Below are 72,089 nucleotides of genomic sequence, written 5' to 3'. Positions count from 1 at the left end.
TGGAACTAAGTCAGAGGATGCTCAAGATTTCTTAGACATATGCCAGCGGATTCTTTGTACAACGGGTATTCTGGAGACCAATGGGGTCTCATTTACTACTTTTCAGCTAATCGGGGCATCCTTCAGATGGTGGGAGACTTATGAGAGAAGCAGACCAGTTGGTGCAACACCACTTTCATGGCATGAGTTCTCAGTATTATTATTGGAGAAGTTTGTGTCACAGACCCGCAGGGAGGAGCTGCGCAGGCAGTTGGAGCATCTATGTCAGGAAGACTTGTCCGTGACCCAGTATGAGATGCGGTTTTCAGAATTGGCTCGTCATGCAGTTTGGTTGGTTCCCACTGAGAGGGAGAAGATAAGGAGGTTCATTAATGGCATCAACCAGCAGTTTCATTTTGTTATGACTTTGGGGAATGTAGCAGGTGCTCGGCGGCTAGAGATGGTCCGTATTCAGGAGCGTGAGGAGAGATAGGCCAAGAGTACTCGTGGTCCGCGTAATTCCAGCTCGTCCAGCTCATCGTGGAGCATCAGCTATCCATGGTTCATACAGTGCTTGACCGAGTCAGTCTTATCTTAGTGCACTTCCAGCTCAGAGTTCATCTCGTGCACCATCAGTTTAGGGTTCATCTGTACCAGGTTCTTCTGGTAGTTATTCCGGTTCTCGAGGTCCACCTCAGTACTTGCCGCTGTTTTCAGAGAGAGGTTGTTTTGAGTGTGGAGATTTGGGTCACATTAAGAGATATTGCCCCTGCCTTTCGGGAGGTCCAGCTCAGCAGAGGAATCAGATTACGACTTCAGCACCAGTTACTTTATTACTCGCCCAGCCAGCTCGGGGTGGGGCTTAGTCATCTAGGGGTCGCCCAAGAGAGGGAGGCCGATCAGGTGGCGGTCAGGCCCGATTCTATGCTATTCCTGCCAGGCCAGATGCCATTGCTTCAGATGCAGTGGTCACATGTATTATTTCAGTATGCCACAGTGAAGCTTCTATATTATTTGACCCTGGTTCTACATATTCGTATGTATTATCATATTTATATGCCCCGTGAGTTCTTAGTTTCACCTGTTCACGTATCTACGCTGGTGGGTGATACTATTGTTGTGGACCGTATATATAGGTCATGTGTAGTAACTATTGGGGTAGTTGATCTCTTATTACTTAGTATGGTTGATTTCGATGTAATCTTGGGTATGGATTGGATGTCTCCATGTCATGCTCTTGATACCCAATTTTTTTCTCATATTTTTAATATATATATATATATATATATATATATATATATATATATATATATATATATATACTTTCAAAATAGTATATTTGCATTATCATTTAGTTTATAAACCTATACAATCTTTTTTTCCCCATAATTTTCCATAATTTTTAAAGGCTTTAAATCAATTTCTTTCTGCATTTTATTGTATAAATATTCAATAAGTATCCTTCAAATTATTTTTATGATGCTTTAATCATCCAAACTTATCATTTACACCAACATGTATGGTTTTAAATATTTTACTGTATTTTATATAATTACATTTGCATTTTTAGGCTAATCACATATTGTTTTGCAATAATAGCCCATATTCATGTATAATTATATTATTTTGTGCAAAAAATAACTTTTTATATTTTTATAATGTAAGTTATTGTTTTTAATCATTTTAGTGCACAAGTAATATTTTTGTTATTTATTAATTACTTTTATAAATTATTTTGTTTTGCTCAAATATTGGGTATTTAAAAACTAGCCCACTCTTGACCTTATTTTCGGACCAAACAAAGGCCCAAAGCCTAATACACTAGCCCAAACAACCCCCAGCCCAAACCAAAGTAACCCAACCCCTAACCCGGTCGCGACCCATTTCAAATAACCCGACCCAACTACCCTTTAATCGTGACCGTTGATCTCTGAGATCAACGGCCCATATTAAACCCTCCCCTTTAAACTAACCCAAACCCAACCCTAATCAGATTCTCCCCCATCCGCAACCCTAATATCCCTCACCTCCCTTCTCCCTCCTAAGAACTGTAAGGCCCCGTTAAAAATTCCTAATGATTTAATATTTTAAAGTTCGACAGCGGTATTCGGGAATAACGTATTCGAGTATCAAAGGAGACCTATTGGGTGGAACCGCATTATTTTGACATCAAAGTGTTTCAACGACGTCATTTCTTCGCGTATATACGTAGCCATAGCAAATTCAGTTTTGATTAAAGCATTAGATCCGTATTGAAATTACGGAGCCATAGCAAAAAGAATCGTCGAATTCGGACATCGTATGAGAGAGTTATGTCCATTTTCGGGCAAAATAGAAAAGATTTCCCATCGCCAGCGCCCAGGGTAGTGTGGGGCGCTAGTCCTAGCGCTGGGATTTTTGAGTTCTGGAAATTAGGCCACAGGTAGTGCCCCACGCTGCTTGCGACGCCCGGAATGCTATATACTCATTCGGGGTTCATTTTACCCCATTTTTCTTGACCAAACTTTGGGGTTTTCCTCCACTCTCTCAAGACCTCCAACTCCCCCCATCTTCACGGTGAGTAATACCTACTAATTTGGTATTTTATTCCATCAATTCCACCCTAAAACTAACTCAATCCTCCATAAAATACATAGATCTTAAAGAAATTTCTTCAAGAACTCAAAGGAGGGTTTTGCAAGATTTCTTCCAAAAGGTAATCCTACACCCTTAGACTTACATGTATGGATATATTATGAGAATATGAGTATGAATTACGTATTGAAACTTATGGTATGATGATTGAAACCCATAAGTTCCCACTTTAAATACATAACCATTGTAGAGATTGAAAGGTGATTACTTGATGGAATTTTGTTAGTTCAGGGGGATGGATGGTCATGTATGTGATGTTTGGAGTTATGGATTGTTCAAGAAGGATGGTGGGATAAATTATTGGTAAATGATAGTAATTGGATGAACTAATTTTGTGGGTAAGAGATATAGAGATTCATGCCTACTAGGTGTTTGATAAAGTGCATAAATGGCCTAAACTATAAAATTTGTTACTAATATTGGTTCCATTGGATGTTGTCATTGTAGATTGAAGTTGCTTAGTATAGTATATAGTTGTAGTATAATTAAGAGAAGGATTGAGGTATGTATGGCTAAATCCCCTTCTTTTTAGAATCGAATTCCACGGTGTTCATGTAATTGAAGTAAGACCTTGATCATTATTGAATTGGCTATTTCTAATGTGGTTGTGTCGAAGGATATATGTTCAATATTTATTCTAAATGTTTTTATCATGTCATCTTGCCATTTGAGGATATGTTCAAAATGTGGAATATGTGTTAGAAATGTTATGACTTCATGTCAAGATCCAAAATAAAGGTTGTTATGCCAAATTGTATGAAAAGCCTCTATGTGCATAAGATTCCCAAATTGTTGTGTTATGTGAACTTACTGTCTTGAATGGGAAGCCTTATTGTTGTTGATAATGATTATGATAATGATATTTGAATGTGGAAAAGGGGACTGAAATTATGAAATACGGCTAAGTGCCAAGAATGATTTGTAATCATGATTACTAGTGCCAATGAATCGAAAGAATATGAAAGAACTATGATGTGAGATGATTGAAATTGTGGTTATGGTTGATGTCTCAAGTGAGATGGCCTAGCCGATCGGGCCGTGATCGGACGCCATGCCACACACATGTTGGTAACTATGCTGGAAATAATAATTGAAATTGTGGATATGGGTGATGTCTCAAATGAGATGACCTAGCCGATCGGGTCGAGATCGGACTCCGTGTAAGAACACGGTGGTATTGTGGATTGTGGCATATGGCACTAAAGATTACCCAACCTAATAAGATGGAAATTAACTTGAGAACTTATGTGATCCTTACTTGATGTTTTAGTATTGTTTTAAAGCTCTTATTGAACTCATGACTGTTTCCCCCCCTTGTATTATTGTCCATTCTATTGAGATGGTATTTTAGTTTTACATACTAGTACTATTCGATGGTACTAACGTCCTTTTTGCCGGGGGCGCTGCAATTTTAAATGGATGCAGGTGGTTACATAGCAGACATTGTTGATCGCAGTTAGTGTTACATCATCATCTTCTCAGCAGAATCAGTGAGCCCCATTTCATTCCGGGGTCATGTATTGTACATTTTGTTTATATTATGGTCTCTTTTGAGGTATAGTCGGGGCCTTATTGTCGGCACCATCTTTACTCTCTTTTGTATCTTTAGAGGCTCCGTAGACACTATGTGGGTTGTATATGAGTGTTGGGAATGTTGAATCAGTTATGTTGTGTTTGATCACTTGTTCCATTCGAACTATAAGAAATATGTATTTTGAGACTTAATGGCGCAATGGCTAATCAAATGATTTAGCATCGTATGTATGAACTTCTTGCTGTATAATTTATGAAATCATGTCTTTTCTTAATTATGGGTGAATTGGGGATAAAGAATCTAATAGGCTTGCTCGGTCGGGATTACTCGGCTGAGCGCCGGTCGCGCTCCTCGAGTTTAGGGCATAACAAACTTGGTATCAGAGCCTAATGTGTTAAAGTGTCATAGGATGTCTCAGAGCGGTGTCTAGTAGAGTCCTTATTATCGGTGTGTTGTCGACCACATCTATAATTAGGATGCTACATGGGCATTTAGGAATAATACCCTTCTTTCATGTTCTTGATCGTGTGACAAAGCTGGTTGTAAGATTGTTCCTCCTTTAACTCCTACGTTGCTCTAATTTTTCAGTACATGACACCTAAGAAGAAGGCAAGAACTGGCCAAAGAGCCAATGTCACCCCAGGAGTGATAGATGAGAACCCGAGGAGTGAGAACATTCCTCCAGTTACTACACTACCTGACTCTACTACGACTGATCAGACCGCACCTGTCCCACACCTACTGAGGGTGCAACGGTCCCTCCAACTGATATACCAGTTCCACCTCTAGTCCCAACTTCCAATTCTGGTGTTTCTGATGTTGATCTTAGGGGAGCTATCGAGATGCTGACACAGATAGTGGCTTCTCAAGCCCAAAGATCAAATGTTGCACCTACTTCTTCTAGCCAACAAGGGGATTCTAGTGGTTCCAGGGTGAACAAGTTTCTTCAGTTGGATCCTCCGGTGTTCACGGGTGCTAATCCCGAGGAGGACCCACAGGACTTCATTGATGAGATGCATAAGACTCTCCGGGTTATGCGCGCAACTGAGACGGAGGGAGTGGAGTTGGCCGCCTACTGCCTAAAAGGGGTGGCCTATTCTTGGTTTGAGCTGTGGGAGGACTCTCGAGAGGAGGGGAGCCCTCCAGCAAGGTGGAGCGAGTTTGCTGACGCTTTCATAGACTATTTCTTGCCGGCCGAGACTAGGGCAGCTCATGCCGCAGAGTTTGAGAATCTTAAGAAAGGGAGTAGGAGTGTGTGGGAGTATCACATGGAGTTCGCGCACCTGTCAAAATATGCCATTCTAATGTTGCCTACTATGGAGGCTAGAGTGCGCCGGTTTGTGCAGGGCCTTACTCCCTTGGTTATCAATGAGGCCGCTACAACTGCCTTGAATTCAGATATGAACTATGTGAAACTGGTAGCATTTTCTCAAGCTACAGAGGACCATAAGTTAAAGAACAGAAGGGAGAGAGAGGGTACTAGTAAGGCTCGGTCCGTAGGCAACTTTGGGGAGTCATTTGGTAGGGGAAGATCAACTTTTAGGGGAGGGTCAACAGGGCCATCCCAGTCTTTTGCTCAGTCATTAGCCAGTGCACCGCCAGCAGGGGCTAGTCAGCAGCAGGCGAGTCGTTTCAGGCCCAATCAAGGCAGCAGGGGACCCGACCAGCAGGGCCGATCAGGAGGGTGATTCCAGCAGCAGCGGAGGGCCCCATACCCCAAGTGTGGGAGGATGCATTTGAGAATCTGCTACATTGACCTGCCAGTATGTTACGGGTGTGGATTGAGGGGTCATATTCAGAGGGAATATCGTGCATCCCGCCAGGGTGCGGGCAGGGGCACAACACATCCATCCAGTTCTGCATCTGCTACATCTTCAGCACCCCCTCCAGCTCGAGGCACCCCAGTACCAGTAGGGCGTGGGGTAGCTAGGGGTGGAGCATAGAGTTCGGGAGGATCCGACCGTTTCTATGCTATGAGAGGTCACCAGAATTTAGAGTCTTCTCCAGATGTTGTCACATGTATATTGACTATCCAATCTCATGATGTATATGCACTTATGATCCCGATTCCACTTTGTCATATGTCACATCTTATGTTGCTATAGAATTTAGAATAGAACCAGAACAGCTTCATGAGCCGTTCTCTGTATCTACTCCGGTTGGTGAGTCTATTTTGGCCGCACGGGTTTATAGGGATTGTGTTGTCACATTGCGTGGTCGGGACACCGTGGCCGATCTTATTGAATTGATAATGGTCGATTTTGATTTGATAATGGGGATGGATTGGCTTTATTCAAGTTTTTCCAAGCTTGATTGCCGAACTAGAACTGTTAGGTTCGAATTTCCAAATGAGCCAGTTATTGAGTGGAAGGGTGATGATGTAGTGCCGAAGGGTAGGTTTATTTCTTACCTTAAGGCCACAAAAAATGATCAACAAGGGGTGTATTTACCATTTGGTCCGGGTTACGGACACCAACGCTGAGGCACTTACACTTGAGTCCGTGCCTGTTGTGAATGAATTTCCAGGAGTCTTCCCGGATGAACTCCCTGGGATCCCACCAGACAGGGAGATTGATTTTGGGATTGATGTGATGCCAGACACACATCATATATCTATTCCACCCTACAGAATGGCACCAGCAAAGTTGAAGGAGCTAAAAGAACAATTGAGAGATTTGTTAGAAAAAGGCTTTATCCGGACAAGTGTGTCACCTTGGGGCGCACTGGTCCTTTTTGTAAGGAAGAAAAATAGGTCACTGAGAATGTGTATTGACTATCGACAGCTCAACAAGGTCACAATTAAAAATAAATATCACTACCAAGGATAGATGACTTGTTTGATCAATTGTAAGGTGCCAGATACTTCTCCAAAATTGATTTAAGATCCGAGTATCATCAATTGAAGACCAGGAAGCAGGATATTCCGAAAACAGTGTTTAGGACCCGGTATGGGCATTTTGAGTTTCTAGTGATGTCTTTTGGGCTAACAAATGCACCGGCAACCTTCATGGATCTTATGAACCGAGTTTTCAAGCCGTTCCTCGATTCCTTTTTGATAGTGTTCATTGACGATATTCTTATATACTCACGAAGTCGAGAGGACCATGCTGATCATCTTAGGGTAGTTCTGCAAACCCTACATCAGCACCAGTTATATGCAAAGTTTTCAAAGTGTGAATTTTGGCTTGAATCTATCACATTCTTGGGTCATGTCATCTCTAGTGAAGGGATTACGGTTGACCCTCAGAAAATTGCAGCTGTAAAGAATTGGCCGAGGCTTACAACTCCAACAGAGATTCGCAGTTTCTTAGGCTTAGCTGGATATTACAGAAAGTTTGTAGAGGGGTTTTCTACCCTTGCCTCTGCTTTGACTAAATTGACGCAGAAGGCAATTAAGTTCCAGTGGTCAGATGCATGTGAAAGGAGTTTTCAGGAATTGAAAGCAAGATTGACTACGACATCGGTGTTGACCTTGCCAGAGGGTGCAGATGGATTTGTGTTATATTGTGATACTTCAAGAATTGGGGTTGGATGTGTATTAATACAATAGGGAAAGGTGATAGCTTATGCTTCTAGTCAACTCAAGAATCATGAAAAGAACTATCCAACACATGACTTAGAACTTGCGGCGGTGGTATTTGCATTGAAAATTTGGCTTCATTATTTATATGGGGTCCATGTAGATATATTCACTGACCATAAGAGCCTTCAATATATTTCCAAGCAGAAGGAATTGAATCTGAGGCAGAGAAGATGGCTTGAGTTACTCAAGGACTACGACATCGATATCCTGTATCACCCGGGAAAGGCCAATGTTGTGGCGGATGCTCTTAGCCAAAAATCTATGGGTAGTTTGGCTCACTTGGAGGCATATCAAAGGCCATTGGCCAATGAAGTTCACCGATTGGCTAGTTTGGGAGTTCGTCTTGCAGACTCTAGTGAAGGAGGGGTGATTGTACAAAATAGGACTGAATCATCACTTGTGGTGGAAGTTAAGGAGAAGCAATACAATGATCCATTGTTGGCGCAATTCAAAGAGGGAATTCATAAAAATAAGACCATGGCCTTTTCTCTTGGCATGTGTGATGGTACACTAAGGTACCAAGGGCGTCTATGTGTTCCAAATGTAGATGGTCTCTGGGAAAGAATCATGACAGAGGTTCACACCTCTAGGTATTCCGTGCACCCGGGTTCTACAAAAATGTATCATGATCTTAAGGAAGTCTACTGGTGGAATGATATGAAGAGTAATGTAGCGGACTTTGTGGCAAGATGTCCAAATTGACAGCAAGTGAAGGCCGAACACCAAAGGCCCGATGATTTGGCACAAAACATAGAAATTCCATTGTGGAAGTGGGAAATGATTAATATGGACTTCGTGATAGGATTACCTCGTACTCCTCGTAAGTTTGACTCAATTTGGGTGATTGTGGATCGACTCACGAAATCAACACACTTCTTGCCGGTTAAGGCTACCGATTCAACGTAACAATATGCTCAGTTGTATATCAAAGAAATAGTCAGGCTGCATGGTACATCGGTTTCCATCATTTCTGATCATGGAGCACAATTCACTGCTAATTTTTGGAAGAAATTTCAACAAGGTTTGGGTACTCAGGTGAATCTTAGTACAACCTTTCACCTACAGACTGACGGGCATGCAGAGCGGACTATTCAGACGCTTGAGGATATGTTGCGTGCTTGCATTCTAGACTTCAAAGGTAGCTGTGATGATCATTTACCACTCATAGAATTTGCCTACAATAATAGTTATCATGCTAGCGTTCAGATGGCACCATTTGAGGCATTATATGGAAGGAGATGTAGGTCTACCATTGGGTGGTTCAAAATGGGGGAAGCGGAGTTGATAGGGCCAGACCTCGCGCATCATGCTATGAAAAAAGTTAAAATCATTAGGGAGCGGTTGAAGACTGCTCAGAGTCGTTAGAAGTCCTATTTAGATGTTCGTTGTAGGGATTTAGAGTTCAAAGAAGATGATTGGGAATTCTTGAAGGTTTCTCCCATGAAAGGTGTAATGCAATTTGGTAAGAAAGGAAAACTGAGTCCGAGGTATGTCAGACCATACAAAATCATTCAGAGGATTGGTGGGGTGGCATACAAGCTTGAGCTACCACCTGAGATGTCGTTAGTGCACCCGGTATTTCATGTGTCTATGTTAAAGAAAGTTGTTGGAGACCCGACACTCATTGTTCCGGTAGAGACTATTGAGGTTATTGAGAAATTTACTTATGAAGAGATTCCAGTTTCTATTATTGATCGGCAAGTCCAAAAGTTTAGAAATAAAGAAATTGCTTCCGTGAAAGTGTTATGGCGAAACCAGCAGGTTGAAGAAGCCACATTGGAGGCTGAGGAAAAAATCAAGAAGAAGTACCCTGAATAGCTATGTAATCATTCTATGAAATTGTTCCCTGTGAATTACATATCATTTGTACAGCTTATGCTAAGGGTGTTCCTTTTCTAGTAATATATTTTGCTTATGAAGCCACGATTGGTGTTGTTTTCATGTTATATTGCGTCATCATATTATGTATATGTTGTAGGATTGGTTTCTGAGATTCTCTGACAGGTGGATAGGCTTAGTCACAGGGGAGACTCTGGCAAAAATTTTGGAGTTAGTAAATATTGGGAACTATTGAAGTGTGGATGAGAATTTAAGTCACATTGGGTGTCAATGGAAAATTCTAACCCTCATTCGAGGACGAATGATCTTAAGCGGGAGAGAATGTAAGGCCCCGTTAAAATTTTCTAATGATTTAATATTTTAAAGTGCGACAACGGTATTCGGGAATAACATATTCAAGTATCAAAGGAGATCTATGGGGTGGAACCGCATTATTTTGACATCAAAAGTATTTCAATGACGTCGTTTCTTAGCATATATGTGGTATTAAATTTAGCAAATGAGCTCCAAATTCAGTTTTGATTGAAGCATTATATCCGTATTGAAATTACGGAGCCATAGCAAAAAGAATCATCGAATTCAGACATCGTATGAGAGAGTTATGCCCATTTCAAGGCGAAATATAAAAGATTTCCCATCGCCAGCGCCCAGAGTAGCGTGGGGCGCTAGCCCTGGCGCTGGAATTTTTGAGGTTCTAGAAATTGGGCCACAGGTAGCGCCCCACGCTGCCTGTGATGCCTGAAATGCTATATACTCATTCGGGGTTCATTTTACCCCATTTTTCTTGACCGAACTTTGGGGTTTTCCTCCACTCTCTCAAGACCTCCAACTCCCCCCATCTTCAAGGTGAGTAATCCCTACTAATTTGGTGTTTCATTCCATCAATTCCACTCTAAAACTAACTCAATCCTCCATAAAATACATAGATCTTCAAGAAATTTCTTCAAGAACTCAAAGGAGAGTTTTGCAAGATTTCTTCCAAAAGGTAATCCTACACCCTTAAACTTACATGTATGGATATATTATGAGAATATGAATATGAATTAAGTATTGAAACTTATGGTATGGTGATTGAAAGCCATACGTTCCCAATTTAAATACATAACCATTGTAGAGATTGAAAGGTGATTACTTGATGGAATTTTGTTAGTTAAGGGTAGATGGATGGTCATGTATGTGATGTTTGGAGTTATGGATTGTTCAAGAAAGATGGTGGGATAAATTATTGGTAAATGGTAGTAATTGGATGAACTAATTTTACGAGTAAGAGATGTAGAGATTCATGCCTACTAGATGTTTGATAAAATGCATAAATGGCCTAAACTATGAAATTTGTTACTAATATTGGTTCCATTGGATGTTGTCATTGTAGATTGAAGTTGCTTAGTATAGTATATAGTTGTAGTATAATTAAGAGAAGGATTGAGGTATGTATGGCTAAATCCCCTTCTTTTTAGAATCGAATTCCACGGTGTTCATGTAATTGAAGTAAGACCTTGATCATTATTGAATTGGCTATTTGTAATGTGGTTGTGTCGAAGGATATATGTTCAATATTTATTCTAAATGTTTTTATCATGTCATCTTGCCATTTGAGGATATGTTCAAAATGTGGAATATGTGTTAGAAATGTTATGACTTCATGTCAAGATCGAAATAAAGGTTGTTATGCCAAATTGTATGAAAAGCCTCTATGTGCATAAGATTCCCAAATTGTTGTGTTATGTGAACTTACTGTCTTGAATGGGAAGCCTTATTGTTATTGATAATGATTATGATAATGATATTTGAATGTGAAAAAGGGACTGAAATTATGAAATACGGCCAAGTTCCAAGAATGATTTGTAATCGTGATTACTAGTGCCAATGAATCGAAAGAATATGAGAGAACTATGATGTGAGATAATTGAAATTGTGGTTATGGTTGATGTCTCAAGTGAGATGGCCTAGTCGATCGGGCCGTGATCGGACGCCATGCCGCACACATAGTAGTAACTGTGCTGGAAATGATAATTGAAATTATGGATATGGGTGATGTCTCAAATGAGATGACCTAACCGATCGTGGCGAGATCGGACTCTGTATAAGAACACGGTGGTTTTGTGGATTGTGGAATATGGCACTAAAGATTACCCAACCTAATAAGATGGAAATTAACTTGAGAACTTATGTGATCCTTACTTGATGTTTTAGTATTGTTTTAAAGCTCTTATTGAACTCATGACTGTTTCCCCCTTGTATTATTGTCCATTCTATTGAGATGGTATTTTAGCTTTACATACTAGTACTATTCGACGGTACTAACGTCCCTTTTACCGGGGGCGCTCCATCTTTAAATGGATGTAGATGGTTACATAGCAGACATTGTTGATCGTAGTTAGTGTTACATCATCATCTTCTCAGCAGACTCGGTGAACCCCATTTCATTCCGGGGTCATGTATTGTACCTTTTGTTTATATTGTGGTCACTTTTGAGGTATAGTCAGGGCCTTGTTGCCGGCACCATCTTTACTCTCTTTTGTATATTTAGAGGCTCCGTAGACTCTATGTGGGTTGTATATGGGTATTGGGAATGTTGAACTAGTTATGTTGTGTTTGATCACTTGTTCCATTCGAACTATAAGAAGTATATATTTTGAGACTTAAAGGCTCAATGGCTAATCAAATGATTTAGCATCATATGTATGAACTTCTTGCTGTATAATTTATGAAATCATGTCTTTTCTTGATTATGGGTGAATTGGGGATAGAGAATCTAACAGGCTTGCTCGGCCGGGTTTACTCGGCTGAGCGCCGGTCGCGCTCGTCGGTTTTGGGGTGTGACAAGAACCCTAGCCGCCACCCCCTAAATCCTCTCATAATCCCGTCTAATATGGGATTATATGGCTACTACTTGCCATATATGACCTCCTCCGGGTATTGATTACTCTCCTATACTGCTTGCCTAAACATGGCAAGCAGATCTCCACAAGATCGAACCAAAATAGGTTCAAATCACAGATCTCCACAAGTTCGTCCTTTTTTGAAGGTTAAAGCACGAAAAGCTCCAATGTGACACTTGAGCATCAAGAGTTGACTTTACTCATCAAGGACGTTCGCACCTTCATGTAGGTCACTGTGGATCCCAAACTTCTCCTCATATACTCTCTGTTAGCTCATCTCACTTAAGAATGTAGCACTCAATTCAATGACTTGTGAAAAGTTCGCTCATCACTCTCAAAAGAATGTCACAAGTACGGCTCTAAGTACCATATGCTTGCCCCTCATGTAGATCACCACTAATGTAAGCTTACTCATCTTGAAATCACGTAGGGCTTTTTTGGCATATAATGAAGGCTTTTGGACTAAGGTAGGAAATGTTGGAATAGAACGGGTTCATCTTTCCTTAAGCACTCCATTTTCTCTTTTTGGCTCATGCTTTTGCCGACTCTTTGAGTCACTTTCTTTTTCCTTAGGGGGACTAGAGAGACTTGACATCACTCTTTCTTGGTCATGATATTCACTTTATCCTTCTTTGTTTTCTCCATGCTTTGCACTTTTGCTATTCTTTGAATCCCATCAACTCTTCACTTGGTGGTGGTATGTCAGCTGTCTCGGTGGAAGGATTGTCTGTTGTGGAAGGCATGGCAGCTGCAGAAGGCATGGGAGTTGTAGAAGGCTCAGCAGCTGAATCTGTAACCACCACCAATGGCTCATCAGACTGGCCAACGGTAGCAGTTGCCTTACCCTTCAACTTTGGGTTCCCCGGACCTTGCAAAGAGTACCATGAGAAGGGCTTTTTGGTCGGCACATTTGTATTAAAACTCCTCGGCTCCACCTTTGCATCCGTGAGATATGTTGTGAGGGTGTTGAGATATGGGTAGGAGCTTTCACCTTTTCTGACAACCACTAACTTATTGACCGACATGATGGCACCCACATTGATTGGGCACCCGGCCATGATAGATGCCATCCAAACTTCCCGGGGAATTAGAAGATTGTTCTCATTCTGGATCGGGTCTATATGGCTGCACACAAACGTTTGCCACCCTTTTGCTTCAAAATTGAGGGTGGCCCGTGCAATGGGAACCCCCGCTGTGATCCATGGTGGTCGTGGTCCTGGATCTTCCAAGATCTCTACTAGCCAAGACCGAGCTGCATCACCCATAGAAAGTTGCTCCAAGTACTGGACTGGATCTACCTCCTCGAACCACAAGTAAGTGTTCAGAGTGATTTGGTCAAATCTGACTTTCAAGTTCCTCACCATGGTCACTTTGGTACCCCTCTTGATATGTGTCACATTGGCATAGAACTCCTGTACCAAATGCTCCTTGGATTCCATAACACTCTAGGTGAATCACATCCACCCCTTGTGCTCCCTGAACTGTCTAAGCACATTTGGATTGTATCTATCCAAATCCTTCAATAAGAACTATCGCTCAAGTGTGAGCGATCTCCGGGGCCACCATTCTCTGAACTTTGTGAAGGCTGTCAAGCTCACAAACCTATCTTCCCATGCCTCCTTCCTCTTCTACCTCTCTAGGCCGCCCACTCTAGTGTCACCTCCTCTACCATCATCAGGATCATCATCATCATCATCTACTGCAACTGGTGCATGGGGAGTGTGTGTAGAGAAGGGCTCTGAACCCTGGTTGCCGGCATCTGAACCCTCAGAAGAACTTGCTGTAGTGGAGGGTTCGTTGCGGAGTTGGTATCTCCCAGTGAATTGTGGTGGTTGGGACTGGGCCTCAGGTTGTACCTCCACTAAGTGACCCTCGGAGGCTTCCCTAGACGGGACATAAGAGCTTGATTCTGAGGGCTCTGTGGCCCTACCTCTCTCAGTGGTTTTCTTCTTGGCTATTACTTTCGTCTGTACTGCGAGAGGTTGAGTACCCTTGCCTCGGCCTTGGGAGAGTTCACCCCTCCCTTTAGAAGTATCACTTATACCTCTTGATCAAACCATTGTCTGCAATACAAAGCAACATAAGTCAGTTAAAGTCCAGAAGCAGTGTGTTAACAGTTGCAGGAACAACAATGTGCATATGTGAAAGTGCGGTCCGCACAATATTGAGTGCGGCCATAGACTGCCTTGTGCGGACCGCACAATTTTGAAGTGCGGTCGCATAACTGAAATACGGACCGAACAATTTTGATTGAGGCCGCACAAGACCAGGCTCAGACTACTGATTCTCTGAAGTTGAATTTATGGTAGCACATATTTTTTTGCGGACCGCACAATTTTGAGTGTGGTCCGCACATTGCATGCATACATTGTTTCCCTAACTCAAGATCTGCGCACCACACAATTTCATGTGCGGCCGCACAATTCAAAATAATATGACACTCAACTTAGGTTTTGCAATTATTTTGCACTGTTTAGACATGGTATTGGCAAATTAAACATGATATATGATTTACCCAGCCCCCAATGAGTGCATATGAGATTACCCACACAATTCTAAGCACATATGATGAACATTTGACCTTTTAGGCCTAAATATAACTATACTACTTAAAAATAAAAATTAAGAAAACTTGAAAAATCTAAACATGAATTGAACATACCAGTGATGAAGGATGCATGGTAGAATCTAGGCTGATGAAATGTGTGTGGAGTGTGAAACAATTTTTTGTGCACTGTGCTTGCCTTAGTCTCAAGTGTTCAGAGTGCGTAAAGTTTGAAACAAAGCTATGAGGGCCTATTTATAGGTTGACCAAATTAGGTCAAAAAAGGAAGCTGAGTGCGGCCGCACATTTTTTAGTGCGGTCCGCACTCTTTACCTGAACCCTTGTGAAGATCTGCGGTCCGCACAAAATTGAGTGTGGCCGCAGATATTTGTGCGGTCCACATAATTTCGTGTGCAGCCACAGAATGGCCATTCCTATATAATTCCAAACTTCATAGAGTTGCATTTTTTGGTCTCCAGTTGTGCGGCCGCAGACTCCTCTCTGTCGTGGCATTCAATATTGTGCGATCCGCACTTTTTCAACACTTGACCAATTTTTCAAGCACAGTTCCTGTAAAGCACACGCATTCCTGCAATTCACTTCAAAACCAGTTAGCTCAAAACAAAACCTATATAAAAAAGAAGAAAAAGAAAAATAAAAAGAAACATGGGCCTTGTTGATAATTCATGAGTGTGTGGGTAATTGTTGGTCCCAATTGATGTGTGTTTGATTCACCTTAGGCTAGCTGAAGTAACTCTTTTCTTGTGGAGGTGGGAATTACCTTATTTTCTTGAGGACAAGCAAAAGCTTAAGTTTGGGGGAGTTGATAAGTGGGTATTTTGACTACTTATTTGTGCCCTTTTTACTTTCGTTTTAGCTCAAAAATGCTTAAAGGTATTCCCGAAAACTGATAAAATATGCTTTATTGCAGGAGTATTGGAAAATGAGCCAAAGCGATGAAATTCAACTCAAGAAGGAGTATTTTGGACAAGGACTAAAACCAAGCAAAAAGGGTAAAGTGCGGACCGCAGAATTTTGTCTGCGGCCACAGATCATGAAGGGATTTCTGTCAGAGCTTCTTTGAAAAGTGTGGACCGCACAATAATTGTGCGGCCGCAGAAGAGGAAGATCAGAGAGTCCCAACTTTAAGTCCATCAAGAAGTGCGAATCGTACTATTATTGTGCGGCCGCATAACTCAAGAGTGTGGCCGCACTCAGAAATGTGCGGTCCGTAGAACCTGAAGAAGTGCTGTCGCAATTCAGAATTGTGCAGCCGCAGAAGTCCCTCCTGTCAAGCTCTACATCAAAATGCGGATGGCACATAGAATTGTGCGGCCGCAGAACCTCCGAAAGGGTAATTTTGTCCGAAAATTTCAGCTGTGTATAAATAGTCTTTTTTGACAAAAATTAGGAAACGTTTGCACATCTGAAAGTTGGGAGCCGTTTTTATTTACTGCTTTAGGAAATTTTATGATAGTTTGTCTATTTTACATTGGAGTTTTATCTCTTTATCACTGAATATGAGTTTAATCTTCTATTCTTCTTTAATTTTTTCATTTTCATCTATGAGTAGATAAATTTCTAGCTAGGGTTGTGATCCAACCCTAGTGTGGGTACCTAATGGGTGTTTGATTTAGGGCTTGTTTATGGTTGGGTGTGTAATATTTAGCTTAGTTTTTGCTTTAATTGTAGAATTAATGGTTGCAAACATTGATTCAAGCCTATTTGACTTAGTCTCTACTTGAGAAAGAGAGGCTGAGTCTAGGAAAACTTGGCTAACAACAACTTGATAGTCCCAATTAAAGGGTTGAATCTAGAGATAGTAAAACCCGACTTGAGTATCTATCAATTGTTTTGTGAATTACCCATTTGGACTTGAGAAAGTCAAATTGGGCAAAACCACTCAATTATCGAGAGGTATTAAGTGGGTAATTGCGTGTTGATTGTTATATTACACCCCGACCTACCAAACCTGCCCTAAAGCCCACAACCCGTTAGGCAAACATCTAGGTGGAAGTCACAGCCCTAGATCTTTTACATACTTGAAAAACAACACCAAAAATATTATTCTCTAGCTTTACATTTGCAAACTGTGGCATAATTTAGAAGTAGAATCAAAACACAGTTTGTGGAAGTGCATCTTAGACAATTTACGTGCTTAGTCCAAATATATACCTAATCCCATCTACGCTCCCAGTGGATTCGATCCCGACTCCTAGTTGTGTATTATTATTGCAATTGACCTCTTCACAACCCCAAACTGAGGTGTGATTTGGGCGAGATCACTTAATTGCAGGAATGGTGGAAAATGAGCCTCAAAGATAAAATCTAACTCAAGAAGTAGTAATCTGAACCAAGGACAAAAACAGGCACAGAAGCTCTAAAGTGCGGACCGCAGATTATTATATGCGGCCGCAGATTGTGCAGAAGAACTTATCAGAGATCTGTGAGAAGTGCGGTCCGCACATGAAATGTGTGGCCGCAGAAGCAAGGCAAGACTGAAAGTTCTGAGAACATGCATATCAAGTTCAACGAAAGTGCGGACCATACAATTATTTTGTGGCCGCAGAAGATCAGCTATGCGGCCGCAGTTGCATTTGTGCGGTCCGCAAAAGAGTCATGTGCGGTCGCACTAAAAAATGTGCGGACAATAGAAAGAGAGAGATGCAGCCGCAATTCAGAATTGTGCGTCCGCAAGAGTCCAATCCTGTCAAGCTGAAGCAAAGTGCGGACAGCACATGGAATTGTGCGGCCGCAGAAACTTCGAAAGGACAATTTTGTCCGAAAATTTCAGCACCGTATAAATAGAAGAGTTTCACTTTTTTTATGTTAACTTTTGGAACTTTTGACAACAACAACCACTCTAGACATTTTCCTTTGTTCTTTTAGTAGTATTTGCTATTTTGAGCATTTTGAATATTGATTTTATCATTTTAATTATTAATATGGGTTTAATTATCACTTCTTCTTTTTTGTTTTAATAATTTAAGCATGAGTAGCTAGATTTTTACTAGGGTTATGACCCAACCCTAGTGTGTAAACTTAATGGGTATTTGATTTATTGCTTGTTTATGGTTGGGTGTTGATTATCTAGCCTTGTTCTTGCTTTTATTTGAATAATTAATGGTTGCAAATATTATTTCATGGCTTTTTGACTTGGTCTCTACTTGAGTAAGAGAGACCTAGTCTAGAAAAACTTGGCTAGCAAGAAATTGGTTTAATCGAGAGATTGATAAGCCCAATTAAAGGGTTGAACCTAGAGATAGTAAAACCCGACTTGAGCTTATTATCAACTGCTTTGTTCAAATACCCATTTGGGCTTGAGAAAGTCAAATTGGGCAAAATCACTCTCTAACCGAGAGGTATTGAGTGGGTACTTGAGTGTTGATAGCTATAATACACCCCGACCAATAAAACAAGCTTTAAAGTTTACAACCCATTAAGCGAACACCTAGGTGAAGGTCATAGCCCTAGGTTTTTTTATCATTTGAAAAACAACCAATAACAATCTCCTAGTTCCATTCTTTAAATCGCAATTGCAGTCTAACTTAGATTTCCAAATAAAACCCAATATTGCGGAAGTGCAAATTAAGATATACAAATTCACGTGTTAAGATATATACTACTAACCCCCATTCACATAACTCCCTGTGGAATTCAACCCCGACTCTGTTGGGTACTATTATTGCATCGACCGTTTTCATATCCTCAAAATTGGACGAGATCACTAATGCATGCTGAAGTTATTTAATTCATTTGCTAAAACTTCATACCAAAACATGCTGAAGCTTTGTCCTCCAGTCTACAGTTTTGTCATGAGTTTTATCCGAAACTTCAGTCTAAACAAGCTGAAGTTTTTTAGTTCATTTGCTAAAACTTCAGACTAAACATGCTTAAGTTTTTGTCTTGCAGTATGTAATTTTCTAATGAGTTTTTGCTAATACATACTGAAGTTATTTAGTTCATTTGCTAAAACTTCAAACCAAAACATGCTGAAGTTTTGTCCTGCAGTCTACAATTTTGTCATGAGTTTTATACGAAACTTCAGTCTAAACAAGCTGAAGTCTTTTAGTTCATTTGATATAACTTCAGACTAAACATGCTTAAGTTTTTGTCTTGCAGTATGTAATTTTCTAATGAGTTTTTGCTAATGCATGCTGAAGTTATTTAGTTCATTGGCTAAAACTTCATACCAAAACATGCTGAAGTTTTGTCCTGTAGTCTACAGTTTTGTCTTGCGTTTTGTCCGAAACTTCAGTCTAAACAAGCTGAATTTTTTTAGTTCATTTGCTAAAATTTCAGACTAAACATGCTTAAGTTTTTGTCTTGCAGTATGTAATTTTCTAATGAGTTTTTGCTAATGCATGCTGAAGTTATTTAGTTTATTTGCTAAAACTTCATACCAAAATATGCTGAAATTTTGTCATGTAGTCTACAGTTTTGTCAATAGTCTTTTATTAAAGAAGGACAATCGTCTTTTTGAAACGCTTTTAACTAAAAAAGGGTACGGATGCAAACGGAAAAATAAAATGGGTACAAGTTAAAAAGGGGCAACAAAATAGGGCGCCCCATGCAATTTTTACTTTTTTTCTCCTCATTACGGGCTATCTACATTGCTATAATATAGGGGTATCAAATGGGTGAGTTGGGATGATTTTGGGCGGGTCAAAATGGGTTAAGTCAATAAATCGACGGGTTATTGATCCGTCCAAAAGTTGCTTGTGCTAAGATGGGTTGGGTCAAGATGGACTAAAATATGAGTCGTATCCCAACCCGCCCAACTATTACCAGACTTTAATTCATATATATTTTTTAATAAATTATTTAATTATCAAATATGGCTTTTTTCTTTTATTAGGGTCATATATCACATATAAAAAAAGTTACTTTAAAGATATTTTAGCAAAGTTACTCATAAATCAATTTTGGGTTAAAAATCAGCCCAAATTTAGATGGGCTGGATCAAGATGGACTGAGTTTAACAAACGAGCGGGGTTAAATAGGTTTGAGCTCCCTACTATAAAAATGACAGGTTAAGTTGGTGTTTTCAATTTTGTTGTTTCAGTCAAGTGATAGGCCCAATGGGTCCAAATGAGACAAAGAACGGACTTGGTCCAGTCCCATAAGTCTAGTACCCTTTGTCTAGCCCAAATGTTTGGTGCTTTTAGCTCAGGGGCCTATCACAGTTCCACTCCATTTAAGTGAGTTTGACTCTGCAAAGTTAAGTATGGCTAGATATGGCTAATTGAAACAATCCTGGGGGATAGCTTAAAGAGAATAGGATAGTTATGCAAACCAAATGACTGTAATAAACGTACGATGTGTTATAAATATATTATATTATGGATATTCATTTAGTACTCCGTTGTAAATAAGCTTCCTGAAGAAGTTTATCTATATGAGACTCCGTCGTAAATAAGTTTATCTACTTAGTACTCTATTGGAAATAAGTCTCCTGAAGAAACTTATCTTTTCGGTACCCCATTATGGATAAACATCACCCCCGGTAGAAGATTATCTATATCTGGTACAATGAGATTATCCTTTCAGTACCCCGTTATGGATAAACATCACACCCGGTAGAAGATTATCTATTTTTGGTATAATGAGCTTATCCTTTCGGTACTCCATTATGGATAAATATTACCCCCGATAGAAGATTATCTATATCTGGTACAATGAGCTTATCCTTTCGGTACCCCACTATGGATAAACATTACCCCCGATAGAAGATTATCTATATCTGGTATAATGAGCTTATCCTTTCGGTACTCCGTTATGGATAAACATTACCCCCGATAGAAGATTATCTATATCTGGTATAATGAGCTTATCTTTTCGGTACTCCGTTATGGATAAACATTACCCCCGGTAGAAGATTATCTATATCTAGTACAGTAGCAGCTTACACAGCAGCTTGCATAAGCAGCTTACACAACAGCTTGCTTTCTTCTATAAATAGAGGATATTTCAGTTCATTATGTACATAAGTTTGAAGTTTGAATAATATATCAGTTTCTCTCTATACTTGTCTTTACTTTACAGTCTTTATTTTAGAACAGGTTATCAGCATGAGACTCTGCCATCTCGAGCAAATACTTTGAAAGTATCAGAGGTACGGACTTTCTTTTTCTAACTAATGTCAAATCTTTTTAAACTTGAATTTGTAGCCCTGGATATATCGGGCAAAAGCTACATGTCTTGGGTTCTTGATGCTTAAATTCATCTTGATGCGATGGGTATGGCAGACACTATCAAGGACAAAAATCAAGCATCAAACCAAGACCGTGCCAAAGCAATGATATTCCTACGCCATCACCTTGATGAAGGCTTGAAAATGGAATATCTCACCATTAAAGACCCAGTCATACTGTGGAATAATTTGAAAGATAGATATCTGAAGATGGTCGTTCTTCCACAGGCACGTTATGATTGGACTCATCTAAGGCTACAAGATTTTAAATCTATCAGTGAGTATAATTCTGCTATGTTCAGAATTATTTCCCAATTGAAACTACGTGGTGATAATATTACTGATCATGATATGTTGGAGAAAACTTTCACCACTTTTCATGCCTCAAATATGCTCTTGCATCAGCAATATCGAGAGATGGGATTCAAAAAGTATTCTGAACTTATCCCACATCTTCTTGTAGCCAAGCAACATAATGGGCTATTAATGAAAAACCATAAAAGCTGACCTACAGGTTCTTGTCCATTCCCTGAAGTGAATGAGACGAACTTCCACCAAGCTAAGCATGGAAGATGACGTGTCCCCAGTCATGGTCATGGCCGTGGTCGGGGAAGAAATACTAATCATGGTAATAATAATGCACCAAAGAACCATCCTCACCACCAGCAGTGGAAAAGGAAGGAACAAAAGCATAAAGCGGTGCAAGCAACAAACACAGAAAATACATTCTATAGATGTGGAGGAAAAGGGCACTGGTCACGTACATGTCGTACACCAAAGCACTTGGTTGAGCTGTATCAAGCCCCCCTGAAGAAGATAGAGAAAAATGCTGAAGCAAATTTTATTTCTGAAGATAATTTAAACTTCATGCATTTGGATGTAGCTGATTACTTTGCACTCCCGGAAGGAGAAACAAGTCATGTGATCGGTGATGAATATATAGAGATATAAATATTTTAATTTTTGTTGTTTGTAGTAGATAGTATGGTTATGTAATTGTTGTACATAAATAAAAGTTATGCTTTGATAATGATGTTTACTATCATATTTATTTTGTTTATGTCATTTTGAAGAATATGGATAATCCTCAAATTATGTTTGGATCAAAGACCAATCATGAAGATATTTGTGTAATTGATAGTGGAACAACTCATGTCATATTCAAAGATCAGAAATACTTTTCTTATTTGCATAAGGAAAAAAGCAAATATTTCAACAATTTCTGGTAATATAAGTTTGATTGAAGGCTTCGGAAGAGCCACTATATTTATGTCTAAGGGAACAAAACTTATAATAGACAATGCATTATTCTCCTCCAAGTCCCGAAGAAACTTGTTGAGGTTTATAGATATCCGCCGAAATAGGTATCATGTTGAAACGATAGATGAAATGAATATAGAATATCTTTGTATTACAAAGAATGTTTCTGGCCAGAAGTGCATTGTAGAAAAGTTACCATCTTTATCTTCTGGCTTATACTAATCCAGAATTAGTACAGTTGAAGCACACTCTATCGTAAACTAGAAGTTTACTGATTCAAATATTTTTGTGGTTTGGCATGGCCGTTTGGTCCATCCTGGATCAATAATGATGAGATGAATTACTGAAAATTCGAGTGGGCATCCATTAAAGAACCTGAAGATTCTTACAAATAATGAATTTTCTTGTGATTCTTGTTATCAAGGCAAAATGATCACTAGACCATCACCAATGAAGGTTGGCATTGAATCCCCTGCCTTTTTAGAACGTATACATGAGGATATATGCGGACCTATTCACCCACCAAGTGGGTTGTTTAGATATTTTATGGTCCTACTAGATGCATTTTCAAGATTGTCTCATGTGTACCTACTATCATCTCGCAACCTGGCCTTTGCAAAGCTATTAGCCCAAATAATTCGATTATGGGCACAATTCCTAGATTATCCTATAAAGGCTATTCGCTTTGATAATGCTGGAGAATTCTCATCTCAAGCTTTTGATGATTATTGTATATTAGTTGGGATAAAAGTTGAATATCCTGTAACTTATGTTCATACTCAAAATGGCCTTGCAGAGTCATTTATTAAACGCCTGCAATTGATTGCAAGACCACTACTTATGAAAACAAAATTGCACACTACTGTTTGGGGCTATGCTATCTTGCATACAACATCATTTATCTGTCTCAGACCGACATATTATAATAAATATTCTCTATCACAATTAGTTTTTGGTCATGAACCAAATATTACCCATCTAAGAATTTTTGAATGTGATGTATATGTGCCAGTAGCACCACCACAGCGCAGTAAGATGGGCCTGCAGAGAAGATTAGGAATATATGTTGGGTTTGAATCACCCTCTATTATTCGCTATCTTGAACCATTGACAGGAGATTTATTTACTGCTCTATTTGCAGATTGTCGGTTTGATGAAACAAATTTCCCACAATTAGGGAGAGAGAAAAAGGAAATCAAAAGAGAAATTGTGTAAAAAGTTTCATCATTATCCCATTTTGATCCACGTACCCCTATATGTAATCAGGAGGTCCAGAAGATCATCTATTCAAAAAATATAGCAAATCAAATGCCAGACGCGTCTACTGATTTGAAAAGGATAACTAAGTCACATATCGCTGCAGAGAATGTGCCTATCCGAATTGATGTCCCAACAGGACCATCTACTAGAATGAGAGCTAGTGAACCTAAAGCGCGCCTGAAGCGTGGTAGACCTTTGGGTTCTAAGGATGGAAATCCTTGAAAAAGAAAATCAACAAATGATCAAAACGATACTATGAAGGGATCCCCTGAAGAGACTCAAGATCTGATTAGTTCTGAGATTCCTGAAGAAAATAATGAACCCGTGACTCAAGTGAGTGAGAAGCTTTTAATAAGTTCTATTGGTGAAGGGATTAATTTAAATTGATCTGAAATAGTGGTGGATAATATTTTTGCATATAATGTTGCACTTAACATTATGCAAGATAGTGAGGATCTTGAACTCCGATCTATCGAAGAATGTCGACAAAGATCCGATTGGACAAAATGGCAAGAGGCAATTCAATCAGAATTGAACGCACTTGCTAAAGGAGAGATATTTGGACCAGTAGTCCAAACACCTGCTGGTATAAAACCAGTTGGTCATAAATGGGTTTTTGTGCGAAAAAGGAATGATAAAAATGAAATTGAAAGATACAAAGCTTGCCTTGTCGCACAAGGATTCTCACAACGACATGGAGTCGATTTTGATGAAACATATTCACCTGTTATGGATGGCATAATATTTCGATATCTCATCAGTTTAGCACTACATGAAAAGCTTGAAATACATCTAATGGATGTAGTTACAACTTATTTGTACGATTCACTTGATAATGAAATTTATATAAAATCCCAGAAGGACTTAAAATGCCTGAAGCAAATCCAAAATCTCGAAAAATGTATTCAATCAGATCACAAAGATCTTTGTATGGTTTAAAGCAATCTGGGCGTATTGGTATAATCGCCTTAGTGAATATTTGCTGAAAGAGGGTTACATAAATAATGTTATTTGTCCATGTACTTTATAAAGAAAATGACATCAGAATTTGTTATACTTGCTGTTTATGTTGATGACATAAATCTTGTTGGAACTCCAGAAGAGCTCCAAAAGGCAATTGAATATCTTAAAAAAGAATTTGAGATGAAAGATCGTGGAAATACAAAACTTTGTCTTGGTCTGCAAATTGAACATTTAGCATACAAGATCTTTATCCATCAATATGCCTATACAGAAAGGGTCTTAAAACGCTTTTACATGGACAAAGCGCACCCATTGAGTACACCAATGGTTCTTCGATCGCTTGAAGTGAATAAGGATTTGTTCTGACCTCCAGAAGAGGATGAGGAACTCATTGGTCCCGAAATACCTTTTCTTAGTGCAATTGGTGCACTTATGTATCTTGCTAATGGCCTGACATAGCATTTTCTGTTAATTTACTAGCAAGATATAGCTCTTCTCCTACACGGAGACATTGGAATGAGATTAAGCATATATTGCAATATTTAAAGGGAACACTTGATATGAGTTTATTTTATTCTAACAATGGTAGTGTAGATCTTGTTGGTTATGCAGATGCAGGTTATTTATCTGATCCACATAAAGCTCGATCTCAAACCGGGTACGTGTTTACATATGGAGGTACTGTCATATCATGGCGCTTCACAAAGCAATCTATTGTTGCTACTTCTTCAAATCATGCTGAGATAATAGCTATTCATGAAGCAAGTAGGGAATGCGTGTGGTTGAGATCAGTGATTCATTTTATTCAAGGAAAATGTGGTTTGGAATGTGATAAAAGATCCACAATTTTATACGAAGACAATGCTGCATGCATAGCCCAATTGAAGGGGGGATTTATAAAAGGAGATAGAACGAAGCACATTTCACCAAAATTATTCTACACACATGATCTTCAGAAAAATGGTGACATTGATGTGCAACAAATCCGTTCAAGTGACAATCCGACATATTTATTCACTAAATCTTTGCCAACTTCAACTTTTGAGAAGATGGTATACAAGATTGGAATGCAGAGACTCAAATATTTGAAACAACGTTTTTATCAGGGGGAGTAAAATATGCGCCATACTCTTTTTTCCTTACTAAGGTTTTTTCCACAGGTTTTTCCTTATAAGGGTTTTAATAAGATAACTAGTTATGCATATTACTAAATATGTGTACTCTTTTTCCTTCACTAGGATTTTTTTCCACGGGGTTTTTTCTAGTAAGGTTTTAATGAGACACATTAACTTTTAATGAACATCCAAGGGGAGTGTTATAAATATATTATATTATGGATGTTCATTTAGTACTCCGTTGTAAATAAGCTTCCTGAAGAAGCTTATCTATACGAGACTCCGCCGTAAATATGTTTATCTATTTAGTATTCTATTGGAAATAAGTCTCCTGAAGAAGCTTATCCTTTCGGTACCCCGTTATGGATAAACATCACCCCGGTAGAAGATTATCTATACCTGGTACAATGAGCTTATCCTTTCAGTACCCCGTTATGGATAAACATCACACCCAGTAGAAGATTATCTATTTCTGGTATAATGAGCTTATCCTTTCGGTACTCCATTATGGATAAAATTACCCCCGATAGAAGATTATCTATATCTGGTACAATAAACTTATCCTTTCGGTACCCCGCTATGGATAAACATTACACCCGGTAGAAGATTATCATATCTGGTATAACGAGCTTATCCTTTCGGTACTCCGTTATGGATAAACATTACCCCCGGTAGAAGATTATCTATATCTGGTACAGTAACAACTTACACAACAGCTTGCAGAAGCAGCTTACACAGCAACTTGCAGAAGCAACTTATATAGCAGTATGCTTTCTTCTATAAATAGAGGAGATTTCAGTTCATTATGTACATAAGTTTGAAGTTTGAATAATATATCAGTTTTTCTATACTTGTCTTTACTTTACAACATTTATTTTATAACAAGATGTGCGTATTTTGAACAATTTTTTTATCATTTGAACCATGACTGGTATGTATATTTTCACAATAATTTAGCATATTGTCACAAATATTTAGTGTGCATAAGTTCTTGTCAATTGCTATTTGCTACCGATTCATATGACATTGTAGTAGAATTTATGCGCAGTCTAATAAGCCACCCTTATCTCAACAAGACGGATCTAAAGGTGGAGTTATGATTTTAATTTTATGGTTCTGAATTTTAGAATGACGATTTCAAGTACTAATAATTGGGTTTTAAATTTAATATTTATACATATGTAATGAATTTTTTAACACAAATATAAATATAGTGTTTGAACAAAGATAGTGGATTGGGTTAAATCCGTACTCGAGTTTCTAGCTTCGCTGCTGGACGGACCTTTTAATATTTTTAAACTAAAACTGGCGCATGGACACATTATCCTTACATATTCATGACATCAACACTAATGGTCTTAGCTATACAGAAAGAAATTTTTATCGTACTTGTATCAGGGCGGAAATTTGAGCATCCAAAAGTATATATATATTATATAATTTTCGAACAAGTTTTTAACTTTAAAAAAAAAAGTCAATATTTGAATGGTCAAACGTATGTCATGACTTGATAAAAGATGGAGGTCAAGGCTAGCTCATGGCGTATGCCGCGTCCTAATTAAGGATCCGCAGCATTCACTGACCCATTAGACCTCCAACTTGGTTGCCCATTTACACATTGAGCCAATTCGTAAACTTTACCTTTCTTTTTTTGGGTTTCTCATCGCCCGTTATTTGTATTGGGGCTAGACAAAATTCGAATTCATGTCGAGAAGTTCCACATTAGGGATAAAGCACTCCGTAACAGAGGCGATACCATAATCAAGGCTCGAACCCGATACCTTTAATTACGGATGAAGGAGTACTTACCACTCCACCACAACCCTTGTTGGTATAAAATTTATCTTTCGGACCTAGTTAGGTTCATCAGTGTTGTAATATATATTCTAACAAAAGCAAGAATCTCAAATTCGAGCCTCGTGAGAATAAAAAATATTTAGATAGGAAGCATTTTACTTCCCATTAGTTGAGTTATTTAATGTGATTTCGAATTAGCGAAAGTAGCGAGTTTTGAACATTTGATGCATAAAACAAAAAAAGAGAAAAAAGGAATAATCATGAAATATAATATGAATGTAATAAATGAAGTTTATATAATATTATTACATCTTTCCTTTTTAAAGATGAGAGAACTTTATATTTACTATTAATAGTAATGACGCGGAGACGCCATGAGCTAGCCTCGATCGCTATCCTTACCAAAACGGGATATGTTTGACCATTCAAAAATTGGCATTGAGATACGAGCCAGAATTTTGTTATGTCATGCTTATTTCAAGGTGACTAGCTAGTCTGAAAGCAAAATATACTTTCAAATATTTCCTAAGATCTTACTTATTCTTAATATGTGTATTACCACCCATTATCTCTCAAAACCAAGTAAATTGGGGTTGGATATACATATAAATTATCACTGTACATATCGTTCCATTTAAATACATCTCAATCCAAATCTAATACATAGTTCAAATCTCCTTAATTATTGATTTGATTTTTATCATAAATCGATTAGTTTTACTTTGGTTGTTAATATACTGCAACCTTCATCCTTTATTTGAGTTTGAAAACATACAATGCGAGCTTGAGCTTACACAGGTAGAGTTAGTCTTAATATTGAAGTTAAGACGATAATGTATTAATTTATTCTATTTTCGTTAAAATTAGTTTTGAATTTCTGTTCCAATTGAGATAAGGATGGTATGTTTGTTAGCTAGCTTATTATCAATATGTCGTCACCTACTGAATAATGCAGCAGCAAGCTAGATATAGTAGTAGTCGTAGCAGCTAAATCACACTATTCGTTTTAGTTGAATATTTCTACTCAGAATTTATTGCAAATTCACGTAAATTTTATCTGAATGTTTCTTTCTCTAAGTTCACCAATGATCTTTTTGCATTGAAAAATACTCAGTCGTTCAACAGAAAAATAGTGTATCATAACTCATATAAGTGGTTTTCTCTCAGCTCATTTAATGGCATCAGCAGGAGACAAGATAGATATAATTTTTTTTCTTTTATAAATTACATATCTTTACTGAATAACGCGATCTCAAAAGTTAGATCAAACTAGCTCCTCAATATTATGCATTGATTTAATCCAATTTACGGTATCCTACCATTCTCAGCATTAGCAAGGGTGTTTAAATTAAAAAATCTATACAGTGTGGTTAAAATATTTTTATTATGAGATAAAAATAAACAATCACCAATAACCTCAAAAAAAAAAAGAAAAAAAAAAAGAAAAGAGTTGCCATTTGGACATAGGCATTATTACTGTCAAAGCATTTAAGAGTCAACTTGGTCATGCCGTAAATTATAATTTATAAATTTGTCAACCAAATTTATGGATCAAAGAAATAAGGCAATCCTTGGATAAGGTCAATGTCTGTTATATATGGAATAATCAACTAGCTAGTAATATATTTTTGAAGTATCGTCAGAATTGTGGTGGAATGGATAGAAACTCTCAACCAGATGTTTCGGGTTCGATCTTCGAAAAGAAAGTAAACCTATTAATAGGAAGCGCTTCCTCCCTAATGGATCTTATGCGGAACAAATATAACAAATTAGTTGGGCCCTAATGCGAATATCAGATATCTGCGGGTAATTAAAAAAAAGAAGAAGATTCTTAAACTAGGGGTGGTCCACTCATTTTCAAGTTGAGCAAAATCATAAGAATGTGATATGGTCATAATAGTTATAATCATCGTTTCTGTCAATTCATGATAATCATTAATTCTATCAAAGTTAATTAAAATTTTAAAATATATAAAAGGTACGACTTTTTCTTCTTTAAGGGAATGAAAAAATTGGTATATAAAGGGGCCATAGCGTGCCTCATATCTTCACCCACAAACTTCCCATAATGGCTCTTCTTTTAGTACTCTCCATATCTATATTTCTCATCTTTTTTTCTTACAAACTCTACCACCGGCTCACGGCCAAGCTGCCGCCGGGTCCGTGGCCGTGGCCGGTTATCGGGAACCTCTTCGACATAACGCCGGTGAGGTTCCAATGCTTTGCTGAATGGGCCCAAGTTTATGGGCCCATCTTCTCATTTTATCTTGGTTCACAGCTAAATGTGGTGGTGAATAATGCAGAATTAGCTAAAGAAGTTCTGAAAGATAATGATCAAAATTTGGCCAACAGGTTTAGAACTAAGCCTCTTGAAAATGTTAGTAAAAATGGGATGGATTTAATTTGGGCTGATTATGGGCCTCATTATGTGAAAGTAAGGAAGCTTTGTAATCTTGAGCTTTTTACTCCTAAAAGACTTGAAGCTCTTAGACCTATTAGAGAAGATGAAGTTATTGCCATGGTTGAAAACATCTTCAGAGACTCTACTAAGCCTTGTAAGTTTTTCATTTTACTTTTTACTGTCTGTCTCCATTTTTGTTTTGGGTAGATCTTGAAATTTTCTCATTGCTTGCTTCATATCTTGAAATTAAATGCGGTTCTGTTGAAATTTGATAGCAACTCTTATTTAGACAATGCAAATTAATCTTGAATTAATAAAATATAGGAACATGTTAAGGGATAATCTCTCTATGGCCAATTGGCCATGCGACATATAAGAAGTTTGAGTACATAATTCCATGATAAATCCAACAAAAGGAAAAACGAAAACTTACGGCTAAACAGTTGTTTGATAGCAAATAAAGTCCTTTTGTATAAATAATGATTAAATGGAATGTAGTTAGGATTTTGTTTTTGGACACAAGCACTACAATTCCACGCAAAATGCTTTTTTTAATTCCAGTCAAAATGAGATAGATATCGCCCCACCATAGCACAAGCTTCTTTTTTAAAGAGATATTTTTTCCTAACTAATCCAAAAAGGAAGCAATATAATAATATATATTAATCAAAGAGAGAGAGAGTGATCTCTCTTCTGACTGTGCGTGTGTTAATTATAGGCTTATAGCTGTTATAATATATATATATATATATATATATATATATATATATATATATATATATATATATATGAAGAATTAACCTCTCACCCTCTCACTTAAACTAAAAATAGCTAGTGAATGTATAATATATGCATAATTTATATATTACATGCATGTGTATAATTGTATATAATTAATGTATATATCTAGAAAAAAGTAAATAATTAATATGGTCCCTATACGTGTGTGTGTGTGTGAGATATTATGTTTAGAAAGTGAAGGTTCCAATTATATAGCTAGATTGAATATTTTAAAATGGAGATCTAAAACGATCATAATTATCAAATAGTGACGAACATAATAACATCATGAATTTATGTTATATATATATATATATATATATATATGTGTGCGCGCGCAATTTAACAGGCATGTTTTAATTTACAATATGCAATAATCGTCTTCTTGAGCTGAGGGTATTTCGGAAACAGCTTCTCTTCTCTTTCGGGATAGGGGTAAGATTTGGGTACACACCACCCTCTTCAAACCTCATTTATGAGATTTCACTGGATCGTTGTTGTTGTTGTTGTTCTAGTTCTATTTCTCATATTAATCAACTTAAAATATATGTGCAAAATTTACCAATTGTTATAGGTTAGTTTTACGAATGGCTTAGTATATATAGTTTTACCAATTGTATAAATAATGTATATATAGATACGAATGGCTTAGTTGCTCCGCGCGTAAGGGCTAGATCAAAGGCTAGTGTTAGCATGGGTTGTTTGCTTGGGGTCAGATCAATTGACATGGTCATAAAGAGTGTCATTCTTTTGCATGGGGGTTTGCTTTTGAATGTTGAAAAGTGTCATTCTTTATTTTTGGAATGACCGCACGGCGGATTTTTGATGCGGACTAAAAATATATATGTAAAATTTTATTAAAATTGTAAAAATATTAGATATGATCCCATAACTTTAAAAATTATAAAAATTGAACTCATAGAGTTTAAATCCTAAATCCGCTTAGGAGTCCACGTAACATAAAACGGATAGAATATTTACTAAATAAAAAATCAACATGAGCGATCACAAGCTATCTGACTAAAAAAGATGGTTTGAAAACTCACTCTCTTCCGCCGGCAAACAGACGAGATCACCCCTTTTGTCATTAATAGACTTCCCCATGCTAAGAGAAAAGGTAGAAAACGTAAAAGGAGAGCCCTACTTGCCTGAGTGTGTGTGTGCTGACTCTTGAATGATGGCCCCATAGCCCTATGCTATAATGGATTGATGGTCCTAAAAGTTGCTGTTTATGAGGAGAACATTGATCCAAATTTGAATAGTGAAATCCTCCAATAAAGATAGGGCATATATACTTTTAGATCCAACGTTTTTGGTTATTTATTTCTCTGAGGTGTAGAATAAAGAATGAAGATATATCTGATCTCTTATGACAAGTAGCAATTTGAATAGAGGAAAGTGTTATTACAAAAACTTATTTACTTTTTAATTATTGGTCTTGCTCTTAGAGCAAGACCACCTAACACGAAAAGGACTATCAGTATAGAATTATTGGTGTAATTATTGGTCTTGCTCTAAGTATAGAATTAGATAGTGATAGCTTCTTCCTTTTGTTAATTGTTTATACGAACATCTGAGAATTAGATTATGGTTAATATATCTCCAAATGCAACAACCGAATCCTCCAGGCTTCAACAAATGATTATATATAGGAATTATGAGTTTAAGTTATATATATTGATGAAATAAAATATTTATATAATTAGGTGATCTAAAAGGCAGTTATAAAAAAAACTATATTTAGTATGTATTCAATGGTAACCTACAATAAATAATAAGAAACTTGCTATAATGGAATAATTATTAGTCAGTGCATATATCTAAAATCATTTTATTATACTCTACGTATCACTACTATTAGTGCATAGAGCTTAAACTCATATGTAATATGTGTATATGTGCAGGCAATGTTAGTAAAACCTTGATGTTGAGGAACTACTTGGGATCAGTAGCATTCAACAACATAACAAGACTAACATTTGGGAAGAGATTTATGAACTCAGAAGGTGAAGTTGATGAGCAAGGTGAAGAGCTCAAAGCCATAGTCTCCAATGGCATAAAGATTGGAGGAAAGCTTAATTTGGGAGAGTTTGTTCCATGGCTGCGTTGGGTTTTTAAGGATGATAATGAAGCTCTCGAGGCTCAAGACAGACGTTTGGAAAAGTTTACAAGAATTATAATGGAAGAACACACTCTTGCTAGGAACAAAACTGGGGAAACCAAACACCATTTTGTTGATGCTTTGCTTACCCTTCAGAAGCAGTATGATCTTAGTGATGACACCGTTATTGGCCTTCTTTGGGTAAGTATACTAATTTCCTTTTTTTATTATTACATATTGGATATACTTTTCGAGGCAGACTCAGAATTTAAAGTTCTATAGGTCATACAACAAATTCAAGTTAATATACAGTAAAAATTGAGTTCATAGTCAAATTTTTATAGATATTTAGTTGATTTGTTAATACGTATATAGGATCAGGATTGCATGAACCCATAAGTTACAGTATAGATCTATTTCTAGATATTAATAGAGTTTAACTTCTATGTGCTTACGGTGATATTTACACTTCTAGGTAAACTAAAAGATACTAACTACAAATAATTGTTCATATTATTTATATGGTAGGTGTATATAATCTAATTCCATATTAATCTATTAGTAAGGGTCAGTCTGATCTTGACATTAACATAGCGGATTTATTTTTATTTTAAAAAATATATTGCAATCTAAACAAAGTTTGCTTAGGTTAAATGTTATAAATTTTTATCCTTTACGTAAATGTCTGCAGGTCAACAAGTGATGCGAAAGTGGAGTTTTTTCGTTTTCGCATAAAGATTTTATTTTTCTGTAGTTGGAATTATAAAATCATATGACTAAGTGTTGTGAATAAAAATATTTGCAGGATATGATAACAGCAGGGATGGACACAGTAGCTATTACAGTTGAATGGGCTATGGCAGAACTAGTAAAGAATCCAAGGGTTCAACAAAAGGTCCAAGAGGAGTTAGACCGGGTTATCGGGTCAGATCGGATCGTAAACGAATCAGATATCTCTAAACTCTCTTATCTACAATATGTAGTCAAAGAATCACTAAGGTTGCATCCTCCAACTCCCCTAATGCTACCTCATATGGCAAGTAACAATGTCAAAGTGAGTGGTTACAACATTCCTAAAGGTTCAATTGTGCATGTTAATGTTTGGTCCTTAGGTCGTGATCCAAGAATTTGGAAAGATCCTTTGCAATTTTGGCCAGAAAGATTTGTAAAAGAGGATGTTGACATGAAGGGACATGACTATAGGTTACTGCCTTTTGGTGCCGGAAGACGTATATGTCCAGGTATGAATCTTGCCATAAAATTTTGAATTTCCTGTCTTCTTTGTATGTTTATTTCTTATATTTTGTTTGTTCTGCCGCTGCAGGTATGAATCTTGCCATTAATTTGGTCACGTCTATGTTAGCACATTTGTTGCACCAGTTTACTTGGTCTTTGCCTCCTGGTGTTAAGCTTGAAGATGTTGATATGTTGGAGAGTCCTGGTACAGTCACCTACATGCAAACTCCATTACAAGTTGTTCCTACTCCTAGGTTACCTTTACACTTGTATACACATACAAGCCAATGAATACCTAACATTTATTTTATTTAAATCACTCGGGCGTAGTAAATTTGCATGTACTTTTATTTATAAATTCTGAAGAAGAAAAATACAACAAGGGTACTCAAACATTACCTTACTACTGATCTATGTAGCATCTTTTGTTTTTCCACTATTTCATTTTCTTTTTTCTTATTTTTTTGGTTCGATAACATGGTTACTTGAATCTTTGTAAGACATTAATAAGATTATGTATTGTTTTTTTACTAGTGAAATTTCAATGTCTTCGTAATCTGATTGAACTTCAAAAACGCTTTTTTCCTCAAGAACGCACATAAAGTTTTAGCTTGTTCTAATGTTCCCCAAGGGTAAAATTGCAAGAAATACTAGTATTACAATTAGCTCAAGGTTTGTGACACTACTACTTAAGAAGAACACGAAGAAGAACATAGTTGAATGATGATAGAATACATATATATTGCTAATACGTAGCCTATTGCTCACATTGAACCCGATTAAACAATACATCAAATGCAACATGCTTAATTCAACGATTGTTAACTTATATAAATTAAAAAGATAGGAATCAAGAACTGAACTAATTTTAGTATGAAGGCAAAGCAAGAACCAAAGAAGGCAGAAAAACAGTAGCAAATCAAAACCATCTTTGTTTTTCCCCCCAAATATAAAACAAACCCTAATATGCAGTTAGAATGATACACGATATCTTCATCGAAACCCAAAAGATACACCTATTAAGCAGTTTAAATCAATCCAATGTATCAAGAGAAGAGAAAGAAGATTAATAGTCATAAGCATTCAAACGCTTTCCAATCTCAAAAGAAATAAAAGCATCAACACAAGCATACTGCACCTGATCCCGTGCTCTGCACGATCACTTGGATTCTAACTACGCTTAAAAAGTTACCAAACTTTGCTTGATCTGAAATTATGGGTTCATCGAAAATATCCTAGTAACTAATACCCATGGCTTTGCCATGACTGACATCGATTTTTGGCTTTACGGGGTTATGAAATAGAAATTAATTATGACTTCTATTTTTTCGTGTGTTTATATACATGATAATTTTCTTGAATTTGGTTGACGGACTCTGATTGGCCTAAACATTGGTGGAACCAGCGGATGCGGCCTTGTAAGTAATACTCACCATGATTAATAATATTTTTTGGCGTTCCGGGGTAATAAAACATGAATTAATAATATGTCCATTTTTTGTGTGTTTGTATCATAATAATTTTCTAGAATTTGGTTGACGGACTCCATATTGGCCTAAATATTTGTAGTACCATCGCATATGACCTTCAAGAATTAATGCTTATGTTTATTTTTTCGTATGTTTATATACATGATAATTTTTTTGAATTTGGTTAACAAACTCCGAAAAGCCTAAAAATTGGTGGATCCATCAGATATGACCTTGTGAGCAATACTCACTATGACAAATATTATTTTTTGGTATTTTGTGGTCATAAAATTTTGTCGGGCCATAAAAAACGACCTAAGGAACAATAGTCATCGCTTCACCATGACCATTCCTCATTTTTTGGCGTTTTAGGGCCATAAAACTAGAAGTACGCCTCATTCCCAGATTTTCATTCCCACGCCATCTACATACATCCGGGCGACCAAACCCAAATTGCCTAAAATTGACGAGTGATAAAAAGCGACCTAAAAAATAATAGTTATCGCTTCGGCATGACCGTTGCTCTTTTTTGACGTTTTAGGGTCATAAAATTGGAATTACGCCCACTACAGAAAAATTAACTTTTAAAGATCACTTTTTAACGAAGGGACCTAGATCTGGTCGTTATAAGTGTACTATAGGCCACATTGTTTTGTGGACGTTAAAGCCAATTTTTAAGTTCATATTAACGAAGGGACAATATACGGCCCTTAAAAGACTTAATATCCGGACGGTAAAACTAATTTGTACTAATTGATTAAAAAAATGGACGTTAATTATTTTCCTTTCCCCTTCCCCAATCCTAACTCTCCCAGAGCAAAAGAAACCCTCGTTATCGTTCTGTTGATTTCAGCCCTCTTTTATTCTTAATTTGAGATCACAGTCAATTATTCCAAAAGCCTTCAATCTATTTTGATTCACCATCGCATACGTCTTCCAATTCGTCGTCTGAGTCACTGAAATTTATGTAACCCTAGGCACTAAATCCTGGCTTGAAAGGGGTCGTTGTACCTCTTCAAATATGCCTTCGTGTCACAGAATGCCATCTCGTTCAGTTTGGTAAAGTTCAATCGAGCTCTGTCCCTTGTTTCGACAAATCATGATATTGTTTTGGCGTTAATTGTCTAGAACTGCTGTTCTAGGAAAGATATTATCCTGTTATTTGGCTATCACTACAGTTACCATTTGATGAGTCTTTCTTTACAATGATTGCACGCTTCAACAGGTTTTCCTTCTTCTTCTTTGGTTAAAACTTAAATGCTTCGATTATGCACACTGCTTAAGCTCATTACAACCCTTAAATTGTTCACCATAGCCTTCAGTCGTCCCAAATATTTAGTTCTTTTTATGCTCTTCTCGAACATGGATTTTCCCCTCTTCTGCTCTAGTTTATAATGTACTTTATGCACTTGTTCGACAAGTTTAATTGTTAGTTTTGTCTTCTGCTTTAACGATTTTAGAAAGGGTTGTACCAGCTATGTGAAGCAATTTGTAATTCAATATCTTGACACATGTAAGCATGAAGGTTACATTTTGCTACAAGATCCATTCTATGATTTCTGTGAAGCTTTAAGTGTTGAATCTGATGGTTGGGACGAACTTGACATCCATAATCTACTTCAATTTTCTCCAACAGGAACTTTCTTTGTCAGTTCTTTAATCACAAAAAGGTGAATAGATATTAGTTTTGTTTAGCTCGAGTTAATCCTATGAGTGAAACCTTATTTTATTCTATTTCAAATGGTACTCCATTAGCTCTATATCACTGACATAATGATCTAGGATAATCTTTAATTGTACGCAGAAGATTGCCAAATGAACCACAGATATGAAACAGTTAAGAGAGGTCAAGGGAAATGACTAGACATGAAACATGTCACACTTTTGTAGTATGTCATATTGAAAGCTTAAACAAAGGCATCTTAGCAGGAATTGATTGTTCAATTTTTGTTAAAGTTTTCTTTTGCGCTATACATTTATGTAGAGATTTTGCTGTCTTTTTTCATCGTAATATTTTGAATTAGGACCACTTTTCTTTAACAGAATAGAGGGAATGAACTGCAATGTTAGAATTGAAAGACTTTGCAGGATATTTCCATCGTCCCATTGCTGTAAATGTTAAAAAAATGAACATATATCCTACTGTGATGAAGAAGGTTTGTAGAAGGGATGGCTTGTTAATATGGCGGAATAGGATTTTAATCTCTAATAGTGTTGAAGAAAGGGCGAGTTTGAAGATAGACGTAGCGAAGTTGGAAGAACGGACTTGCCAAACTTTTTGAAGCACCTGTTAGCTGATTACACCTTTTTTGTCTTTGCAGATTAGCTTATCATTAATGTGCAGTTGAAGGTAGATTTATAGTTACGTGTTTCTTTTCTTTCTAGATCTTTCAATGGTAACATTTGTCATAATTCAGAGGAAATGGGTGCAGTTTATATTCTGTGTTTCAAAGGAAATAGGTACAACTTCTCTCTCTCTGTCTCACTACATCCGTCTACATCCGTATATTTGTCTGAATATCTACCTTTTTATTTCTGGCATTCATGAACTAACATTTCAATTGTTTTTCAGAACTAGCATTCATGAACTAGCAATGGGTACTACTTCATTGGACTTGTTCACAATTGAAGCAAGGATTATTGTTGAGTGAGTTGAAGCAGCTGTAAATGTTAAAGACCAAGTTGAATTACGAGAGGAACCTACTTTGTTTTGCAAAGGGTTGAGTTGCCCTATTTAGATGTTACAATTCTATTCTTTTCTTTTTGGACTTTGAAAAGAATAATGTCATACAATTTGAATATTTATATATTTTAGTCTATGTGATGCATTAGTTCTTTGTCATTAACAATGATGTTTTATGAGTATTAAATGTTTATATTTTTGGTGATGTGATCCATTAGTTCCATCTAATTATATTTATTAAAAATACCATTAGCGAATAGAATTTTGGCCATTAAATGTAATGTTATTGAGAGCAATTCACAATTAGCGTGAGTAATTTTGGTCGTTAAAAGCAGAATTAGTTGTCATTATAGAGGCTCTTAACGACGGTGAAATGGCAATTAACGAAGGGAAATTTTGTCGTTGAAAGGTGCTATAACGACCGGATTTATTGTTGTCGTTAAAAAAGTTTTAACGTCAGGATTGGAATCCGGTCGTGAACTTTTAACGTCAAGACCTTTAACAACCGTATTTGTACTGGTCGTTATTGGTCGATAACGACCGTATTTGAACCTATAGCGACCAGATTTTCCTTCGCTAAAGACCCTTTTTCTTGTAGTGCCTATTTCTCAGATTTTTGTGTGCTAAATCCCACTCCATCTGCATGCATCCGGAAGACCGGACCAGAATCAACTAAAATTTTGCCGAGCCATCGAAAACGACCTAAGGAATAATAACCATCGCTTCGCCATGACCGTTGTTCGTTTTTGGGCATTTTAGGGTCATAAAACTAGAATTACACTCGATTTTCAGACTTTTTTGTGCTATAGCCCACACCATCTGCATGCATCTGGGCGGCCGAACCCGAATCGCCTAAAATTTTACCGGCCCATGAAAAATGACCTAAGGAATAATAGTCATCGCTCTACCATGACCGTTCCTCATTTTTTAGACTTTCAGGGCCATAAAATTGGAATTCCGCCTGATTCTCAAATTCCGTGTGCTATATAGCCCACGCTATCTGCATGCATCTGAACGACCAGATCTGAATCTCCTAAAATTTTGTCTGCCCATAAGAAACAACCCAAAGAACAATAATCATTGTTTTGCCATGATCGTTCCTCGATTTTTGGCGTTGTAGGGCCATAAAATTGAAATTCCGCCGGATTTCGAGATTTACATATGCTATAGCCCACACCATCTATATATGTGTCCGGGCGATTGAACCCGAATTACTAAAATTTTCGCTGGCCCATCGAAAAGGACCTAAGGAACTATTGTCATCGCTTCTCCATGACCGTTCCTTATTTTTTGGCGTTTTAGGGCCATAAAACTAGAATTTCACCTGATTCCCAGATTTTTGAGTGCTATAGCCCACACCATCTGCATGCATACGGGCGATCGGACCCGAATCGCCTAAATTTTTGTCGGCCCGTCAAAAATGACGTAAGGAACAGTACTCATCGCTTCGCCTTGACCGTTCCTCATCCTTTGACAATTTAGGGCCATTAAACTAGAATTTCGCCCGACTCTCAGATTTTTGTGTGCTATAGCCCACGTCACCTGCATGCATCCGAACGACCGGACCCGCATCGCTTAAAATTTTGTCGGACCATAAACAACGACCCAAGGAACAATAGTTATCGCTTCGCCATGACCATTCATCGATTTTGGGCATTTTACAGCCCCTAAAACTGAAATTTTGCCCGATTACCAGATTTTTGTGTGCTATATATATATATATATATATATATATATATATATATATATATATATATATATAGAGCCCACGCCATCTGCCTACATCAGGGCGACTGGACCCGAATCTCCCAAAATTTTCCGGCCCATAAATAATGACCTAAGGAACAATAGTCATCGCTTCGCTATGACCGTTCTTTGGTTTTTGGCATTTTAGGGCCAGAAAATCGAAATTTCACTTGATTCCCAGATTTTTATATGCTATAGCCCACGTCATCTGTATGCATCCAGGCGACCGGACCCGCATCGCATAAAATTTTGTCAGTCCATAAAAACGACGTAAGGAACAATAGTCATCGCTTCGCCATGACTGTTCCTCATTTTTGGCATTTTAGGGCCATAAAATTGGAATTCGGCCCGATTTTCGGATTTTTGTGTACTATAGCCCACGCCATCGGCATGCATCCGGGCCATAAAACCCGAATCCGGCAAAGGAACAATAGTCATCACTTCGCCATGACCGTTCTTCATTTTTTGGCAGGGCAATAAAACTGGAATTCCACATGATTCCCAAATTTTTGTGTGCTATAACCACACCATCTGCATGCATCCGGTCGACCGGGCCCGAATCGTCTAAAATATTGCTAGGCCTTGGTTTGTCCTCTAGCCGAGGAAAGTCATGATCATCTCTTTTTTCCATGTGACTTCTCTACTAATGTTTGGAGTAAACTATTACAATGGCTAGGAATCCATCGAACTGTACAAAACTGGAATGGAGAAATCACTTGGACAACTACTCATGCTAGGGAAAAGAACGTGCAAGATGAGATCTTTAGAATGACACTAGCTGGTGTTCTATATCATATTTGGCAAGAAAGAAACATGTGATTATTTCAGAACAAACAAAGAACACCTGCAATAATAATTAGGCAACTCGTACAAGAAGTATATTGCAGGGGAGCAATGAAGAGTTGATTAGCAAGAGGTTTGGAACAGTTTGATTTCTATCCTAGATAGATGTTGAGCTAATGTAATAGGATAGTACATCAATATGTTGGTTAGAATTTTGCTGGAATTAGCAGGTTTGGGGAAACTGTCCACATCTTGCCTTTTGTTTTGTACTGTACGGTTTGTTATTATTCTGTATTGCTGTAATAAACAATTAAACTTTCTGGAAAAACAAAACAGAAAGTTAGTAATACTTGTTTAACGAAATAGATTCTGGAAAACAAAAAATATTATAGGAATAAATCGAGCTCACTGAATACACAGTGTGTCCTTAAGGAAATTATTCCCCTCAAGTACCCGAGGTGCTGGAATATATCCTTCCAGGATAGAACGATTTAACTCACCAGTGTATTGGTACCAAAAACTCTGATGAACTGCGAACCACTCAATGGTCGTAAAACACACTGGAAAATATTGTGCAGAAGAAGAAGAAGAAGAAGCTCAGAAAATTTCGTAAGGAAAGATTCTGGGATTCAAACTCTATTTATAGAGTTGCTGGCATTGTTTCTGAAAAGGTTTTCAACCTTTCAGAAATAGCCATGGCTGTTGGAAAAGGGGTGTTTGAAATATTGCGGGAAAAATATATTTAAAATAATCCGGGAAAGAAAACGGACCTGACCGAACCGGGTCGCGGGTCATAGGTTATTTCGGATTGAATTTTTTGTTAATTATTTAATTAATTAAATAATTAAAAGGAATTTTATCCAAAAAGATTAATCAATCAATCGATCTTTGACCAAATCCGAAGCCGAAGCCGAAGCCGAGCCGAGCGAGCGACGACGACGACGGCGCGAGGCTTGCCTTTTTCTTAACTCTTTAAGAGCTAGAAGAAGAGCAATTATATATATACCCATCAAAAGCCTTTTCTTCCTCCGATATAAGACAATGTCCCTTTCCCAAGGGAAACTCAAATATTTCATTTTTTCTCCATTTCTCATTCACCTTCTTTAAGCTACACAAGCTTAAAATCCCAACAATTTCCCACATGAATGGGGAATGGCTATAAAATAAAGGAATGCACGGACGCGTGTGTATTTTACATGCAAGAATTAATTACATCTAGATAAGTAGGTTTCCCTTTGAACTTTTCGTAGTGAACTTATATCGGATATACTCGGTCAATCAGTAGATTTGATATCTTTGAACCGTCGAGCTTTGTTGTATACCTAGACAACATAAGTCACACAATCAATTCTTAACCATTTATGGTTCTCACGGCTGTGTTCGTTTAAGCCATGAACACCGCCTGATTTCATGAGTGCTTAGAGAATGGGCCTTTACTTTCATTCCCCTTGAAGCGGCTTACACTTCACACTCACATAGATGATTTCTAAACGTGTAATCCTATAGACACACTAGCTGGTCATATCCTGCCAGACTTAGCAAATCATTAAAAAACCTTTAAGCTTTGTTGACTCATCAAAAAGCCTTAATGCTTTACCTCGATTTCTGAACATTGTCTTCATCACGAGAATTGGTTGAGTTATTTGACAATGTTGAACCGTCATTCATAACTTTGTTTGATCTCTTTGAACCTAGCTCGTAGGATCTCCAGTCTGCTAGGTAGAGTTACCGTCATGATGACTTGTCCTAGACCTTAACCCCATTCCCTTTGATGATCTTTCAACTGCCTCTCTAGATAGGCCTTTTGTAAGTGGATCCGACACGTTATCTCTTGACTTTATGTAGTCAATTGTGATAACACCACTAGAGAGTAGTTGTTTAACGGTATTGTGTCTCCGTCGTATATGACGAGATTTTCCGTTATACATAACGCTCCCTGCCCTGCCTATTGTCGCTTGACTATCACAATGTATACAAATAGGTGCCAAAGATTTGGGCCAAAATGGAATATCTTCCGAAAAATTCCGGAGCCATTCAGCTTCTTCACCGGTCTTATCTAAAGCTATGAATTCAGATTCCATTGTAGAACGGGCGATGCACGTTTGTTTGGATGATTTCCAAGACACTGCTCCACCCCCAATTGTGAAAATATATCCACTCGTGGATTTAACTTCAGATGATCCAGTGATCCAATTTGCATCACTATATCCCTCGATCACGGAGGGATATTTGTTATAATGCAAAGCGTAATTTTGGGTATGTTTGAGATACCCCAAAAGTCGTTTCATTGCCATCCAATGTATGTGATTGGGATTACTTGTAAACCGACTCAGTTTACTAATAGCACATGCTATATCTGATCGTGTATAATTCATGATATACATCAAACTTTCCAATACTCTTGCATAATCCAATTGTGAGTCACTTTCACCTTCATTCTTTTGAAGTGCATAACTCACGTCAATTGGAGTCTTGGCAATTTTGAAATCCAAATACTTGAACTTGTCAAGTACCTTTTCAATGTAGTGAGACTGTGATAATGCTAGACCTTGTGGAGTCTTGTGAATTCTGATTCCTAAGATCACATCAGCAACTCCTAAGTCTTTCATATGGAATTTGCTAGCCAACATGCGCTTAGTAGCATTTATATCTGCCATGTTTTTGCTCATTATCAACATGTCATCAACATATAAACAAACAATGACTTCATGACCTGGAGGGTTTTTAATGTAAACACATTTGTCGCACTCGTTGATTTTAAACCCACTTGTCAATATTGTTTGGTCAAATTTGGCATGCCATTGTTTGGGTGCTTGTTTAAGTCCATAAAGTGACTTAACAAGTTTGCACACTTTCTTTTCTTTACTAGTTACCACAAAACCCTCAGGTTATTCCATGTAAATCTCTTCCTCTAATTCTCCATTTAAGAAAGCTGTTTTAACATCAATTTGATGGATTTCAAGACCATACACGGCCGCTAGTGCTACTAACACCCTAATAGATGTTATCCTCGTTACTGGAGAGTAAGTATCAAAGTAATCAAGGCCTTCCTTTTGTCTATAACCTTTGACAACAAGTCTTGCCTTATATTTGTCAATAGTGCCATCAGCTTTCACTTTCCGTTTAAAGATCCATTTCGAACCTAAAGGCTTATTTCCTGGAGGAAGATCTACCAATTCCCATGTATGATTATCCAAAATTGATTGAATCTCACTATTGACTGCCTCTTTCCAAAACGCTGAATCAGAAGATGACATAGCTGCTTTAAAAGTTTGAGGCTCATTTTCAAGCAAGAATGTCACAAAATCTGGTCCAAAGGAAGTAGATGTTCTTTGACGTTTGCTACGCCTTGGATCTTCTATACTTGGAGTATTTTCTTTGGTTCTTCCCGATGTCGTTTAGGTCTTTCACTTAACGACTCACATTTAGTTTTATACGGATAGATGCTTTCAAAGAATTCAGCATTATCTGATTCCATTACCGTATTAATGTGAATTTCGGGATTATCGGATTTATGAACCAAAACCCGACATGCTTTACTGTTTGTAGCATATCCAATGAAAACGCAATCAACCGTTTTTGGTCCGATTTTAACCCTTTTAGGTAAAGAAACTTGTACCTTTGCTAGATACCCCCACACTTTGAAATATTTCAAGTTGGGTTTTCTTTCTTTTCATTTTTCATATGGAATAGATTGCGTTTTGCTGTGGGATACTCTGTTGAGTATTCGGTTAGCTGTAAGGATAGCTTCGCCCCACAAACTCTGCGGTAATCCGGAACTTATTAATAAAGAAATCATCATTTCCTTAAATGTCCGATTTTTCCTTTCCGCAATTCCATTGGATTGAGGTGTGTAAGGTGCAGTAGTTTGATGGATAATTCCATATTCCGAACATATTTCTGCAAATAGAAATTCATATTCTCCACCCCTATCACTTCTAATCATTTTGATCTTTTTATTCAATTGATTCTCCACTTCATTCTTGTATTGCTTAAATGCTTCAATTGCTTCATCCTTACTATTAAACAAATAAACATAACAATATCGAGTGTAGTCATCAATAAAAGTAATAAAATACTTTTTCCCACCTCGAGATGGTGTCGACTTCATATCACAAATGTCAGTATGAATTAAGTCTAAAGGATTTGAATTCCTTTCAATAGACTTATAAGGATGTTTTACAAACTTAGACTCAACACATATTTGATATTTTAATTTATTACACTCGAATTTAGGCAACACTTCTAAATTAATTAACTTCCGCAAGGTTTTGTAATTGACATGTTCTAAACGAATATGCCATAAATCATTTGACTCCATTAAATAAGAAGAAGCTGCAATTTTATTCATACTGTCAACAACCATTATATTTAGTTTGAAGAGGCCCTCTGTGAGGTAGTCATTTCCAACATACATTTCATTCTTGCTTACAACAACTTTATCAGAAACAAATACACATTTGAATCCGTTCTTAACAAGCAAAGAAGTAGAAACTAAATTCTTCCTAATAGTAGGAACATGAAGAACGTTGTTGAGCGTTAACACCTTGCCGGAAGTCATCTTCAGGAATATCTTCCCATAACCTTCAATCTTGGCTGTTGCAGTATTTCCCATGGAAAGCTCTTCTTCGGGACCAGCAGTAGAGTAAGTCGCAAATGCTTCCTTGACAGCACAAACATGTCGAGTGGCTCCAGAGTCAATCCACCACTCCTTCGGATTTCCAACTAGGTTGCATTCCGAAAGCATTGCACACAAATCATCAATGTCATAATTCTTCTCCACTATGTTGGCCTGTCCCTTCTTCTTATACTTTTTCGGGAGACGACAATCAGGGGCTTTGTGACCGGTTTTTTCACAATTGTAGCAGCTGCCCTTGAATTATTTTTTGTTCTGCTCCTTAGTCTGTCCAGAAGACCTCTTTTTCTTCTTACTTTTTGGAGCAGTCTCCTCAACGATATTAGCTCCCATGATCGTTGAATTTTCACGAGACTTCTTCTCGGCTGTTTTGTTGTCTTCCTCAATCTTGAGACGAATCACAAGATCTTCTAACTTCATTTCTTTGCGCTTGTGCTTAAGATAGTTCTTGAAATCTCTCCACGAAGGAGGCAATTTTTCAATCATTGCAGCCATTTGAAATGCTTCATTCACGATCATACCTTCAGCAATAAGGTCATAAAAAATAAGTTGAAGCTCCTGAACTTGGGTTCCAACAGTTTTACTGTCTATCATTTTATAGTCTAGAAACTTGGCAACCACGAACTTCTTCAAGCATGCATCTTCAGTCTTGTACTTCTTCTCAAGTGCATCCCATAATTCTTTCGAAGTATTCATCGCACTGTACACATTGTACAAGTCATCCTCTAAAGCGCTTAAGATATAGCCTTTGCAAAGAAAATCTGCCTGCTTCCACGCCTCAGCAATCATGAATTTCTCATTGTCCGGCATGTCCGTAGCAGGCACTGGAAGTTCTTCACTAGTGAATTTCTGCATATCAAGTGTGGTAAGCCAGAAGAACACCCTTTGCTACCATCCTTTGAAGTTGGCTCCGAAAAATTTTCCCGGTTTCTCTGCCGGTGGAACAACAGTCCGGCTTGACGAGGCTATCGTCGTTGCCGCTATTGTCGCAAAAGAATTTTCGTTATCAATTGCCATTTCTCACTGTAAACAACAGAAGAGTTCAATTAATGGCAAAATCAGAACAGTAAACAATACTGTTATTAACAAAAACAGTATGTATAATAAATAAAACCGAAGTTTTTATATACTGTTTCACAAAAAAATGATGAAGTTTTTATGTTCTTCAAATCATTTTACGAATTTCAATACTCTGATGAAGTTTTTTATATCTTCAAATCATAATAGTAAAATTCAGAAGGAGTAGAAAACCACACAGGTTTTAATCTCCACAAATAAAATACAGAATATATAAAAAAATAATTTCCTTAAGAATGTTATTATTCTATATTGCTGTAATAAACAATTAAACTTTCTGGAAAAATAATTTCCTTAAGAGTTGCTAGCATTATTTCTGAAAAGGTTTGCAATCTTTCAGAAACAGCCATGGCTGTTGGAAAAGGGGTGTTTGAAATATTACGGAAAAATATATTTAAAATAATTCGGGAAAGAAAACGGGCCTGACCGAACCGGGTCGCGGGTCATGGGTTATTCCGGATTGAATTTTTCGTTAATTATTTAATTAATTAAATAATTGAAAGGAATTTTGTCCAAAAAGATTAATTAATCAATCTTTGCGAAGTCGAGCCGAGCGAGCGACGACGACGACGGCGCGAGACTTGCCTTTTTCTTAACTCTTTAAGAGTTAGAAGAAGAGCAATTATATATATACCCATCAAAAGCTTTTTCTTCCTCCGATATGGGGCAATGTCCCTTTCCCAAAGGAAACTCAAATATTTCATTTTCCCTCCATTTCTCATTCACCTTCTTTAAGCTACACAAACTTAAAATCTCAACACAGTTATACTTGGTAACAAAAGTTTCTTTATTTACGAAAAAAACTCGTGTTCTCCTCTAAATTAGATCAACAAATTTTTGCTTACTGAAGTAGGAAAAAATCAACTCTAAGCTTCAATCCAAATTCCCCAATAAAGCTTGCCTCTTTTTGTACGTTTCTTTCAGTTACAAGGAGGTGTACTTATATTTATATACACTTATTACAGAAATATTATCCATATCATATTTCTTTTTTCAGCCAGTGTTTATATCTTTTCCGGCAACGTGAATCTTCTCCGGCAGCGAGCATCTTCTCCGGCGAGGTAAGTTCTTCCTTCATCCTTTCTGCGACCTTGAATGTTAATATATTTGTTCTTTTTGTTTGTATTGATATTAAAATTAGAATTTTAGAATTTTTAGTTTGAATATGGAAAGATTAGAATTGAAATTAGGGTTGAAATGGAGAATAATTTATTCTTTAACCTTAAAAAAGTATTGTTTAGAGCCTTGAGTAACATTAAAATTAATCTTCTTTTGAATAAAAAAATTAGTAGTGAATTAGCCTTGAGTAACATTAAAATTAATCTTCTTATGAAAGTTGACATACATATTCTTCTTCAATAGGAGTAATTTTCAATTTGTATTGTAATTTATATATGTTATAGAATTAGGAATAAAACTATTCAATATATGTTATTCAATTAGTATTAAGTAGTGTGTTTGAATAATTATAGCATTAATCTTGATTCATCTTGCAAAGAGCTCCAACTGTATTTTATATTATTTATGTGATGTAGCTAGTATAATTTTAACAATAGTGAAGTAAATATATAAAATGATTGTAAGATTAAAATTTATTAAATATAATAAATTTATTGGTTTGAAATTGTATTAAGTTTTAGATTTCTTGAATATAATGTTTAACGTTTATTGTTGCTTTTGAGTTTACTAATAAATATGGATAACTGAAAAAACCTTTTAGATTACTAAATAAACTGGATAAATATCAATAACACTAAAATATATAATTAAACTATTTAGATAAGTAACCTTTGAAGAATAGAATTTATTGCTTAGGGTAAATAACATAAATATTTCAACTTCTATTTTTCTTCTATGTGTAGGTGGAATTTGCACATCATAGATGGATGTATAATAGGAATCATCTGAATCGTACAAGTTTGTCACGATCCAAAACTCACTATAGGCCGTGATGGCGCCCAACATCGTCGTTAGGCAAGCCAACGGTGAACTATCACATTAATTATTCATTTTATTACTTTCGAAATCATAAATTTTATTAAGTAAGGAAATTTACACCTTTAAAATTATGGGTACATAAATAATTAGTATTGCATAAAAATAAAGGTGATAATAATATGTGAATCTGTAAGCATCAACTAGAATATTCCCAAAACCCGGTGTCACAAGTGCATGCGCATTTACTAAGGAGTACAATAATAATACAACATATGTCTGGAATGTAAATAAGACAGCATAAAGTAAATAGTATGATGGAGACTATATGGGCTGCGATACGTAGCCTGGAATGCAACTCACCATAAAGTCTCCTCAGCAGCTGTGCCTACGTGCCAAGATGACCACCAAATGAACCTGTCAGATCCTGCACATTTAGTGCAGAAGTACAACATGAGTACGTAAATCAAATCGTACCCAGCAAGTATCTAGCCTAACCCCGGAGAAGTAATGACGAGGGGTCGACATTGACACTTACTAGAGGTCCAATAAAGTAATATGATAAGTCATAAATAGATATGAAGCACAACAACAGCAGTGAGGTAAAAACTGTAACTAACATAATCTTTCAAAAGTTCTTTTAACAATATAAATTTCTCAATCTCATATCCTATCTCAACAGCTCGGAAAATATCAAGTGCTAATATCAAATGGATAAGGAATACCATATAAAATACCACGCATCAGTGGAAGGATAATCTGATAAATATTCGGACTGCTAGCGATATAACGTACGATTATGCCGAGGTCGTACAACCCGATCCAGAGTGGTGTGTACACTGCAGAGGGTCGACCGGAACGAACCAGAGATGCATCTCAATATACTGCCGAAGCGTTCGACCCGCTCCACAAGAAAGGAAGGAACTTATCGAATTACGAGACACGTGCTTACAGTACAATACATGAGCATAAGGTGGATATACCCTTTAACGTTTATCAGATATTTTTCCAATAACTCAAGGTGATATGGCTCGGCCTAATATATATTCCTAAATCAATTTTAATTATGAATTCACTTAATTAAGCTAGCAAAAATGAGTTCCAATAATTCAAATATTACATGATAAAGTTCTAAGTCTACCCGGATATAAACATGCTTTAGCTATGTATGGACTCTCGTTACCTCATGTGTACGTAGCACCCAAAACTAGTAGCACATAACAACTACATCACTTAGGAGGTAGTTTCCCCCTCACAAGGTTAGACATGAGACTTACCTCGCTCTGAAGTTCCACAACCGGCTCCAATGCCTCTCTAACACCTCAAACCGATGCTCATCAATCCGAAACTGATCAAACAACATGAAAACTAATAAAAATATATTCCAATACTCATAATTAATTAATTTATAATAATTTTCAACTCCGTCCGAAAAGTCAACAAAGTCAACCCCAAGTCCACGCCTCGGAATCCAACAAAATTTACAAAATCCAAACACACATTCAACAACGAGTCCAACCACTCCAAAATTACCAAATTGTGTGGTTTTCCCTAAATTCCCCTGCCTTCGCTTCTGCGGACCAGACTTCGCTTCTATGGAGTCGCACCTACGACCTGGGCTCCGCTTCTGCGAAAATGACGACCTCACGCCCCCTTCGCACCTGCGCATCTCCTTCCTGCATCTGTGATCTCGCAGGTGTGGCCAAAACTTCGCACCTGTGTATCCCCTCTGCCCAACACAATTCCGCACCTGCGATGCCAAACACGCCCCTACGGTCTCGCACCTGTAACCAAATCCTTCGCAGGTGCGATCGCACATGACCTGGTGCACTTCAGCAGTTCCCCAAGTCCAAACTCATCCTGATTTCCAATCCGAATCACCCCCAAGCCCCCAGGTCCCTATCCAAACATACAAATGCATCCCGATAACACCAAAGTCCAATTCAAACCAAACTTAGGAAATTCTAAAACCTTAAAAATGCCAACTTTCCATAATAAGCACCTAAATGATCTCGGACCACCCGATCCTCAACCCGGACATACGCCCAAGTCCAAAATCTTCATACGAACCTATTGGAACCTTCAAATCCCGATTATGAGGGTTGTTTACTCAAATATCAAATCTTAGTCAACTCCTGCAACTTAAAGCTTCCGAATAGAGAATTTTCAATCCGAAACAACTCAAACTTCCCGAAATTCAATTATGACCACACATACAAGTCACAAAAGATGAAGTGAAGCTACTTACGGCCTCAAACTGCAGAACAACACACTGGAGCTTAAAACAATCGGTTGTGTCGTTACATGGTTGCAAGATGAATTTATAGAAGGGGTTGCTAGCTTTATTGCTAAGGCAAAGACACTTGATGATTTCCTTATTGAAGGGATGATTAGGTGTCCCTGTGTGAAATGTAACTGTGGCCCGATATTGTTACTATTCATTTGTATAAGAAGGGTTTATGGAAAATTATTATGTGTGGACTGTACATGGGGAGAGTCATGCTAGTGTAGATGGTGTTAATTTTTAGAACTCATCTGGTGGTGAAGAAGGTAGTCCCATAGCGTAGAATATTAATGTTGAAAATTCTAGATTTAATGAAATGATCAGGGATGCTTTTGAGATGTTCCCTGGGGGTCAATCCGAACCAAATGATGAGTCTACGAGCTTCTTCACGTAATTAGAGGAAGCTAGTTGTCCGCTTTGTGAAGGAGCAACGCATTCCAAGTTGTCTGTTGCAGTTAGATTACTAAGTATTAAATCAGATAATTCTATTTCTCAAGCGGGCATGGATTCCATCATTGGCCTTATGTATGAAATTAATCAGACCAAGATTGACATGCCTAAAGATTTTTACACGGCAAAGAAATTGGTTTCCAAGTTGGGTCTTTCATCGGAGAGGCTTGATTGTTGTGAGAAAGGTTGCATGTTATTCTACAAGGATGATGCAGCATTAGAAAATTGCAAACTTTGTGACCAGCTATGTTACAAAGAAGTCACAAATGCTAAACAGAAGAAGGTTTCAGTGAAGGCGATGCATTACTTACCCCTTATACCAAGGTTAAAGAGGTTGTATGCATCAATGCGTTCCGCTCCTCATATAAGATGGAATTATGAACATAGAAGGCCATATGTTATGCTATGTCATCCGTCAAATGGATAAGCATGGAAGAATTTTTATAGGGTGTTCCCAGACTTTGCTGGTGAACCGAGAAATATTAGACTGGGATTATGTGCTGATAGATTCACTCCATTTGCAGTGTTTGCTGCACCATATTCATATTGGCCAGTGTTTGTTATGCCGTATAATCTGCAGCCTGAATTGTGTATGACAAGTCAATATTTGCTTCTAACTTGTATTATTCTAGGTCCACGCAATCCAAATAAATCGATTGATGTATACATGCAACCCCTAATTGATGAGTTGAAGTTATTGTGGCATGAAGGTGTGGAAACATATGACGTATCAACTAAGAAAAACTTCAGACTTCGTGCTGCTTTGATGTGGACTATAAATTATTTTCACGCTTATGGAATGATGTCCGACTTGTATGGAAGACACAAAGGCATTCACTTTGAAACATGGAGGCAAGAGCACTTGGTTTGACTGTCATCGCCACTTCTTGCCAATGGATCATGAGTTTAGGAGAAATACTACTGCATTTATGAAGAACAAAACTGATTATGAGGAGCCACTACGTGTCTTGTCGCCTGAAGAGATTTGGAACAGAGTTAGGGATCTACCTAAGGTAATAGAGTATCCATTACCTAATAAGATACCGAGGAATGGTGTAACACACAACTGGACAAAACAGAGCATATTTTGGGAGTTACCTTATTGGAAGCACAATTTTCTTCGGCATAATCTTAATGTTATGCATATCGATAAGAACCTTTTTGATAACTTTTTTAATACTGTGAGGGATGTAAGAAACAAGACAAAAGATAACTTGAAGGCCAGGATGGATTTGAAAGAATATTGTAGGCGGGCTGCGTTGTACTTAGCATACTTGAACAACAAGATTCAGAAGCCTAAGGCCAGTTACTGTCACGACCCAAAATTTGCATGTCGTGATGGTGCCTATCTCAATACTACGCAAGCCGATAACCTCAATAAATCACTATAATCTTTCAAGTTTGAAAACATAATATTTAGATTTAATAGAAAATCCCACAAATACTTATACAAATACACTCCCCAAAATCTGGTGTCACCGAGTACATGAGCATCTAAATGATAACATAGTCTGACTGATAAAACACTATCTGAAAATATAGAATAGTACAAATAACTGAAAAGAAAGAGAGTCAAGGTCTGCGGACGCCAAGCAGCTACCTCGATAATCTCCAACAGATAAAACTCCGAAATCTAGCAGCCGCTATATCCAGAAGTACCTGGATCTGCACACAAAGTGCAGAGTATAATATGAGTACAACCGACCCAATGTACTCAATAAGTAACAAGACTAACCTTTGGGCTAAAAGTAATGACGATCTCAACATGTACATTCCAATATAGAAATAACAGTACAAAAATATAGGCATGTTCTCAAGTTCAACAGATAAGCCCAATACAAGTAAAATAGATAAATTCTGCATGATATGAGGAATATGATGTCTCTATATCTACACACCAAAATACATGCTGTATGTGATGTACCACAATGGAAACCTTTTGTACTCGCACTCTTAGAATACTCAATCACTCAGTACTGTATATGGCCAAACCAGCCCAAGAAAGATCCATCCCCACATATATATCACTGACAGTCAGTCACTCAGTAATGTATAAGGCCAATCCAACTCAGGGAAGATCCATCCCTCAATATAGATAATTAGGCAAGATCCATGTCGGGGAAAATCTATCCCAAAGATATAAATGATTCGGGCAAAATCCATGTCCAGGGAAAATCCATCCCAAAAATATAAATGATTCGGGCAAGATCCATGCCTAGGGAAGATCCATCCCTCAATATAAAATCAATCGCGCTCATTGTGTGGGGTGCAGACTCCGGAGGGACTGCTTCAGCCCAAGCGCTATAATAGCCAGATCCAGACATAAATAAATAAAATATGTTGCGGCGTGCAACCCGATCCCATAAATATCACTCACAATCTCCAGTCTCTCGGGCTCACTATGACATGAAAATCAACCCGACATAATGATATGATGTATCAATAAATGACAACAGAGACTGATATATGATGTGCATATACTAGATGTGACTGAGTACAATTTACATTTCTAAACAATTAATTCAACAGCAACACGACCCCTTGTAACGACCCTGCCGGTCGTTTCGAGAGTTATAGCCTCGTTTTCCCTATTTCTACTTCTTTTTATGTTAATTAGCTATATTATATTATATCGGGTTAGTTGGTTCGAGTCTGGAAGGAACTCGGAGTGAAATGAGACACTTAGTCTCATAATTGAAAATTTTAAGTTAGAAAAGTAGACCAGATATGGACCTATATGTAAACGACCTCGGATTTGAATTTTGATGATTCCAATAGCTCCGTATGGTGATTTTGGGCTTAGGAGCGTATCCAGAATATTATTTGGAAGTCCGTAGAGGAATTAGGCTTGAAATGCCGAAAGTTTTATTTTTGAGAAGTTTGACCAGGGGGTTGACTTTTTGATATCGGAGTTGGAATCCGATTCTGAAAATTAGAATACCTCTGTCATGTCATTTATGACTTGTGTGAAAAATTTGAGGTCAATCAAACATGATTTGATAGGTTCCGGAATTGTTTGTAGAAATTAAAAATTTTAAAGTTCATTAGGCTTGAATTGGGGTGTAATTCATGGTTTTAGCGTTGTTTGAGGTGATTTGAGGATTTGACTAAGTTCGTATGATGTTTTAGGATTTGTTGGTATATTTGGTTGAGGTCTCGAGGGCCTCGGGTGAGTTTCGGATGGTTAACGGATCAAATTGAACTACAACAGCTGTTGCAATTTCCTTCTGTTGGAAATTTCTTCTGCCAGCGATCGAGCCCAGCAATCTCCCAGAAATCGAGCCCAGAATCGAGGGCCACGATCGGAGACATAATCGAGCCCAGAATCAAGGGGCACGATCGAAGATATGATCAAGCTCAGAGTCGAGGGCCACGATCGAAGATATGATAGAGCCCAGGGTCGAGAGTCACGGTCGAAGGCCAGGATCGAAGGCATGATCGAAGACCTAGGACCGAGAATCAGGATCGAAGGCCCAGGATCGAGCGCCAAGATCGAGGGCTAGGATCGAGGACAAGGATCGAGGACCTCGATCGAAGACCGAGGATGTCTGGGCAGAATTATAAAAATAGGGACTTCGTCCCATTCGCCATTTTTGACAAATTGGAGCTTGAGGAGAGCCGGTTTTTGGTATATTTGCAAGGAAAACTTGAGGTAAGTCCTTTGTTATCATTTCTACTCCATAATATTGAATTATCATCGAATAATCCGACTAGATTACATGATTTTGAGGTGTAAATCGGAGATTGGAACTTAGAAATTTGGAACTAAGATTTATACATTTGAGGGTCGAGTTGAGGTCAGATTTTGGTAAAATTGGTATGGGTAGACTCGTGGTTGAAAGGGCTTTCAGATTTTGTAAATTTTGTCGGGTTCTGAGATGTGGGCCCCACAGGCGAAGTTGAGCCAATTTCGGGTTTTGGTCTAATTTTGAAGCTTTTCTTGTGGACTTCATTCCATTAGCATATATTGATGGTATTATACTGATTGTGAATAGATTTGGAGCATTTGGAGGCCGAATCCAGAGGCAAGAGCATTGCGAGTAGAGATTTGACCAGTTTGAGGTAAGTAACGATTGTAAATCTAGTCCTGAGGGTATGAAACCCCGAATTTTGTATCATTCTACTATTTTAAAGTGACGCACATGGTAGGTAACGGGCGTGTGGGCGTTCACTGTTGGGGATTTGTGACTTGGTCCATCCCGTAGCAACTGTAAAGTTGCATACTTGTTGAAACCATTTGATACTTATATGTTTTAGAAAGAATTTCAGTAAATTGGGCTGAATGCCATGTTTGGGCCTTGCGCCAATGCTGTTTGGACCCTCAGAGGCTGTTTCTTACCATCCTCCCACTGTTTTCGATTGAAAATCTATGCTCAGTCATGTTTATCCTTGTTTACCGCATAACTCAGTTTTATGACTCTATTTTATGCATATAAATGTTTTGGGCCGAATGCCCTGTTTTTACTGAAAGGCCCGCGTGGCTTGAAATATTTATGACTGAGTGAGGTCGAGGGCCTGATTGGTGAGGATGAGTGTGGATCGGGGCTGCCCGCCTGCAGCATACTTGTGACTGAGTGAGGTCGAGGGCCTGATTTGTGAGGATGAGTGTGGATCGGGGCTGCCCGCCTGCAGCATACTTTATTATTATCGCACGTGAGTTGTCGGTGCAGATTATAGCGCTTGGGATGAAGGATCCCCTCCGGATTTTGTACACACCCCCAGTGAGCGCAGGTACCTACTGAGTGCGAGTGCCGAGTGCTGAGTGATTGTGAGGTATGCCCGAGTGGCAAGAGTGATTGTGAGGTATGCCCGAGTGGCAAGAGTGATTGTGAGGCATGGCCGAGTGGCAAGAGTGATTGTGAGGTATGCCCGAGTGGCAAGAGTGATTGTGAGGTATGCCCGAGTGGCAAGAGTGATTGTGAGATTTGCCCGAGGAGCTGTTTATGATTTCATCATTTTTACTCACATTTGCTGAGCCTTTGTTTGAAAAACTGTTGGAAAAATATCTTTAAATGATTTTTACTGGAACCGGGTTTAAACGAGATGATTTGATTCAAACACTGATTTTTAAGCATGTTGTACTTTACTGAGATTTCATGATATGAACGTTATATGCTTTATTGCTCATCACTACTACTCAGTATTTATTTATTGTTGTTACTTACTGAGTTGGCGTACTCATGTTACTCCCTGCACCTTGTGTGCAGATTCAGGTGTAGCTGGACACGGTATCGGTTATTGAGTGTTCTGGTTGCAAGTTTTTCTTGGAGATAGTAAGGTAGCTGTTTGGCGATCGCAGCCCCTGCTCTTCTCCCTCTTATCTTCCTCTAGTTGTATTTAGCTATTTCCAGGCTAAGTTAGCCTTGATATTGTTAGACAGATTATAGTAGATGCTCATGACTAGTGACACCCCGATGTCGGGCATTTATTTTCTGCAATTCTATTTTTCTTTGATTTAAACTCTTTTAAATGAAGGTTTTATTTTTAATAACCTTGGAATTATCTTTGAAATGAAATATCGGTTTGTTTTGGAAATGAGTCGGCTTGCCTAGTTCCACGATAGGCGCATCATGACAGGGTTAATTTTGGGTCGTGACAGATTGGTATCAGATCCTAGGTTACATAGGTCTCACGAGTCATGAGCGGGTTTAGTAGAGTCTTATGGATCGGTACGGAGACATCTGTACTTATGTTCGAGAGGCTGTAGAACCCTTAGGAAAATTTCACTTTCTTGTATTCTATCGTGCGAAATTGATTCAGCTTGAAACATAACTCTTTGAATTCCTTCCACGCATTCGTATGCGCACATGAGCGCTCGGTATCAGTTGTGCATCGCCGACTTATGATTCTATGAATGAGGTTCGAGGTGTTTATTATGTGTTTTGGTGATGGGCTAGTCTGGAGGACTTGAGGCTAGGTTTAAACCGCCGTTTTGGCTCGGTAGCTTCAGTTGTAACCTGTACATTTGGACTCATGTGTCTGGTAATGTCCCTACGAGTGTAATTCGTAGCTCAATGAGCGGTGGAATGGCTTTGTGATGAGTATGATGTAACTGCGGGATATGTTGAGACGATTTGAATGTGACGAGAAGTGTTTCCTTGAAATGTAAAGGAAGGCCATTGGGCACTTGATTTTCGTTTTGATGTGACGTACGGTCTCATGTGTGAATGTTTGAAGGACCTTTCACGTTGTTAAATGTTGGGGGAAATTAAATTCTCATGTCTTGTCAATGAGTTTGGACTCAAGAAGGGTAAGTGATTGTGTATTGTGGTTGCGAATGGGTATTTTTGATGTTGATGGCTCGAGAAGATGATCTTCGAAGAGACTTAGAGTCGGTAACATTTTATTGGTTCAGGTGCAACAGAGATACATTTCGATTTGATGCAGCAGTTGGGTAGCAAAGTATGAGGGAAGACATGCCGGGAAGTATTTCGCGGTGGTTGGAGTACTAGCAGGTCAAGTAGGAGAAGTAAAGGTTGAGAAGTTTCTCAAAAGAGATTATTTAACTGAAGTGAGAGTGGCAAATTAGCATAGGAATTCACTAGTAGGGTAGTCGTGCGCCTTGAGGAAGTGTAGAATGGTTTCGAATCGTGTTAGTATGTGAATCAGCATGCAGACTCTATTTGGAGTGATGGTTAGTGTACAAAGGTAAATTGAATATGGCAGAAAGGAGTGTGTTTGAAATGAATAGAGGCGTGAAGATCTGATTATCGTGTCAGGTGCAATATGACTTGAGTTCGGAAGGTATTGTTGACGTACAGTTGATGTCAATAGGGAAAGTGTAGACTTATACAGATGGTGGGCGAGCATAAACTCAGGAGAATTTACGGATTTAGTGGTCATTGCACTCAGTGTAGTGTCATTGGAAGATGTCGGTAAGGAATTCCACATGTAGGTTATCTCCTGTGTGCAACTAGCGGTGGCGTGATGTTGATGAAGCATTTGCGAGGAATATTACTCGCTACCCGGTAGGAGTTCGCGTATGTGATTTTGGCGGGAGATTCAGAATGTTCATGAAAGGCTTAATAAAAGACTTCGAGAAGTCTAGCAGGTTAACGGTGCAAGACCTTGGTAATTGAGAAGGAGAAATCCTTACGGATTCTAATTTTATATAATTGCAGCTTAAGGCTAAGTGGGGGAGTCTGCTATTGACGAGTTGATTGCACGGTTATGGGTCATATTAGTTTCAATTCGGGGTATACCGGTGAGTCAGTTATGAGTTGCAGAGGTCGAGGTCGAGGATGACTCGGGTAAAGGAATTTCTGGACACAAGTTGTATTACACTCTATGGTTATAGGAGGACCATAAAATAATTGAGCAGTTATTCACAGAGAATATAGTGTACATGGAGTGGGAATTTGCTCGGTTGCATAGGAGTGCGGGTTACTCTTTATTCCCTTAGGTGTTGGTGTGCTAAGAGGGCACAGGTCGTTTCGGTCCGTTTGGTCGGTTAATTCGAGAATTGAGTAGAGTGGATGACTCTCGAGAATGGTTCCAATGGATTCAAGATTTATAAATATGGCTAGAAAATTGGGAGTTGCATTGAACGGTGTTGAGACTCGTGGCATCTTATATCATTGTGAATTATGCATTTCAATATCAAGAAGGTGAAGGAAACAGTTTTAGGTTCACATAAAGTCTCTTCGGAGTAAGCATTTTGTTTTGTTTTTGGCTGTGGAGCCTTTGGGATACATAAAAAGGGAATTCGGTGCCTTATAAGCCTTAGGGTGGCGTGATTCTATGCTAGAGTTCGTGGGGGTAAGTTTTAGTTAAGGATAGTAGTGTTCTAACAAGAAAAAAGTAGCAATTTGAAGGAAATTTAGAAAGAACTTGGAGAAATAGGACAGCTCGGTAGTAGGTTGGATTAGCACAATAATGGGTATGATCAGTTCTTTGGGTACTTATGATGTGGCTAGTATCTACAACTGTTTCGTGGCAATGCTCTCGAATTTGGAAACCTGTGTGGCTTGGTGGAGTTAGAGGAATTCAGTTCAGATAGCTTGGTTATGTGCAAATGGATTTCAAAGTGTTCATGATGGGTTCTACCATGGTTTGAACTGGATATTTTCTACCGAGGTACGGAACGTGTTGTGTTTTATGATTTCCTCCTAGAAAGAAGCAAGAAAGAGGTTTCTGACTAATAAGGAATATGATTTACATGTACAAGGTCACAGTTCAGTTTTGAAGGAAAGGACATAAATTCTTAGGCAGCATGAACGATTTTCGATGACTAGGTAAATGATATTACAATCTGGTATAGCTTGATGAGAGTGTACATTTCAGAAGGAGCAGATTGTTTCATGGTTGTGGACTGTGAAGTTGTGGCCGGAGCTAGCCAGATGATAGAAGGTATTATGATTCCGTCATTGTGGACTTTCGGAGGTTGTTTATCTATTGGTGGCTGACCATAGTTGATTTGGGGCCCATTGGTAGGCCCAATTAGGATGTGTATTCTACACCGAGCCGGATTGATCGGCTCCATACTGCTATTGTTGAAGGATGTGCCATTCGGTTGATGTGAAGCTTATTCGTGTTCTGAAATGATCTGTGAGTTACTCTTGTATGCTACGAGGAGTTGTGTTTCGTTGGTTATATGCACATATGGTGCGGTTCTATTATGGCCTTATAACGGAATTTGAGCAAGAATAGTATTGGATATTGCTTGGTTGATGATGTATTGGTTATGTTCTTTCGAGTTTTATATGGCATGGTGTCGTTTGCTTCTTCGTGGTTATGGTAATGCACTTTGGGTACTTGATGTCGAATTGCGCATGGTTATTGATGTTATCAGGGTGGCTTGAGGTGTTTCATATGGACCAGTATTTGGATAGGGTCGCGTATTGCAGCAGAGTTATGTGGAAATATGATCCCTCGCATAAGATTCGTGTGTTATGGTTCTGCGGTGTGTGATGGGTTCTTAGCATTGCGTCAGGGAGTACTCATCGAGCTTGCGAAAAGGTTCTCCTGTTTAGGTCATTGTTACGATTGGGTACATTTGGAATATTGCTATCTGGTGCACGTATTGCACGAGTTGTGGCTTTAGATTGTATTGATGTGTCATGTCACTAGAGTGGTTGTGTTGGATGAGACGAGGTCATTGGGCCTAGAATGAATGCTATCAGATTTGATTGTGGTATAATTGGGAGGATAATATCGGAAGTCAGCTTTGAAATTTGGTATAGTTCTTGTAGAAGGAACGGGAGCTCCATGACCTGTTGGTCTAATGAATGGTTATGAAATTCGGTGTGTTTCTTTCATCATCGGCAGTGTACGAAGGTTTTAGAACGAGGTTTTGTCTAATAGGAGGTTTATTACCAGCACTGGTTGATTTGAGTCGATACTATGGTTTGAAATCATTGCTTCGAGTATTCGAGCTATACGGTATTTGAATTTGAGTATGGTTACGGCTTTTGGTACAGCTTGTTCAGACTTATACGGTATGTAGATACTAACTTCTAATCTTATAAGAAATTTTGGATGTCGGAAAATTTGATTCGAAGGCTTGTGGGCTAGGTTGAATTGACGAATTTCAGTTATGCTGTGCTATCAGACGTGTATGGGATAGGGTGACATGGGATCACCACCGGGTATGTGCATGGGAAAGTTACACAGCCATTTCTTGGCTCTTGGAACAACTCTCGGCATGTTCGAGGACGAACGTATGTTTAAGTGGGGGAGGATGTAACGACCCTGCCGGTCGTTTCGAGCGTTATAGCCCCGTTTCCCCCCTTTCTACTTTTTTTTTGTGTTAATTAGCAATATTATATTATATTGAGTTAGTTGGTTCGAGTCTGGAAGGAATTCGGAGTGAAATGAGACACTTAGTCTCATAATTAAAGATTTTAAGTTAGAAAAATATAGGATATGGACCTATGTGTAAACGACATCGGATTTGAATTTTGATGATTCCAATAGATCCGTATGGTGATTTTGGGCTTAGGAGCGTATCCGAAATATTATTTGGAAGTCCGTAGAGGAATTAGGCTTGAAATGCCGAAAGTTTTATTTTTGAGAAGTTTAACCGGGGGGTTGACTTTTTGATATCGGAGTCGGAATCTGATTCTGAAAATTGAAATACCTCTGTCATGTCATTTATGACTTGTGTGCAAAATTTGAGGTCAATCGGACGTGATTTGATAGGTTCCGGAATTGTTTGTAGAAATTAGAAATTTTAAAGTTCATTAGGCTTGAATTGGGGTGTAATTCATGGTTTTAGCGTTATTTGAGGTGATTTGAGGATTCGACTAAGTTCGTATGATGTTTTAGGATTTGTTGGTATATTTGGTTGAGGTCCCGAGGGCCTCGGGTGCGTTTCGGATGGTTAACGGATCAAATTGAACTACAACAGCTGCTGCAATTTCCTTATGTTGGAAATTTCTTCTGCCAGCAATCTCCCAGAAATCGAGCCCAGCGATCAAGCCCAGAATCGAGGGCCACGATCGGAGACATAATCGAGCCCAGAATCAAGGGGCACAATCGAAGATATGATCGAGCTCAGAGTCGAGGGCCACGATCGAAGATATGATCGAGCTCAAGGTCGAGGGTCACGGTCGAAGGCCAGGATCGAGCGCCAAGATCGAGGGCAAGGATCGAGGACCAGGATCGAGGACTTCGATTGAAGACCGAGGATGTCTGGGCAGAATTATAAAAACAGGGACTTCGTCCCATTAGCCATTTTTGACAAATTGGAGCTTGAGGAGAGTCGGTTTTTGGTATATTTGCAAGGAAAACTTGAGGTAAGTCCCTTGTTATCATTTCTACTCCATAATATTGAATTATCATCGAATAATCCGACTAGATTACATGATTTTGAGGTGTAAATCGGAGATTGGAACTTAGAAATTTGGAACTAAGATTTATACATTTGAGGGTCGAGTTGAGGTCAGATTTTGGTAAAATTAGTATGGGTAGACTCGTGGTGGAAAGGGCTTTCAGATTTTGTAACTTTTGTCGGGTTCCGAGATGTGGGCCCCACAGGCGAATTTGAGCCAATTTCGGGTTTTGGTCTAATTTTGAAGCTTTTCTTGTGGACTTCATTCCATTAGCATATATTGATGGTATTATGCTGATTGTGAATAGATTTGTAGCATTTGGAGGCCGAATCCAGAGGCAAGAGCATTGTGAGGTAGAGATTTGACCGGTTTGAGGTAAGTAATGATTATAAATCTAGTCCTGAGGGTATGAAACCCCGAATTTTGTATCATTCTACTATTTTAAAGTGACGCACATTCTAGGTGACGGGCGTGTGGGCGTGCACTGTTGGGGATTTGTTACTTGGTCCGTCCCGTAGCAACTGTAAAGTTGCATACTTGTTGAAACCATTTGATACTTATATGTTTTAGAAAGAATTTCAGTAAATTGGGTTGAATGCCATGTTTGGGCCTTGCGCCAATGCTGTTTGGACCCTCAGGGGCTGTTTCTTACCATCCTCTCACTGTTTTCGATTGAAAATCTATGCTCAGTCATGTTTATCCTTGTTTACCGCATAACTCAGTTTTATGACTCTATTTTATGCATATAAATATTTTGGGCCGAATGCCATGTTTTACTGAAATGCCCGAGTGGCTTAAAATATTTATGACTGAGTAAGGTCGAGGGTCTGATTGGTGAGGATGAGTGTGGATCGGGGCTGCCCGCCTGCAGCATACTTGTGACTGAGTGAGGCCGACGGCCTGATTTGTGAGGATGAGTGTGGATCGGGGCTGCCCGCCTGTAGCATACTTTATTATTATCGCACGTGAGTTGTCCGTGCAGATTATAGCGCTTGAGATGAAGGATCTCCTCCGGATTTTGTACACACCCCCAGTGAGTGCAGGTACCTACTGAGTGCGAGTGCCGAGTGCCGAGTGCTGAGTGATTGTGGGGTATGCTCGAATGGCCTGAGTGATTGTGAGGTATGCCCGAGTGGCAAGAGTGATTGTGAGGCATGTCCGAGTGGCAAGAGTGATTGTGAGGTATGCCCGAGTGGCAAGAGTGATTGTGAGGTATGCCCGAGTGGCAAGAGTGATTGTGAGGTATGCCCGAGTGGCAAGAGTGATTGTGAGATTTGCCCAAGGAGCTGTTTATCATTTCATCATTTTTACTCACATTTGCTGAGCCTTTGTTTGAAAAACTGTTGGAAAAATATCTTTAAATGATTTTTACTGGAACCGGGCTTAAACGAGACGATTCGATTCAAACACTGATTTTTATGCATGTTGTACTTTACTGAGATTTCATGATATGAACGTTATATGCTTTATTGCTCGTCACTACTGCTCAGTCTTTATTTATTGTTGTTACTTACTGAGTTGGCGTACTCACGTTACTCCCTACACCTTGTGTGCAATGTCAGGTATAGCTGGACTCGGTAGCGGTTATTGAGTGTTCTGGTTGCAGGTTTTTCTTGGAGATAGTAAGGTAGCTGTTTGGCGATCGCAGCCCCTGCTCTTCTCCCTCTTATCTTCCTCTAGTTGTATTTAGCTATTTTTCAGGCTAAGTTAGCCTTGATATTGTTAGACAGATTATAGTAGATGCTCATGACTAGTGACACCCCGATGTCGGGCTTTTCTTTTCCACAATTCTATTTTTCTTTGATTTGAATTCTTTTAAATGGAGGTTTTATTTTTAATAACCTTGGAATTATCTTTGAAATGAAATATCGATTTGTTTTGGAAATGAGTCGGCTTGCCTAGTTCCACGATAGGCACCATCACGACAGGGTTAGTTTTGGGTCGTGACACCCCTCTGGGTCCCAAAATATCGGGTCCAATTTCTTTAATAAGAGTCTCAACATTATCTTTAATTCGAGTCTCAACTCAATTTCTCTAACACGTGGAGGATATGTGGATAATGACGAGTCCAACCATGCCAAATTTACCTAATTCTGGCATCAACTCGACCTCCAAATCTTAAATTCCTATTTTGAAATCCCTAGGCCCAAATTCTCGAATTACACCTCAAAAATACGTAATCTAGTCGGAATACTCAATAATAATTCAATACTATTGACTAACAATGATTACAAGTGACTTATCTGAAGGTTTCCCGTGAATTCTCTCTGAAAAATCGCCCCTAACCGTGTTTGAAATGTCCAAAAATGAGAAACTCTCGGTCTCGCTTCAACGAGAAGTGATGTAGCCCAAACTCACACCACTAATTGAGATTGTGAGGCGATCGATGTAATTATAAATACCCAACGCGAGTCGGGGTCAATTTTATAGAGAGCTTTATGTTAGATTAGGTATATACCTAGTCTAAGTATATGACGTGCCCAAGATTGCACTTCCACATATTCGGTTGTTTCTTTTCTACTTCTAAATCTTATGCTAATGTTGTAATTTTAAAGCTAAGAGACAATGTTTTTGGTATTGTTAAGGTTATAAAAGATCTAGGGTTGTAACTTCCTCCTAGTTGGTTACCTAATGGATTGAGAGCTTTAGGGCATGCTTGGTTGGACGGGATACAATATAGCAATCACAGGCGATTACTCACTCTATACCTCTCAAAAGTTTGAGTGATTTTGCCCAATTTGGCTTTCTCAAGGCCAAATAGGTATCTCACGAAACAAGTGATAGATGATCAAGTCGGGTCTTACTATCTCTAGATTCGACCCTTTAATTGGAGCTATCAATTTCTCGAGTTCACCCCAATTTCTTGTTAGCCAAGTTTTACTAGACTTAGTCTCTCTTTCTCAAGTAGAGACTAAGTCAATTAGGCATGAATCAATATTTGCAACCATCAATTCTCAAATTCAAGTAATAACTAGGCTAAATATCACATACCCAATCATAAATAAACCCTAATTCAATCACCCATTAATTACCCATACTAGGGTTGGGTCACAACCCTAGATAAGGGTTTAGCTACTCATAGAAAATAAAGAAATTAAAGAAGAAACTAAGATAAAACTCATAATAGATGATTAAGGGAAGAAAATCTAATGTTAAGATGATAAACTATTACAAAGTTTCCCAAAACAGTAAAGAAAAATGGCTATCTATTTTTTGGAGTTCAAACTTAACCTAAAAATGACAAAAAGATCTATTTATACCCAACTAACATTATCAGACAAAATTGTCCCTGCGGAGATTCTGCGGCCGCACAATTATGTGTGCGGTCCGCACTTTGACACTAGCTTGACAGGATGGACTTCTGCGGCCGCACAATTCTGGGTTGCGGCCGCACTTCTTCAAATTTCGTGGTCCGCACATTTCTGAGTGCGGCCGCACTCTCGAATTTTAACTTTGAGATGCAAGACTTCTGCGACCGCACATTTTTGAGTGCGGTCGCACTTTTTATTCAGCGGTCACATAATAATGGTGTTGTCCGCACTTCTTCATGACCCCAGAGTCCATTTCTCTGAACCTCATCTTCTACGGCCGCACAATAATTGTGCGGTCCGCACTTTGCATGGAAATGTTGTCAGAGACTTCCTCATGTTCTGCGGCCGCACTCAATATTGTGCGGTCCGCAATTGGCCCTTTTAGCTTTGTTTTGGTCCTTGTCTAAAATTACTCCTTCTTGAGTTGATTTTCATCTTTTTGACTCATATTCCAACACTCCCGCAAGAAAGCACATTTCATCAGTTTTTAGGAATACCTTTAAGCAATTTTGAGCTAGAACGAAAGTAAAAGAGTGCAAATAAGTAGTCAAAATCCCTACTTATCAACTCCCCCAAACTTAAGCTTTTTCTTGTCCTTAAGCAAATAAAATAATTCCTACCTCCACAAGAAAAGAGCTATTTCAGCTGGCCTAAGGTGAATCAAACACACATCTATTGGGACCAACAATTACCCACAACACTTATGAATTATCAACAATGCAGTGATTTGACTTTTTAAGTACAATAGTTCTAATGTGACACTAGAGCATCAAGAGTTGACTTTATTCATCAAGGAAGCTCACTCTTTCATGTAGGTCATTGTGGATACCAAACTCCTCCTCTACTCTCTGTTAGCATATCTCACTTTAGAATGTAACACTCAATACAAGGATTGTGAAAAGTTTGCTCATCTCTCTCAAAAGAATGTCGCAAGTACGGCTCAAAGTACCATATACTTGCCCCTCATGTAAATCACCACTAATGCAAGCTCACTCGACTTGAAATCATGTAGGGCTTTTTCGGGATGTAATGAAGGCTTTTGAACTAAGGTATGATTTCTTGGAATATCATCTTTCCTTAAGCACTCCATTTTCTCTTTTTGGCTCATACTTTGTCGACTCTTTGAGTCATGTTCTTTCTCCTCGGGGGAACTAGAGAGACTTAACGTCACTCTTTCTTGGTCATGATATTCATTTTATCCTTCTTTGTTTACTCCATGAATCCCTTCAACTCTTTACTTTACTCACTTTCTTTTTGGCATTTTCTATTTGTTCTTTCTTTCTTTTATTTGCCTTCTCTTTTCTTCGTTTCTTTACTCTTCTTTGTACCTTTATATCACTTTCAAACTCCTCGTCTCTCCCCTAAACTTTTGTTTTAGCCAATTTTTTCTCAAGAATGCCAAGGAAAGATCGGGTGCCAAAAGAGGGTCATTACAGACGAGTGCAGGCTTGTAACGTGGTTATTAAATGAAAAAGGGCTTGGCTCAAATGTGTTGACTAGGGATATCACATTGGTGGGCTATGGAAAATTTCAAATTGGATCAAGGAGAGTCTACAATCATTTCTCAAGCCAAGCCAAACTTAGAAAATTGCCTAGAAAAATATTCGGGGCAAGTTCTAGACTATTAGCACGGGTACTTGGATTTGCAGCTAAATATCTCACCTCTCACACTGTTGGATTGCTAAATAGAACGGAGTCGAGGGCCCACGACAACCCTATTTACGATTGAAAATCACAAATGGCTCGACTGAACCACTCGATAAATGCTTAAGTCAACACAAGAGTCAAAAGGTCACAACTAGAGCCATTTTTTGCCAAAAAATTTGTTTTTTACCATAAGGCCGTAGGTAAATATGTTGGTACCAAGTGAAGCAAGCTTGAGACCCTTTTATTCATTACTATTTTTTTTTACCTAATCATAAAAAAAACTGACCCAATCCCTTAAGAAGGTTGTCACGTCATCCATCGTTGGGAAGAGCCACCCGGTTCACACAAAACCTACCTTTGGAAAGAACCGTAGTATTAAGAAATCGAAGGCTTATTGCTCACTTACACATTAAAAGAAGCTACGAAATCAAAAAGAAGCTATTGAAGTAAATAAGAAGTTATACTACTAAGAAAAACAAACTAGAAAAGCTATAAAATAAACTACTGAAAGTAAGACAAACGAATATATAAACCGAGGGGAAATGAATATATACATCAAGGGAAAGGGAGGAATATATACATCAAGGGAAAGGGAGGAATATATACATAATGAAAGAGAGAATAAAGATAAAAGAAAAAGAGTATTAAAGTTATTACAGGCCAATGTCAATGTCATAATAAACTATCCAAAATAGACCACCCCCTGAAAACAATTAAGCATTGTCCTCAATGCGTAACAAAAATAAGGATAGAGCTTGAAGAGAACTCCCTATGTGGTCTGAGTGTGCATGGCATCATCAGCACCCTCTGGATCCTCCAACTAGATTTCATCGTCCTTCGGTCGGGGAATAATGGGGTGGCTAAACATCTGGAGCATCTCCTCAGCGGTATGGGCAGCAGGGTCCGACTCCTCAGATTGGCCAACTGCTGTCTCTGATGCCTCAGGTACTGGTGGAACTGCTGGTGCTGCTGGTACTGTCTCCATCAGAAGACATGGGGAATATCCCCAGCTGATACAAGCTAGGCCACCTCGGTGCGCAATCTTTCCACTGATGTCTTTGATGCCTGAGATTTCTGCATCTTCTTCACCTGTTTGCCCAACTCCTCAATAGCTCTCCCGTGAGCCACCACTGTACCCACGATAGTCTTCTGATTTTCCAGGATCTTTTTCAAAGTTTCCTCCACTGACGGAGGAACCTGAGGTACTACTGGGGTAGAAGACTGTGTTGTAACAGCACTGGATATGTCAGAAAGCTTTGAAGTAGGTGTCTGCATCCAGTTGTTGAGACTCGCCAATATCTAGGAGACTCACAGCACATTGAGTGGATATGTGAAAGAGGCAGGCACTGGAACTGGCACTGATGTAGATGGTCTAGAAGGTGGAGGTGGTGGCATGTTAGCTGTCTCGGTGGAAGGGTCGGCTGCTGTGGACGGCATGGCAGCTGTAGAAGGCTCAACATCTGAATTTGTAACCACCACCGTTGGCTCATCAGACTGGCCACCGGTGGTAGTTTCCTTACCCTTGAACTTTGGGTTTCTCGGACCTTGTAAAGAGTACCATGAGAAGGGCTCTTTTGCCCGCACCTTTTGATCAAAACTCCTCGGCTCCACATTTGCATCCGTGAGGTATGCTGTGAGTGTGTTGGGATATGGATAGGAACTTTCACCTCTTTGGACCACCAATGACATATTGGTCGACATGATGGCACCCATATTTATTGGGTACCCGACCATGATGGATTCCACCAAAACTGCTCGTGGGAGGGGAAGATTGTTTTCATTCCTGCTCAGGTCTAAGCGGCTGCACACAAACATTTTCCACCCATTTTCCACCCTACTAGCCAAGTGCAAATTGCATCACCCTTAGAGAGTTTTTCTAAGTACTGGACTAGTTCTAACTCCTCGAATCCCAAGTACTGGTTCAGAGTGCCCTGATTGAATCTAAATTTTAAATTCCGCACTTTGGTAACTTTGGTACCCTTCTTGATGTGTTCCACATTGGCATAGAATTCTCGTACCAAGTGCTCCTTGGCATCCTTGACAGTTTGGGTGAACCACATCCACCCCTGGTGCTCCCTGAACTGCCTAAGGACATTTGGATTGTATTTATCCAAATCTTTCAGTAAGATTTGCTGCTCAAGTGTGAGCGATCTCTGGGGCCACCACTCTTTGAACCTAGTGGAGGCTATCAAACTCACAAACCGATGCTCCCATGCTTCCTTCTTCTTTGACCTCGCTAGGCCGCCCATTCGAGTGTCACCTCCTCTACCATCATCATCATCATCTATATCAGTTGGTATAGGAGGAGTGTGTGTGTAGAGGAGGGTTCTGAACCTTGGCTGTCGGCATCTGAATGCTCAGAAGAACTTGCTGAGGTAGAGGGTTCGTCACAGAGTTGGTATCTCCCTGGAAAGTGTGATGGTTAGGACTGGGCCTCAAGCTGTTCTCTCATTGAGTGACCTTCAGAGGCTTCCCTAGACGGGATATATGCTCTTGATTCAGAAGGTTCTGTGGCCCTACCTCTCCCCGGGATTTGCTTTTTTGTCAAAGTTTTCTTTGCACCCCCAAAGGTTGAGTGCCTTTGCCCCGTCCTCGGGAGGGTTCACCTCTCCCTTTAGATGTATCTCTTCTACCTCACGAACAAACCATTGTCTGCAATACGAGGCACATAAGTCAGTTAGAGCTCAAAGCAGTGCACACAAATGCATAACAATTGCAAGAAAACAGACAAGAGGCAGTTCAGACCGCACAATTTTGAGTGCAGCCGCAGACTGCCATGTGCGGACCACACAATTTTGAAGTGCGGTCGCACATCCTGATGTGCGTACCGCACAATTTTGAGTGCGGACGCATAATCCAAGTTCCAGAATACTGGTTCTCTGAAGTTCCAAAGTGCGGTCACACACATTTTTCTATGGCCGCTCAATGTTTCTGCGGACCGCAAAATTTTGAGTGCAGTCCGCACTTGTCATGCACCATTTTATCCCTAAGTTTAATATCTGCGGACAACACAAATTTGTGTTCGGCCGTACAATTTGAGATTACGCAGCACTGACTCTGTGTTTTGCAAGTTTTGCATAATTTAGACATGGTATTTGCAATTAAACATGATTAATGATCTACCCAGGCCCCAATGAATATATATTATATTACCCACATGATTTTAAGCAAACATGACTAACAATTGACATTTTAGGTCTAACAATAACTCTACCACAAAAGAACAAAAACTAAAAGAATTTGAAAAATCTAAAGATGTAATCAACATACCAGTTATGAGGATGTGGGTAAGAATCTACACCGATGAAATGAATAAAAATTGTGAACTAATTGAACGTGCACTGTGTTTGCTTAGGGTTCAAGAACTCAGAGTGGTAAAGTTGTGAATAGTGCATTGAGGTTTTATTTATAGGTTGACCAAGTCGCCCCAAACCTGTAACGACCCGACTTGTCGTTTTAAGAATTAACGCCCCGTTCAGTGACTTAAGGTCCCGTGCAATATCGTAATATGCATTATGACTCGCTTGTGCGGTCGAGGTTTGTATTTGGAAGGTTCCGAATTAAATTAAAAGAGCAATTCTCATTTTTGAAGCTTAAATGGAAAGAGTTGACCACGGAGTTGACTTTTGAACAAATAACCTCGGATTCGAATTCTGATGATTCCAATAGCTCCGTATGGTGATTTTGGATTAAGGAGCGTATCCGAAAAATTATTTGGAAGTCCGTAGTGGATTTTGGCTTGAAATGGCGAAAATTAAATTTTCGGGAAGTTTGATCGGGGAGTTGACTTTTTGATATCGGGGTCGGAATCCAGTCCTAAGAATTTTAATAGCTCCGTTATGTCATTTATGACTTGTGTGCAAAATTTGAAGCCATTCCGGATTGATTTGATGTGTTTCGGCACAAGATATAGAATTTTAAAGTTCAAAGTTCATAAATTTTGATTTGAGGTACGATTCGTCGTTTTGATGTTGTTTGATGTGATTTGAGGCCTCGAGTAGGTCCGTGTTATGTTATGGAACTTGTTGGTATATTTGAACGGGATCCCGAGTGGCTTAGTGAGTTTCGGGGTGAGTTTTGAGCGATGTTCGGGGATTTCAGCACTCTAATGTTGTTCTGGAACTTTTGGAAAAGTGCGGACCGCAGAGTACAAGTGCGGACCGCACATCAGAGGTTCTGCAGGTTCGATGGTCTGACTTCGTAGGCTTATAGCTTTTAATTTACAATGCATTTGGAGATGATTCAAAAATAAAAGTTGTAGATCTTTGAATGTAGTTTCCAGAAAGGTATATAAAAAATTATTTGGACATTTGTACATAAAGTTATGGGCATTTTACTGAAATGTGGTAGTGGAGAGTGTTGAAGTGAGGCCGCACAATTTGGAGTGCGACCGCAACACCTGGAATGTGCGGACCGCACAAAAAAATTGCGGTCAGCACAATAAGGGGTCAGATTGCGTATTATAAAACTGAGGGTTTGGTTATTATTTCACATTTGGACTTTGGGAGCTCGGTTTGTGGCGATTGTTCGTGGGATTTTCAAGAAATTCATCGGGGTAAGTGATTCTAACTCAGATTTGGTTAACATACATGAATATATTATTGCTTTCATCATTTAATCAGTATGTTGAGATAGAAGTTTAGGGAAAATTGTAGCAATTTCATAAAAATGAATTTTTGGGATTTGAATACCGATTCAGAGTCGGATTTGTATAAAATCGGTATGGTTGAACTCGTATCGGAATGGATGTTCGGATTTCATGAAAATTATGTCGGGTTCCGAGAGGTGGGCCCCGTGTTGCCTAACCTTGAGCGGGGGAATTACCCCTTAGGCATCGAGTCTTATGTGCCATTTGTGAAATGTGAAAAGCCGTGTACGCGAGGTGACGAGTACGTACTCGGGCTTATATGTGGAAAATTTACTGAGTTAAAGTCTTAGGCATACTGTGTGGTAAATTGGATAATTGTGGGTATTTATTTCATCATCTATTTGCCATGCCTCAATTCACATTTATTGAATTTGTTGTATACGACAATTTGATGTGATTATTAATTGTATATTTATGTGAATTCCGTGAGTTTGATGGCTTGATATTTCTTGGAATTTAATTTCATTATTGAATTTTCCTCTACAAATAATTAATTAAATGAGCTTAAGAAGAGGTGTTTATATAATTATTGAGAAGGCGTTGCCC

The 72,089-nt window shown here is 38.5% G+C and overlaps 2 protein-coding genes and 1 long non-coding RNA gene across 4 annotated transcripts in view; all 3 read left to right on the top strand.

Moving 5' to 3' along the window:
* The window catches only part of LOC138899737 (uncharacterized), a 534-nt gene extending 62 nt beyond the window's left edge, over positions 1-472 (top strand). The window contains exon 1 of the mRNA XM_070186428.1: positions 1-472. This exon is cut by the window's left edge and continues 62 nt beyond it. Coding sequence (XP_070042529.1) covers positions 1-472 — 472 coding nt within the window.
* A 29,180-nt stretch (positions 473-29,652) lies between these two features.
* On the top strand, positions 29,653-34,592 carry LOC104112912 (cytochrome P450 98A3-like). Its single transcript, XM_009622953.4, has 4 exons — positions 29,653-30,139; positions 32,670-33,067; positions 33,672-34,107; positions 34,191-34,592. The coding sequence occupies exons 1-4, from the start codon at positions 29,653-29,655 to the stop codon at positions 34,391-34,393; spliced, it is 1,524 nt and encodes a 507-aa protein (XP_009621248.1). The 3' UTR covers positions 34,394-34,592.
* A 1,744-nt stretch (positions 34,593-36,336) lies between these two features.
* On the top strand, positions 36,337-38,459 carry LOC104112910 (uncharacterized). 2 transcript variants are annotated; one of them, XR_690097.4, is made up of 3 exons: positions 36,337-36,796; positions 37,957-38,031; positions 38,144-38,459. It is a non-coding gene; the product is annotated as an uncharacterized lncRNA (long non-coding RNA). The 2 variants fall into 2 exon arrangements; XR_690096.4 differs by having other exon boundaries at positions 37,893-38,031.
* The last annotated feature ends 33,630 nt before the right edge of the window (positions 38,460-72,089 follow it).

The sequence above is a fragment of the Nicotiana tomentosiformis genome, chromosome 10 (assembly GCF_000390325.3).
Source record: "Nicotiana tomentosiformis chromosome 10, ASM39032v3, whole genome shotgun sequence".
Lineage (NCBI taxonomy): Eukaryota > Viridiplantae > Streptophyta > Magnoliopsida > Solanales > Solanaceae > Nicotiana > Nicotiana tomentosiformis.
Note: the sequence above shows the minus strand (reverse complement) of the source record. Positions and strands in the feature narration are given on the sequence as shown.

What these genes read in the sequence shown, in the direction of transcription:
- LOC104112912 (XM_009622953.4), top strand. Translation starts at nt 29,653, where the DNA reads ATGGCTCTTCTTTTAGTACTCTCCATATCTATATTTCTCATCTTTTTT. An exon ending in CCGTTATTGGCCTTCTTTGG is followed by an intron (nt 33,068 to 33,671) that starts GTAAGTATACTA and finishes AAATATTTGCAG; the next exon opens with GATATGATAACAGCAGGGAT. An exon ending in CGGAAGACGTATATGTCCAG is followed by an intron (nt 34,108 to 34,190) that starts GTATGAATCTTG and finishes CTGCCGCTGCAG; the next exon opens with GTATGAATCTTGCCATTAAT.